Here is a 70433-nt window from a genome sequence, read left to right as displayed (position 1 = left end):
GAGATGTTAGGTTGAAGCTCTCTCTTGTTGTTTCTGTGCTTCTTTTTTCCTCTTTTTGGCTCTTTGTGAGACTCAAATCTGGACAAGCTGCTCCCACAGAACTGAAAAGAGTATTTCAAGGTTTTATTTTATTATTTTTTTCTTTCAACCACAATTCAAACAAAAGCAGAACAAAAATTCTTCCCTCCTGTATAATGTTGAGTTCTACACAAACGTTTAAGGTCCAGGCAGGTCCCTATAGTTTGTTCCAGGGATTTTGAAGTGAGGTTTGAATGTTTGCAGCCTCTTTTGCTCCTCTTTTCAACCAGCTAAAATCCAGTTGCAGCATCATGTGTCATGGAGTTTGCCTCTGCCTAGGCAGTCTTGCTGCCTTTCTCTCCATCTCCCTCCCATCCTTCTTAAGTGAACATGAGAACAGGAGCAGCGCCAGAGTGCTCCACCTTGTTGGTTGCTGCATCGACACACTGTGAACTGGTAGTTCACATGTTTTGTCAAGTTGCTTTATAAGTTACTTACTTTATCTTTACAGTGGCTGAACTCACCAGAACCCCTTACTTCTTCTTATCTTGAGAGCTACTGGAAGATAGATAGATAGATAGATAGATAGATAGATAGATAGATAGATAGATAGATAGATAGATAGATAGATAGATAGATAGATAGATAGATAGATAGATAGATAGATAGATAGATAGATAGATAGATAGATAGATAGATAGATAGATAGATAGATAGATAGATAGATAGATAGATAGATAGATAGATAGATAGATAGGTACTTTATTCATCCCAATTTGGGAAATTGTTGTGTTGGAACAAGTTGTGTTGGAACAAGCCTCAAGCCAAGTTGCAAGAAATCACTTGCCAAATCTACTGAAAAGTGTATCCTAACCAAATCCTGCCAAGCCCAGGGGCCTAGCACATACATGTCTGTGCAGCATTCTTGCTGAAAGAAGGCATGGTCCCAAAATCTGAAAAGTATGTAAAGAATCCACATGATTAAAATGATGCACATGCATACTAAGTCAGTTCTTTTAGGAATCCCAATGATTGCACAGTAAGCAGGCTCAATGCAGTCACACAATGTAATGATAATTATTGTCATAGATCATGAAGCGGAAAGTAAGAAATCTGGTACCATGGAGAGAGCAGCACAAGGCCATTAAAGTCGAGCAGACTCTGAGAAATGAGGAAAGGGAGAGCAGCAGAGTTGGCCCAGCGTCTCCACGGCAGCTGACTCCTGCAGAGTCCCGCAGTCTCCCAAACTCCGGTCCTCACAAACACTGGAGTCACAGGAATAAATCATTAATACTACTCTATGAAAGACACCTTCCACATGTCACAGAGGAATGCTGTATTTGGAGACATCAGTTGCTCACTGACTAAAATGGTTAAAAACGCACGACAAGCTCAGTTTACCAGTTCTTTTTTCTTCTCTAATTCTTTTTATCACATGCAAACAGGGCTGGGTAGCAGTTGCTTCTGTCAGGGGGGTTTTCCTTTCTGGATAGATGGAGCTGTGCTTCAGTCATTCATGCCTCTGAGCCTTGCTGTGCAGTTTCTTACATAATATGTTCAAGTCACAAGAAAGGAAAGACGTGCACAGTTTACTGGCAATCGTGGCTGTGGTTGTGGCAAAGGGAGAAGAAGGCTGTGGGAAATGATATATCAGCAAGCTTTCAGTGCGTTCAGTAAGACAAGCTACGGATATTGGGGATATCGCAGAGTAACTGTAATTCTAAAATGTTGATGCCCATTGGGGTGTGGCTCTCTGATGCTAATCTAACATCTTTCAGATTGTCAGACTAATCGTGCATTTGCCTACATAATTGTTATTTTGAGCCAAACAACAGTTTGCGGGACGATCCACACATTTTTGTTGCAGCTCTTCCGGCATATTCTCCTGCCACGTTCATTTTTACCGTACACGATCTTCGTGTACATGTGGACAGTTTATACATGATCACTTACCTATATATGAAAACCATCCTCCTGTCACTCAGTACGCTTTTGGGTTCCAAGTTTTCTTTCTCTTTTTTTACGTCTTTAGGCAGCATGTGAGGCACCATCTCATCAGCTCTGCTGCATGTGGCTGAATCTGAACCCTGTATATCCCCATACCTGCCGTCAGACTTCATCTAGCTGTTTCTACCTTCCCTCGCATGATCAGCACCAGTAACCCAGTGCCATTGGAAGACATGCATGCCCGTGCCATCACACCACCTCCATCTGTTTTACAGATGATGTTGGGATGATGTGTTGTGTTTTTGGTATTTGAGGCTGCTTTTTTTGTAAATTTCTTGGCAAAGCCTAGTTCTAGAAGCTCGTGAATGGTTTGCACCTTGTGGTGAACCATCTGTTTGCTCCTGAGTATTCCTCTCTTTATTTTAGACTTGGATAATGATATGTCTACTTTTTGGAGAGTGTTTTTTTCACTTGGCTGAATGTTGTGAAGGGGAATTTCTTTCTTATATCATCCTCCACGGCTCATCAGTACGATTTTTGTTTTTACTGACTCTTGATTTGGCAAACCGTTAATGTTCTACCATCTTTCTCTTCATCCCATATCCATTGAATAATTGTAATTTAATAACAAAAACTGTGGCAACAGCAACTGATGCTGCACTGCAGCTACATCTAAGGCTAATAATGTTTCAGCAGTCACAGTTAAATTTCTCTTTTTTTTTTCCCGTGTCACTGTAAGCCTCTTTCTCTGTTTAATTCTCTCTTCATCTATGTGACGGACACGCAAAGTGAAAGGGGCTCAGATTGTCTGCTTCATGCTTCGGGGCTGTGTTTGCTGAGGTCACAAAGTCATGTGTGTTTCTCAAGTTTCTCAGCCGCCTCTCTTTCTCTTTTTGCTCACACACGAGCAGAGGATACACTTATTGTCCTCTCAACAACACTCACACATATCACCATGACATGAAGGTCTTGTCATGGTGACTTAAAACTGTTTGTACACTACGCTTTAAAAGTTACAGAATTCTTTAGAATTATCAGTTGAATTCTGACTAAACATCTAAAGTATCACCAGATATCAGACGTAAGTCTGAAAAGATGACAAAGAGGTGGGGCAAAATATCTTACCGAGCCATATTTGTAGAGGGAAATCATCCAATATTAAGATAATAAAGGCAAAAGTGAATACACCTAGAAAAAAAGCAGTGAATTTGAAGGCGATTTCGGTCAAGTGCTTTTAATTGACTGAATTAAAGTGAGTGAGCACCTTTTTTATTTCAAGAACTGTCTGAGTTGCACAGGACTTAATAGTTTGAGTAAGCCTCGCTGTGTATGGAAAAATAAAAACACAGATTCCAGTTGAGAACCTTATCACAGGTGTGACACGTGGGCCAGTTTGATTGAATCTGCATCAGGACGGCTTGGCATCATTGATGGGACAAAGACTTTGGCTAGAATTTGTTGGGAATTCAACTGGGGGATCAACTTGTATCATGCAACAGGACACACCTTTCATTCTACCAGAGAAAAGTTGAGGGAGATTATAGTTAATGCTTGTCAATGCAAGTCAAAGTCCTGAGCAAGAAGTCTAAAAGGTTTATTCATTGTGCAGCTCTGAGATATGCAATATTCGATCTTTGTTCTGAGTAAGGGTGTTTTTGGGGGGTGGCTCATTTATCTAACAGGGGTTTCTTTAATGATATTTTTCATCTTGTTTATGTAGAACATAGAAAATCCTGAAGGCTTATTTAGAGCAAGCTATTTAACATGTTATTGAAACGTTTATTTTCTTCTTTTAACTTGGCCAGTGTGATGATAAAGATATGACATGATGCTGCAACTCGATTCTCCCAGAGAGTAGCTGATGTCAAGAGAAATAGTTTAAACATAATACAAGAATAAACAATTGCAATGACGATACAAAGATGAAGCATGAAAGAACGTATACCGTCCAGGTCTTGATGAGCATAATGTTGCACACAAAACAGCTGACAACACGATCTCACATCCACGTAGACGACTTCCCTTCCCAAGTTCTCTGAGGCACACAATGTAAAGCCTCATTCTGAAGCACCATGACTGTAGGCGCTTTGCTTTTTCAAATTCAATCACATTTTTCATTAACCCCAGGGGAAATCATCCCCCTCACACACACATACTCGCACATACTCACTCCTTGACGATGACAAACATGTTGGAAGGGATATTTTCATCTGCCTTTGATTCCTCTGCCATCTGCCGCCACCAGTAACTCTGCAAGCCTTAGCTCTGTTAGTGTCAGAAGAATAGCGCCCTCCTCCTCTCAGCTTCCCATGTCAGTCCTAAATCTGACATCATTACACCAAGTCTCTTCACTGACCCCTTATTGACCCCTCCCCCCAATTATTTTTTATTTTCTCATATAGGTACAGGTGCATGTTCTAACTTGAGCAAAATAAGCTCCACAGCTGCTGATCCAAAACCAAAAAAGAGTGGTGTTTTGCTGTTTGTCAATCATCTGAGCGCAGAAGTGCAGACGTGTCATGAACTTGCAGGGATGCTGAGGGATGCAAGTGTCTTTTGTGAGATGTTTTGGTTCCCCTCAGCAGGGATGCCCGTGCTTTGTGTGCGTGTTTGATCGACAGAGCGTCTTCCTGAAATTTCAAGTCGAGTATTTCAAGTATTTCAAGTATTTCACCACAAAAAACTGGTCCATTAATGTTTGATGGGTAAAGAGAAAAGCCTCGCCTCTGTTTCTTAGTCCTTTGAAGAGCTGTTTTAAGAATGAGCTGAAATGGGGAAAAACCAAAAAAAAAAAAAGGATTCACAAATTCAGACGGAGCTCTGATGTGGGTTACAGTTTCCGATCCAATCCTTGTCCCAAAGATGTAATCAACTGAAATGACTGTTTACACCGTTCTTTAAGATGACAAACGATAAAAAAGCCGTTCAAACTCAATCAGCAAAGAAACCTCAGGTGAATAAAACAAGGATATCAAAAGCTGAGTCAGTGATAATGATTGTTCCGTGCTATAGTGGCGCCATCTACAGACCAACCTATGAAACGGCACTTATTTCTGCAGGACATAACTTTCTGCCAGAAACTTAGAACAATCTACAGATGAGAAAAAAAAAAAAAAAAAAAAGACGGCATAAAACATCATTCAAGTGTCATTGTAATGCACTGTAAAGCCTCCAGAACGGCTTCACTGCTTGTTGGTTTTAGATATTTATGTTTATGGAGCCTTTGCAGGACATATGAAACCCAGTCGAGTATTAAAGAATACTATGTAACATTTATACCTTAAAATAACAGCTTGAAAAAAATTGTGCGGCTAGAATGAGATTAAATATTACAATTGGCCTGTCTCCTATGCCCTTCGGGGGTCTGAGTTGGAAAAACTGCGCCATGTAACTTTGCTGGACCGGCCCGGGAGCTGAGCGGAAGTACTTCGACTTGCTTTCTGGCACACCTACCGCAAAAACAAATAGACCCCTCTCACGCTCCCAGGTACATTTGATTACTCTTACCTTCTCGGTCGACATAGCTTGCACCTTCTGACTCCTCGCCGGTTCGTCAACAAACGTGAAACGTGAAAGTGAAAGGGTGTTGTATTTACGACAGTGTAACTGTACATTACCTCCAAGCCTGTAGGGGGAGCTCCATAATGGGCTTTTTGAGAAGTTACATTGTATTGCTTTAACACTACATCTCATTCATGTTTTCATTACGTTAATCCAAAATCTTCTCTCGTCTTTGGGTTTTGATCATGTTTCACTTCTTTGATCTGATCTCCGTGATCTCTGTGTTCGTTAAATCGCGTCTGGGTTTTCTGTTTTGCCTAATGTTTCGTATTGCCTCAGCCTCTTCCTTGGATTGTGTTGGATTGTCAGTCTTGTCCTCTGTTCTACCGGCTCACTCAGACTCTATCTGCCAACTACCACACCTGCCTTTTGTTAGTCATCAGATCCCTCTGAATAAATACTCCCTGGTTTTCTTTATTCGGAGTCAGATCCTCATCAATAGTCACTGTGGCAGCATTCTTCTGCATCTCGCTAGATTGATTCTTCAGCCTTTTAGATGGCCTGCTTTGGAGCTTATGGTTTCGTTTTAAAAAAAGAAAAGGTCAATAAAAGGCAAGACAAGGGAGGAATCGCTGCCTATTAACCATAGAGACATGCAGATCCACTCATGCATAAACTAAACTATTTGACACACTAAATCAGATTCATTCGATGAGCAAAACAAGCTCCAGTTCAGCCTCTGGTGCAGGGGACACGTTCTGTGACAGCAAACAAAAGGCTCCAGCCTGGTTGCGTTTCGGCTTTGAGGACCCACACTGTGCTGGAAATATGTGCAATAATGAAAGGAACTGTGGTACGACAGCTGTCAGTATGAGTTTCAGGTCTATCCAGTTTGAAAACACAGGGAATTATTGTCTTTTTCTTGCTTTGTTTATGTTTGAGTAAACGTTATCTTAATTATATTATTTCTTATAATATCAACCTATGAGACCATTACATTAGCCACTGATGAGGAGACTTGTTGTCTGATCAAGCTTTCTTCGGCTCCAGGCTAATGGTATAATATGTTTTTAGATATTCACTTAAAGGTCTGAATGAATATTTAACTTTCCATTTGTTTAGATTTTGCTTTCAAATGAGTTAAATGAAAAAGTCTTTATAATGTTCCAACAAATTAGAGGCCTGCTTTTGTTTTCTTCTTTTGTAAATGAAGGGCCTTTTGTTTAAGAAATTGCAATAATCTTTAAGTTGTAAATAGTTCGATGACTGTTAGTTAATCCTAATTTTAAGACTCAATTCATTGTCTTTTTTTTTAATGTTATCCTGTTCAAGAAATGGTGTCGTTCTCCCGGCTGGTGAGAAAATGATTGGTGCAGCTTGGAGGTGACAGTGTCACGATAAGCAGTGATTCACTGCTGCTATTGAGTTAGCAGATAAAAACAAAAATTAACGATCAAAACAACCAAATCTGTCTAGAAACTGATGAGAGGCCATATTAGTGGTTGGAAATGTCTCCTAAATGGAGTTTGGAGGTCCTTAAGTTGGACATTAGACCATTCTTTCTGTTGCTAGATGTGTCAGCAGTTTCATACACGTGCTAACCATGGGACTCTTCAAATGCCCCCACCAAATTCAAATAGAATTCAAATCTTGCCATGATTTCACCTTCCTGTTTCTTCTTTTTTTGGTCGTTTGTTCAGCCTTCAGCTTCCAGGCAGATGCCCTCACACTGTCATCAAGCACTGAGGCAGTGAAACCATAACACTTACACCTCCGTGCCTCACAGTTGGTATGACCATCTTGTTGTCCTGAACACTGACTCCTAATCTTCATTCTTGTGTTATGCATCTGAATGTCAATTAAAAATACGGGCGTACTTTTACCCATGGAACCTTAAGATTTCTAACTGTATAAATGATTAAAATGACAACAAATGGTGTTTTATGCATTATTTGCTTGAGCACAGCCACTCTATGAATGGACACTGATTCAGATGATTGCATGCTTGTTCAAATATGTTCAAAAATCAGTTTACATGCATTCGACATACCCCAGTCCCTATTAATTACATATCATGAAACTGAGTCTATGCTATGCAGTCTCACAACTGCTTGTGCTGCCCACCTTTAGAGAGTTTACAGCACAGATGAGTGGACACACTGTTTTAATATGTAAAGGAACACACAGGTATTCACAGCCTTTGCTGTCTCCCAGTCTCTGGGCCTGCACGCGTCTTTTTCAGTGTGTTAATAAGTAAATGCAGGTTTGGTTTTTGCCCTTCCTCCTTCATCATGGTGCCCCAGTAGTGTTTTCCAATCGATCTAAGGCAGTGGCCTGTCAGTTTATTCAATGCAGCTGTGTTCTGGTTTCCACTATTATATCTCTTCAGGTCACTGTTTGAATGAGCTGGTTGTATCTCAGCTTACATTTGAGAGGCCGTGAAAGAGCATTCAGATGTAGTGTGCACGTTTTTTGACTCTTTTGTTGGGTCTGTGTGTCTTTTGGTCCACCAGTCAAAGCTGAAATGGCTTTTTTTCTTGTTCCTAATGAAAATGGTGAAGCAGAACTTTAAAAAAAAAAGTAAAATAAACATTTTGTTTTAATGATCTATTTGAATGTCAAAAAATAAAATCCCCATTTTTATTCTATCTTAATTAACAACTAATTGAAAACGGATTTAGTTTTAGAAATGAATTACAGCTTATCTGATCATATATGGAGGTAGATTTGTTTCTTTATTATTCAATCAAAAAAAAGGTTGCTTCAATCAAAAAATATATTTTCAATCAAAAAAACCCGTTTCAATCAAAGAAAAAAAGTGTTTGAATGCAAAAATATATTTGAGACTCAAAAAAATGCATTTGAACACTATTTTTTTTTGCTTGAAAATGTTTTTTTTGATAGAAGTGAAGGTTTTTTTGTTTGAAGCAACTTTTTTGATTGAAGTATTGTTGTTTTGTGTTTGGGCCATATTATGGGTAGGACATTTGTGTCTTTATAATTCAATCAAAAAAGAAGTTGCTTCAAACAAACAAAAAATATTTTCAATAAAAAAAATCACTTCAATCAAAAAATAAACCTTTTCAATCATAGAAAAAATGTTTTTGAATGCAAAAAAATATTTGAGACTCGAAAAATTGCACTGGGATGGTTTGGTGTCACGTTATTAGGTAGGCTAATAACGTGACACCAATCATTTTAATACGGTTTTATCTACTTACCAACAACTCCACCACTGCCTGACCACTGCTTCCTGGCTCGCTGGCGAGTGGCGACCATGACTTGCTTGTCAGAAAGACGTCGTTGGTGTAGACACTTGTCACTCAAACATGTCTGACCAATGGGGAAGCACCCGCCCACTGCGGTACGTTTGTGTCAAAATGATTAAAAAAAAAAACGACTTCAAAACTTTTTTCACTTCATTCAAAAAAAAAGAAAGTTCAATCAAAAAAAAAAACACTTCAAATGATTTTTTTTTTTTTTGCATTTAAACAGTTTTTTCTTTGATTGAAAATATTTTTTTTTGATTGAAAATGTTTTTTTTTTGATTGAAGCAACTTTTTTGGGATTGAATAATTAAGACACAAATGTCCTACCCATAACATGGTCCAAACACAAAAAAGATTACTTCAATCAAAGAAAACATTTTCAATCAAAAAAAAAGTGTTCAAGTGCAATTTTTCGAGTCTCAAATATTTTTTTGCATTCAAAAACATTTTTTCTATGATTGAAAAGGTTTATTTTTTGATTGAAGTGATTTTTTTTATTGAAAATATTTTTTGTTTGTTTGAAGCAACTTCTTTTTTGATTGAATTATAAAGACACAAATGTCCTACCCATAATATGGCCCAAACACAAAACAACAATACTTCAATCAAAAAAGTTGCTTCAAACAAAAAAACCTTCACTTCTATCAAAAAAAACATTTTCAAGCAAAAAAAAATAGTGTTCAAATGCATTTTTTTGAGTCTCAAATATATTTTTGCATTCAAACACTTTTTTTCTTTGATTGAAACGGGTTTTTTTGATTGAAAATATATTTTTTGATTGAAGCAACCTTTTTTTTGATTGAATAATAAAGAAACAAATCTACCTCCATAATCATACCCACTTTTTTTTTTTTAGGATTTACAGGGTACAGGATTGTTAACTTCATATATTCATGTTTGGGCACAGCCTTTTATTCACAGTTCCCTTTTTTAGATTAGAATAGTCCTATTTGACTGTGTTAATGCCCATTTTGGTTCACTAGTTCCGTTGTTTTGTTAACACTCACAGGTCCTGATTTTCAGTTTCAGTTTTCCCCATTTTTGTACCTCCCTGTTTTATCCCCAAATTATTTTCTTTTCTCAGTTCCGTCTGATCTGATGTCACTTCCCCCGTTCCCTGTCTGAGCGGAGTTGTGCCTGTGCTTCAGTTCTATTAAACCTCTGAATGAGACTGAGGTCAGGGAAGTGTTCTTTTTGTGTTATCCCTGTTGCGAAGTAAACTGGATGGTAAATGGATCTTCATGTGACTTCCAAGGTCTTTTTGGTGCTACTTAGACTGCAGCATTGACTGTAAAACATAAAAAGAAAAGACTGTATTTTTTTTTTTACAGTCTATGGATTACAGTAAATTGGCACCATCTAGTGGTCGCAGATAGTAGTAGCAGCCATTTGATTATACAATCTCAAAAATATTCATTCACAATGTACTTGTTTTATTTATTCCAAATGACTTGAAATGGAACATAAATAAAACTCTTCCTTTTTAAAATGTTAAGAGTTCAAATTGACATTTAATCTACACTTTAGTCTTAACCTGCAGCAACTTCTGCTTCTACTCACACTTATTCTGGTGGTCAGTAAACAGCATAAACAATATATATTTAGACTGTAATTTTGGTGCATATGCCAAAAAAATAGGGATCTTAAAATGGTGAGGTCCCTTTAGTCATTCATACATTTTTGAAAAGCAGTATTCAGACACATGTAAGGCTTCCTGGCAGCAGGAGTCTGTTTCAAAATGACTGAATGAATAATATAATAATCCTTATGTATATCTATGTATCTTTAAGTACAATTACACAAGAAGTACCCATTGAAATGGAATGAAACATGGCTCTAAGGTGACACATGGGGAAAAAGAGGAACCCGGATCACTTTCTGTAAAATCTGTCAGGTCCACCTGAGTGTCCCTTTGGTTGCAATTTGTTTTAAAAAGTCAGAGACTTGTAGCCTGCAGCTGTTTCTTCCCCTTATGTTTCACGGAAAATATGCCACAAAGGGGACAAAAGGTCGTGCTGAAACTTTAACATTTGCAAGGACAAACAAGGGCACACGTGGGTTCAAAGGTTTGAGTCAGAAGACAAGAAACTAACAAAAGTATACAAAGGTATATTTTATGTATTAAACACTGACACCAAAGGAAGAATCTATATAATTTTCTGATCGGTCTACAACATTTTTTTTTTTTTTTGCTTTGAAATTAAAATCAAGGCACAGCAAAGGAAACTTTGCGTCTCTCATTATTTAAAAAGCAACGAGAAAAACAGCAAATCTTCTAACCCCAAAAGTGCAAAAATTCCCTATCGGCAGTATTTTTCAAGCCCTCTACTGTAACATCATCGTCTTGTGATCTGATTTGAAACCCTCCACCTCAGTTTCGCCCGGCTTACTGCTTCAAGTTGATGAAAAGTGCAAAATCATGGTGTATGTGCAGAAAGCAGCATTGTCCAGTAATACGAAGGTTACCCTACAGTCAGTAATGGGTAATAAGGTGTTCATGGTCAATACACACACACACACACACACACAGAGAGAGACTCGCAATCACACCACAAGGACAGGTGCAAACTGAAATATTTACATGCATTGATGTGGAATACCAAAGAAGTAAAGTCATCTCAATGCAAAGTTGCATGGGTTCATGCAAACATTCACACAAACTCAAATAAACAACAAAATTACACACATGCAGAGGTGCAGACCAGTAGTCGGTCAGGCCGTGTCCACGTTCTTGCGACTCCCTCATTTTGCGGGTTTATAAGTAACAGTGTGTGAAGCAGCACTTGTTCCTTGGGCATGAGCCCAGTTCCTTATGTAAGAGCACATCTATACATGTGTGTCTGTGGGGCAGATATGCACAATGGGATTGTCCTACTTTCATAATGTTCCACATATATTTATTTTTTTGGAACAAATTAACAGGATCTTTGATTTATTGATAAAGTCCCTCTAAGCAGCAGAGTGAAGGGAACACAATCTGATGAGTGCAGTACGGGATCGGGGACTGCACTGTCGTTTTTATTTAAAGCTCCGTTTTGTATCACAGAGAATTATAAACCATGAAAGGTAGCGCTTAATAAGTTGGCACAATTGAGCTTATTAACTCCCCTATGAAACTGATTGATGTGCCACAATCTGCAACTCATGGGCTTCCGCACAACAAGATTTAATCGGTTAAGATTGGCAGGCCCACCTCCTCCAACCTGGAGCCTCCTGGGGTTGTGTGCTCAGCCCCATGGCTGCAGACAGGAAGAGAACTCCAAATGGACAAAAATGAGGAGGTTTCAAGTCAAAATGCAATCAACAGTCAACAAATGCACACATCCGTTTCTACATGACTGGGTCTGAGGTGAGCAGGTGAATATCTCTTCAATTCTGGGATTAAATATAAACGATAATAACCCATTAAGATCGTCTCACATCTCCACTGTGTTTAATTGAGCTCAGAGAGCTTTGTTCCTCCAGGATTCCAGCTTGCTGACTTTGGGACATTTGCCCCCAGATGAAAACAATTAAGCTGTTTTCACTTTTATGTCAGTCAAAACGTCATTCTCTCTGCATGTTTGAAATGTTGAAGACAGAAAAGAAAGATCACCCTCTGTTAAACACTCACGTGTACCATGTTGTACTAAAAAAGGTTCAAATCTTCCTCCGGAAAAGTCGGCGCCCACACTGTGAGCGCGGGGGTCGCGTGCTTCCACCTTCACCAGGTAATGACGCGATGCCGTGGGCGGGGCTTCCCGATCCCGTCAATATTAAGCTGGCAGACACCCGAGAGTTTTAGACTTTTGACATATCCAGCTAAGAACTGGCTGCTTCAAAGACAAAGTGGAGACGACCCAGGGGAAACCATCAGGTAAGTCTTAACTGTTTCTTTCATGCATCTTCTTGTGACGAGTTGTGGCCTATCAAAGTCAGTGTGTCTCACCTTTATTCTCTGCTTATTCCCAGTTCGAGATATCAATTTTAACAAGCATGTTCGTTGTAAGATAAACAAAAAGTTAACAGAGAACCGTGTCACTTAAAATCCCAAATAACTTGTAAGACTGTAAGAATATCCTATTAAACAATAGAGGACGAGTCACGATGATATTTAATGGAAAAGAAAATGACACAAGTGGATATTGATGACATATATGGAAGTTAAGAAAAATGAAAGCTCGTGTTTTCAGTTGAAGACTATAAAAATGACCCACTACAACCTGATTTTGAGTGCCACTCTGAGTCCCTTTGAAGCAGAATTATCAGATTAAAAACCAAATGAAATAAAGTACAGCAACCACATATTTTGCATGTAAACAAGGAATATAAAAGTGCACCAATCACGATTAATTTTATTTATATATCAGCTTTTGAGCACAAGGTCATGAATGATACCTGAAACAAACCCCAACAGAAAGCACAGAAACCTCAAAAGCAAGTGCTACTTTAATGGGTTAAAATGTTCCAATGAGCTATTCTGCAGACCGCTGTAGGATTATTGTAAGAGTAATTTTCTGGGTCCTTCTGGTGAAAATAAGTCAGAGTAATGTATCAGAATTCAATAATCACACTAAGTTCCCCTTGATATGTTTGTTAGCCCCTGCATGTACTCATCATGAAGCAGGAACTGACAACTTCAGTTGACATTGCATAACCATCCTGCAGGTTTACATTTGCTTGACAAATGTTTTTTTAAAAGGCCAGCAAAGAAAATAAGTTTCCTCAAAGAACCAAACGCTCAGGTGCCAAGAACTGGATCCTATAATAATAACCTGTTTGATCAGCATTCCCCTTAAAAAAAAAAAAAGTTGCTCTGTCTTATGATAATAATCTTGACACAAAATTAACTCCTGTGCTGGAAGTATCAGGATTAAACTCCTAAAAGTCAAGTACGTGTAGCATACTCTGCCGATGCTCTTTTTATCAGCTGTTTGCGGCAGGGAGATGTTCTTGTGAAGAGATTTTTGTCGTTCCAAGACCTTAAACTCTCCAGCGCCTCGTGCTCAGCAACAAACATGAGAAACGAACGCAAACACAGGCCCCCATGCAGGAGCGTCGTACTACAGCCCTGTTTTGGGCCTTTGTAGTAGCCTTGCTTCCTAGATTTAGTTATTACGAGAGAGTAGCTAAGATATGCTGTAAGTATCAGTACAACACTGTGAATTGCAAGTTCACCCAGAGCCTCAGAGACTTTCATGTGAAATTAGCACGTTCCCAGAAAGCCTGATTTTCTGTATCCTATCTCTCAAATACCCCCCCCTCCACTTTGTAAGAGTTTCTGTAGAAAGCTGTGGTTTGCCAGCCAGAGATAACCCAGATGAGACCTGACTGCAGAATTACCACAAATACATGATAGAGCTATTCTCACACGCTGAAAGTCCACACAACAGTAAATTGACTTTGACCTGTATTGTTGGTGCAGAGGCACTTCAGCTACCGATTCAGTTTATCTTCCAAAGACAGACAATCACCAAATCATGATTTTTATATGGTTTGATCTCCTCTTATTGCGCTTTTCTCCGACACCTTAAACTCAGCATGAATCCGCTCTCTGTCATTTGCAAGCTCCTCTAACCCCTGAAAACTCTGAAGAGCAAAGATGCTCAGCTATATCTAGACTAAACTCTAAGTTTGACTTTCTAAACTCACGAATAACTTAAGCATGTGTGAAAGGGGCTACAAAAACTGTCGCCAAATGAACACACAGTGGGACATCCAAGTCTGGGTTTAACTCCACTGTGGTACAGGGAGCTTTTTGGTTATTTGCTTTGAGACGTTTTTAAAAGACGACTTTGTCCACTTCTGGCAGCTTAGATGCTGGAAAAGCAGGAACTCATCAGGTGATGATTTGTCATAGTATGTTTGACAAGACACAATAACTGCTCTTGTTGTCTTAAGGCCAATTCTTGCTTTACTCATCCATGGCTTAATCATCTGCCCTAATCTGCATGGGTCTGCTTGAACACCTTTGGGTACATCTGCACCCAGTTGAAAAGACAGTAAGAAGAAATATATTTATTATATAATCTATATTTTTATGTAAACCAATCAACAATCGCCAATGTGCATGACATGTCTTGGTAGCTCACTGACCTGTACCATACAGTTGTGGTATGAGTGGAAACGCATGCATGTCTACCATCCTTATGTAGTCTGCATTGTTCAGTGGCCATGAATGCAGAAACCGTGAATTGGCCTTCATCCATTACTTTCACCGTTTACATGTTTAGCTTTCCTTCATACGATTCATTGTGTGTGTATGGGTTTCTTGCAGAATCCAGATGAACCATATTCAGATTTTCCTGTGGGACTTCTTCAGGAGTCGGCAAACAATGCACCACCAGTCCATTAGCTGCCAAACACGCAGCTTCCGTTAAAGCTGAGGTTTACTACAACGGTTCAGAAGCTCTGAGACTACTCGAAGTATTGTCACAGTCAGATGCTCAGGGAACATTTACATCCTCTTTGTGACTGTTTAAAACTGTGTGTGAGAATGTGCAGATAAGTGTATATGTTTAATCTCCAAATGGCACCAATTGGTTGATATTCATCTTTTTGAATTTAGAAGAAGATAATTTCTTTTAAACTTGTTTTAATGGAAAGTGTGCCCACAGTTACTTTTTATATGTAGCATAAAAGTTGCATATAAAGTGCAAAAATAAGTTGGCTCAGCTTTGTTAAAGAGCTACCAAAGAGTTCAAACATGGCCCCCGGCGCCACCATGGAAGTGGCGGACGTTGTTGTTGTAGTGATCTACTTCCTCTTGGTGCTAGCGATTGGTTTCCTGGCAATGTGGAAAGCCAACCGGAGCACGGTGAATGGCTACTTCCTGGCTGGTCGCTCCATGAACTGGGCTGCTGTAGGAGCGTCTCTCTTTGTCAGCAACATTGGAAGTGAGCATTTCATAGGACTGGCTGGATCGGGCGCTGCGAGCGGGTTCGGCGTGGCTGCGTGGGAGTTCAATGCTTTACTCCTGCTTCAGTTGTTGGGCTGGGTGTTTATTCCAGTGTACATTCAGTGTGGAGTCTACACAATGCCAGAATACCTGTCGAAACGATATGGAGGGAGGCGGCTGAAGGTGTATTTTGCTGCTTTATCTCTTGTGCTCTACATCTTCACCAAGTTGTCTGTGGACCTCTATTCTGGAGCCTTGTTCATTAAGGAATCCTTAGGGTGGAACCTCTATGTGTCTGTTATCCTCCTGATCACCATGACGGCCTTGCTGACTGTCACTGGAGGCCTGGTTGCTGTCATCTACACAGACACGGTCCAGGCATTCCTTATGATTGCTGGAGCACTGTGTCTCACAGGCATAAGTCTCTTCAAAGTTGGCGGACTTGAAGGTTTTATTTCTCTATTAGTTTTTTTTTGGCATTCATTTCATGCATTTGTACTTAGTCAGGTAATTTGTCTATGCTAAACCTTGTCTTTCCATGTCATTTTAAGGATTAAGAACCAAGTACATGGACGCTGCTCCAAACGTCACCGCCATCTTGCAGTCTTATCCAAATCTAACATATTCTGAGTCTTGCCACGACCATTCCAACCCAAAGCCAGATGCCTTGAAGATCCTGCGAGGCCCGACGGATCCAGACCTGCCTTGGCCTGGATTCTTACTGGGTCAGACCCCTGCCTCAATTTGGTACCGTTTTACATTTACAAAATACACATATATATATATTCAAAACGTATACAGGCTCATACAAAAGTAATCGTTCTCGGTCATGTTCATGACCCACTAGAACTGTGTGGTGATGTATTTCCCTGCAGAGATTCGGCCGTCTGTTTGTGGATCCTTTGTTGCTACGTATTGTGCTGCATTTGGGACAATATTTTAGGGACAATATTTTAGTGGCAAACTGTAGGCAGTGAATGCGTTGACAGAAGTTAGAAACAGCTCACAGGTGTGAGGGGTAAAAAAAAAAAACTGTCAGTTAGGGGATAACACACATCCTCCCCCTGATTTGTTGTCTGGCTATTCAACTATTCAACTCTGATGCACAGTCTTCGTCATTAGGGGAATTTAAGATGAAATCCATTGACGCAGCAGCTTTCCAGAGGGTTGTTTATATGTGCTTTAGAACACAACCCAGTTGAAAACCACTGTTCACTCTCAGGATAATTTTGGGGCTAATTTTGAATGCTTTGTTTTCTAACCAAAAGTATCTGAAGCGACATTTCAGTGGACAAAAGATTACTTGATTTCTAAAAGGCACAAACTTCAAGGTGATTCATTTCTTTAATATTTCTAGCAAGGGGCGGTCAGTGGCGCAGTGGGTTAAGCAGCCCCCCATGTACAGAGGCTACAGTCCTCGCTGCAGCGGGCCCCGGCTCGAGTCCCGCATCGGACGGCCCTTTGCTGCATGTCTTCCCCCTCTCTCTCTGCCCCCTGCTTCCTGTCTCTCTCCAACTGTCCTATCGTTAAAGGCATAAAAAGCCCCCCCCAAAAAAAAAATATTTCTAGCAAGATCTCTCAATTAACTCGTGGATCAGGTGGACCCAAAGGGCTGACATGCCCATTAGCGTAGCTATTCCTGCCCTCTTATGTCTGCAGTGGAAAGGTTTCTATTTTTTTTTATCACAGGTTATTATTATTATTTCGCAGACTAACACAAATATTCCTTACTGTGTGTTCCAGGTACTGGTGTGCAGATCAGGTGATTGTACAGCGAGTTCTGGCAGCAAAGAATATTGCTCATGCCAAAGGGTCTACCATCATGGCAGGCTTCCTCAAAATCCTTCCCATGTTTATCATCGTCATCCCAGGTGAAGCTATTGATTGCCCTTTGAATAACTTACAACTAAAATCCTGACTGCCAATCCCTAATTGTCTGATCTGGCTGTCATTATGGTTCCAGGGATGATTTCCAGAGTCCTGTTTGCTGATGAGTTGGCATGCATCAGCCCAGAGCACTGTATGGAAGTGTGCGGCTTTGAGGCTGGCTGCACCAACGTGGCGTACCCGCGGCTCGTCATGTCGGTGATGCCCGTCGGCCTCCGCGGGTTGATGATGGCCGTCATGATTGCTGCTCTAATGAGCGACTTGGACTCTATCTTTAACTCTGCGAGCACCATATTCACATTGGATATTTACAAGATGCTACGAAAGCAGGTGTCGTCCAGAGAGCTGGTGATAGTTGGCAGGCTGTTTGTGGTATTCATGGTGATCATCAGCATTGCCTGGGTGCCGGTCATCATCACGATGCAGGGAGGCCAGATGTTTTATTACATCCAAGAGGTGTCAGATTATCTGACGCCTCCTGTGGCAGCGTTGTTCTTGCTTGGTGTCCTGTGGCATCGTTGTAACGAAACGGGAGCCTTTTGGGGTGGGATGGTAGGGTTTACTTTTGGAATGCTACGTTTGATTTTGGCATTTGTTTACCGAGAACCACACTGTGACCAGCCCGATGAGCGGCCATCTTTCATTAAAGATGTGCATTTCATGTATGTGGCAGCCTTCTTGTTTTGGATATCAGCTTTGGTGACCGTTGTTGTGAGTCTCTGCACACCTCCACCCAGAAAAGAACAAATCAGAACCACCACTCTGTGGGGGTTGAAGAAGAGAAAGAAACTCGGAAAGCAAGAAACGGGTGAAGGTAGAGAAGACATCAAGACTTTAAACCTTATTGTTGGTGAAGAGAAGCGTCAAAACCACACAAACGAGCTCAATGGCACTGAAAATCTTCATGAAAATGTTCGATCAAGCAATGGCAACACTATCACAGCCCAACATCCAGTCGAGCATGGGCACTATATGCCGATTTCAGACCCCAAAATGTTGGAAGAGGGAGAAAAGAGAGGAGAGGGAGTGGATGAGGGCTGCTTTGGGAGTGAAGGAGTGGAGGGAGGATGTATGAAGGCCTTAGATTGGTTTTGTGGCTTCAAGGAGGAATCTTCCGAAGCTCAAGTCATTACAACTCAAGAACAGGATAGGATTGTGGATGAGCTTCTTTATGAACCTCCAGGAACCAGAATCATTTTAAACGTAGGACTGGTGGTGATTTGCTCTGTCGGGATCTTCCTCTTTGTCTATTTCTCCTTATAGGCTCAGACATTTATCAACAAATGAGCATTGCGAAACAAGAAAATTAAAAGTTTTTGTCGAGCTGAAATAAGTCATGTTTTGAAAGCCTTGTCATGCACAAATCTGGTTTATACTCTTAGTTCTGTTTCTGTTTCATGATGAAACATTTTCATAAAAATAGTTTCAAGCTGGTTTTTTTTTTTTTTTTTTTTTAATCAAAGAAATGAGTATGAGGATAAGATAAAGAGAGAAGTGCAGAGCTTGATTTATCACTCATTGCTGCACGCTTGACCATCATCAACTCATGCATATTTTTTTAAATGCACATTAAAATATACAGAGGGGAAAAGACAAAAAGTCAGGAAAGCTGATGATGGAGCTTATATTTCTTGCTCTGTTTGCGCTCCATTTTTTAAAATGCAGATCACTTTTCAAAAAGCTAATTAAACGCTTATCGCCATCATTCAATTTTGGTTTGAGATTTCTGCCAGTGGGTTCCACCTTTTGCTCTTCACATGAACGGTTTGCCTGGATGAAAGCAAAGCAACATCAAACTTAATTGGCCAGCACTGCTGAAACCTCAAACAGAATGGAAAATCACAAAGCTTCTGGGAACAAAATCTTGTCTCTTGTTTTTTCTGTTTTTTTTTTTTTTTTATAAGTTTTATAAGTTTTTATAACGGAAATTATGTTCCGTTACCAAGTGAACTTGATTTATTAATTTTTTTTTCGAAGACCAGGATTTCTCAGGATGTACAAAGACATTTTGGATATATCACAACCGAGGCCTCAACTGTTGAAAGTTATTTCAAACTGTATATTAGAATAAAAGATAGTATGGAACTACCAGTTTCAGTCGTCTTTTGTTATTCCACTGAAACACCATAATCAGTTTCAATCTGTCCATCATTTTTCAAGGCATCAGCCTTGATGATTTGGTTTTTTTTAATGTTTGCTGACATACCAGTTTGGAGATTATTAAATTTAGTAGTTTGTGAGCAAGATGCCCTCTTAGGAAAAAAAAGTGTAAGTGAAACTTTTCTAATAGAAGCCATGAATAACAAGGACATTGTAAGTGAAGCAGACTACAAATGCTCCTATATAAACCACAACAAACGGCAAAAGTTTGCCACCTGTCAGTCAAGAGTATATTGACAACAGCCCCTGCCACAGCGGAAAGAACAGACTAGAACTGGAAAGTTACTGGGTAGTTCTTGCACTTGTCTCCACATAGACTTAAAAAAATAAAGTTCTTCCTCTGTGTCTCAGGGACTTATAAGCTGCCCTTCTAGCTGCTGTTAGCTCTTGCAAAGAAATTGTAACAATATATAAGAGAAATGACAAGGCAGGAAACATGTAAACCAAACACAGGAGCAAAAGCATTCTAATGTAGTTTTTGAGTTAAAGACACTACAAAGGTTTTGATATCATAGCTTGTATGAATTTGAACAGGCTGAGTATATTTTACTACCATACTTTGTCCTGTCGTAGAAGCACAGCTGCATCAGCAGATATGACAGTGTGCCAACATGATGAAAAAGTGAACCCTGAAACTGAAGAAGCTGGACTGAATTCATTGTTAGATTAACTTTTTTCACCTGTGCTTCTTTGAGATAAGAGTAGTTAAAAAGAGTACATTATATCACATTACATGTTGTCAGCATGTCACGGTGACATGTGATTTGATTGATAAAGAACAGATATGAGAGTGGAATGAGATATTCAACCTGCCGCAAAAGTTGCTGCCTGGAGTTAAAAAAGGACCAGCAGAGGCTAATGTCACATAAAAGTTCAACCTGTACAGGCTAGAAACCTTCAGACCTCCTAAAAATATCGGAGTTTTGTTCAAGGATGGAAATAACTGCAATATTTTTTACTCACAAGAAAAGCTTCCTGTACACGACTACTCTACTTCTCTATGTGAATCTCAGAAACTAGCATACTTCTTGGTTTTGCTAATAAGGCTCATAAGGTTTCCAAAACCAATGGTCAGTATGTCCCTATAAACAAAAGTAGAAGAGTAAGCAGGACTGAGGTTGCCTGTATAAATATTAACCAGCTTCTCAACAGCGTCTTATGTTCAATGAATACACATCCTGTGTAGGTGTTTGCCTTTATGTGTGGGGCTCTAAAAATCTGCGACCCAAATGGAGCTGAAGAGAAACCACAGAAAAACCCGAACGCACATACAAGGAATTTGTATTTGTGGTTTAAAACCAACAACTTGCTCGGAATTCAGGTTGCTCTTAATTCGGTCAACCACGTCCCCAGATCCCCGTGGTGAAAGTGGCCATTGACACAAAAAAGATACCGTCACATTTTTTTGCACAGCTTTTAGGACAACGGAGTGAACAAAAGGAGTGGGCGTTATGGATGTGTGCCAACAAAGCCACCACATATGCGTAAAATGGAGAAAGCAAAAAAAAAACACAGGCAAAATCTCCCCTTCTGGTCATGTGCTCCACCTGAGGTTTCATACCTTTCCATGATGTTGAACTCATGCCTTCCTGACTTGAAACTAGGAGTGATAAAGGCATTAAAGAGGGGGGAATAAATAGCAAAGCTGAATTATGATGTAACGGTTTGATGTAAACTGTTTCAGTTTGAACAAATGTTTTTTGTGACCGTGTTTAAATCTCCATAAAGAAAAGGCAAGAAATTGCTTGAAACAATGCTTCTGAGCTCTAGATGTGGTCGAGGTGTGAGCTGATCAAAAGTGCAAAAGTAGTTTCAGTAGTATGAATGTAGACCAGTTGGATCTACAGTCTGCATCTTCCACAGAATTACAGCTACAGTATTTTTTTTCCCCCTCTTTGTATTGCACTCAAAAAATGGGAGCGCTGCCCCTGATTCTTGCATAAAAGATCTAAGGTAATGATAATAATGAGAATTTAAGTCCTGGAGAAAACTCTGTTATTGTGATGCTTATGATGCAAAAAGTTAGAAGAATAATAGTTTATACAAATGTCATGGGATAACTGATTTTTGTTTCTTTTTTGCAGATTGATAAATGCAGCTTTGATTTATGCGCCTTTAAAAAAAAAAAAAAGCCTGTGTATGTGTTTCACGTGCTCCACATCTAATCTGTCCAGGTCAGATTACATCTTTCTATTTAAGAAATATATTTTGGGGCTCTTTGAAATATTTAAGGGAAGTATGTCAACCATATCATCCCACAGCTCAACGGTTCTGCCTATAACTTAATTTACTCCCATCGAAGAGCACAATCAAAACATCATCTACATCCAAGATGCCTTTATTGGGATCAGGTGTGTGGATACAGGTAAGACTTTCACATACCTACGATTTCCACCAGGTATTTTTCAGCTGTCTTGTCTGGATAAGAGAATGTGTTCATGCAGATGTGTCTACCAAAAGATCATACTGGTTTTCTGGCTGTGTGCTGATGTGCTGCCCCTTCCCTTACAGAGTCAGCTCACACTGACTCACACTGGTACTTATTACTCAAAGTGATGCAGCTTAATCAGACATTTTCCTTCTTGCACAGCCACAACTTTCGTTTTGAATACATATGGATCTTTAATTTAAGAGTCTTTGTTGTCCATTATTGCATCAAACCCTCATTGTTTATTTCCCGAGAGTGTTGTTTCTAAAAACAAACAAACCAAAAAACAGTTTAGTCTCTCAAGAAGTCGTCTGTACATAAAGCAGCATGTGAAAAATCAAACTTAAACAAAAGCAAAGCAACAGTGAAGACAGTCATTATTCATTTATGAACACGTGCCTTTCTCCAAAGACAGAATCTCAGTGACAGTCTCATCATAGTCTGTGAGCTATTATAAACTGCATTATGCAGAGCAATAAAAGGCTGTTAACATGCTAAAAGAGATCTTAGGACTTCAGAGTGTGAGAGCAAAATGAAAGTGTGACACACTCAGTGTTGAACACAAACCAATCCTTAAAACAGACTAGGAGTAACTCTCTTTTGAAACAAATTTGTAGGTTTAATATATATATATATATAGATATATCTCTCTCTCTCTCTCTCTCTATATATATATATATATATATATATATATATACTGATATCACAAAACCAGTACACACACAAACATGGCAGATGAATGAAGATTGAAGGGCACTGGTTTACAACCTCCATGTGGCACTACTAAGGAGAAAGTTCAATCCAAAAACTGGCAACAAATGTCTTACAATGAGTAGAATTTTGTCATTTTTTTAAAATTAAAATAATTCAAATGCTCTACATGCATTACAGATGACTGATGCAGCCAACACAATCCCTAAGCAAAAATTATACCAAAGAATATCTGTCTGGAAAACATCCTGTAGTCCACACTCAGCCTTTAACTCAGGGTGAGTGTGACTGCCTGAACTCAGCCAAAACTTTACCAGACATGGCCCAAATATACATTTTCGTTGGGCCTTTAGGTCGCACCTTGCCCTTGCAACACCTGCCATAACCTTTTTTTGTGTGTGTGTGTTTAAAAAATATATATATTATTTGTAAACTCCTAGAAACATTTGATTACCAAAATGCCCATTTAAGTCATAACTCAGTTCATTTACTTTTGACTTATCATGGCTTTTACGAACAAAGCAGACAGAAAGAAGGTGACTGAAAGTCTTAACAGCTAACGTAATATTTAACCTTTTACTGGCAATATCGCGACATACTACTATTAAAATCTCGCGATTTCCGAATTAATTATATTTTGGATGAGTCCATCAAGCTAACTACTAAAAACCAGTAGCAATCCGGAAATGTAGAAAAATCTGATGACAAAGGGGAGCTGTTAGCTGATTATAGCTAACTTTTTCTCTGCAAAAACATATCCAACGTACGGCAATGTGTACATGCAGTAATCTCTAAATTTCCTTTTGCACCAGTATGAAAAAGCAAGATATTTAGCGTGTGTCATTTTTTTGTACGCATTGGAGAAATAAAACATGTTTTTAATTTGATTTTGATTCAATTTATTTATTTAGTCCAACACATATAAAACACCATTTGTCAAAATTATATAATTTCTAATATTTTACATTCGTTGTGTATGTATTTGCCAAAACGTCACACACACTTTCGTTGAAAAAGACGTTTATTTTTGTAGTAACCGGATGTTTATACGCTTTGCTTGTTGCTACCTTGATGGCTGCATGACGGCTTCATCTCTGCCTCAGCTAAAGAGCAAACCGACGCAGCTGGGTTTGCATCAAGTATCATCTTTAAAGCTAAACTACAGGAATTTAACGCCACGTCAAATTCGAGACTAGCATTTTGCGGAATTTCGTAAAACTGTTAAACCAATTGAATAAGTGTCAACTGCCGTAACCACATAAACAGGCTAGAGGCAAAGGAAGAAAAAAAAATAACATCAAACCCGGCAAACAAAGAGGTCCTTTTTCAACGCCAACATTTTTCCTCCATATTCTATAGTTATGAGTCATGTGGCCGTCGAAAATGCCCACGGTCTAGAGCAGCAGGTAAGCCGTGTCTTTAATATGTGAAATATGTTTAATTAAAAGTGAGACAACAGAAGGTATAAACATTAGCTTGCCGGCTAGCCTAACACCGTTAGCGAGATGCTATCGTGCTAGGTAGAATGGGTGCGCTTCAATTGCACCGTCAAAAGTGGCTGCGAGCGGGGACCGGAGCAAACGATGTGGAAAATAGTTTCGGAAACATACATATTTCTCTGCTGTTTTGCAATAAAGCTGGGTGTGCTAAGTCTAATGGTACTAATAATGTAATATAGGTCGCTTTGAGTGCGGGAGAAAAGCTCAAAATGCTTAATAGTTGCGATGACAAATTGCACCCGAGTGGCTCTGTCGGCTCGCCCGCGTGAGCACATGTAACGCACCCATCAACTATTATGTTCACTGCGTTTGTCTTGCAGCTTGATCCAGTGATAAAATGGAGGTGAAAAAGGATGGAGCTAGCGGGACTGGCTCATAAACAATGCGGGGTTTTTCCCCCGTCGGGTTTTCTGATTATACGCAGTATATGCAGACTTCTTGGTGGTCTTTACTACGCTCCGCTTTTGCGAAAGGGGGGAAAAAGTCATTTTCATCTGCGTCATCAGAAACGTAGTCAAGCTGTGTCTGCTCAGGCAGTTGGATAGCAACAGAAAAGCACTGCATGTCCTCAGTTGATATTTTGGTAATAATATAATTGACGAATTGTCCTTGTAAAAAAATCTCGCAGCTTCTTATGAACAATCCGTATGCAGAATAAACCAATGAAAAGCTGCTCTATGTGCTTCTAAAGTAGAGCCTCGCGATTACATATCCAAAGGGTTTTCCTGTGGCACCAGTGACAACAATGACACACTTAACATTAAATCTCTTGCCCATCATCATCAGCTGTGGCTAAGTGCAGTGAGTTGGTTTCACAATAAGAGAGTCTGTGCGTGTCTGGGGTCGAGCCATTTACAGTTCAACATTAAGTCTGAAATAATATATATCCATGGGAATTTCTGTCCTCCTCCATCAATTGAGCTAATCATCTTCTGTCCAGTTTTTCTTTATCAAACATTTGACATTGGGTTAGGGTTACGACATTGACATTGCTAATCATGATGAATGAGCGTCTATTTATTGCTTTGAGGACAAAGTAGTCTGTAGCAGGGGGGGACTGGGGTAAAGAAGTGGCCCGGGAATTTGGTGCTGGTCAGCCCTTAGCAATGTCTGCGAAATATACAAACGTTAGCTTTTAGTATTAGAAGCCTTTCAAATAATGCGACGGTAGCCATTAAAGCTCTGGTTGGGAGCAGGCTTGTGTTCTCAGAATTATTATTGTACCAGTGAACTGAAAGCCTAATTTTTTATTTTTATTTATTTTTTTTTTAAATACAGATTTTAATACCCTATAGTTCTTGCATCTTTTAAATTGCATTTGCGTGTAATTTAAGCCTCACTTTTTAAACTTGTATTTCAACCTGCAGTTATAAAGTATATTCGTAAGTTTTTTTTTTATTAATAGACATTTGTTAAAAGTATAATTGAGCCTATTATAAATAGAATAAGAACATATTAGTGACATATTGTCTTAATAGCAGTGACACTTTTGCAATAAATTTTTAGTATTTGTATAAAAGCAAAGTAAGTACACTTAATTATACAAATCAAGCATTTGAATTTGTACACGCACACAGCCATGCACGTAAGTGGGCTTTATGTTGTTCCGCTTCAGTACACAAAAATACAATAAATGCACTTTTAAGTTTTGCTCTTCTGCACTTTAATTACAACTAAAATGCATGTAGTACAAAACTAGTTGTTGCAAAATGGTAAACTTCAAGTTAACTAATAATTACCACACTTTAAGTTCACTAAACATGAGTCTGACTGCAAGTACACTCACATATGCTAAAATGTAATATATGTAGTACATTTATCTCCCACCAGGAAGTAGGAGCAGCACCAAAAGAAAAGTTATTTTTTTATCTCTTATCTTTTCCTCACCACCTTTAGGCTTTTTGCACTTCCAATCCATCACGCAGAGTACCAAAGTTAACTGGCTACAGGTTCAGGACGCACGCTACACAGCATAGAAGAAATACACAACAAGTGTTAAAGAGCAGTTAATGAAGGGGAGATGTGCACAAGGTTTTTCAAATTAACTCTGACATTGCTGGACTTTCTCCTTTCTGTGTTGGCCACTTAAAGCCACAAAATGGAGAATCAAAAGGGGGGGAAAAAACAAAAATACCATTTTGGCACAGTGTGAGAGGATGATTTAGTTTACAGCAACAACAAGTGGTGTGTTACAAGCAAAAGAGGAGTGAAATGTCAGGATTTCCAAGAGGTTTGGAGGAGTTAGTTGCTGTCGGGCTCCCCCTTCGCTTTACATTAAATTAACTTAGAGTTTAGGTAAAAGAGTCAGTTCTGTACAATTCTGAGTTATGTCTGTTCTGTCTACTTTTGGTTTCTCAGCTCGCTGTCCTGGACTTGAGCGCTCCAGATGGACAAGGTGGAGGTACTAACAGTAAGCAGTCGACATGTTTTGTTACCATTGTGTTCTCGTTTTCTTTTGGTGAAATGACTCCTGACGGAAAAGACTGAATGCGGTGTAGTTTAAATCCCTGAGAAAAGACATGCTGGTGCGCCACCACTGGAAAATGTTTGTTTTATAGCTTCAGTTATGCATGAAGGGAATGCTGATTTTTAGAGGAAGACCCTGTAGTTTTATCATTGTGGACTTTTTTTCCTTCATGTTAAGATTTTAATTAGTAGACTTCTGATGGAAGTATAAAGCATGCACTTATTTTAATGCAGGGAATACATTCAACAAGATCAAATAAAAAAAAAAAAAAAACTTGAGCTCTAAACATTGCCTGGTTCTAGGTCTAACAACCTATTGCTACCACAATAAATCTAAAAACTTAATACATTTGTGTATGCGCTATGAACATATCCATTATAACTGATGCTGGACTTTGTTGTTCACTGTCGCAGGGCGATACATTCCTCCACATTTACGGAATAAAGACGCATCCGAAAATGGTGAGGGGGTTCAACAAACAGTCTTATACTGTCTGAATACAAAAAAGAAGGTTGCTCGTTAAAAGGGAGCGGCTTCCATTTACATTGCATGGTTTTATGAGAACTTTCCCATGTCCAGTTCTCCCTCTACTTGTTTAAAGTATTGCAATGTTTGAGTTACATTACATACTTCAGCTGCATCAGATATTTAGTGGAATAGTGTGAAGCAGGTGGCATATTAGTGATGAAAACGCTGCCGACCCACTTGTAAAAACGTTCTTTATTGCAACTGCTTTTTTTTTTTAACTGACCCTAACGATAATCCAACAACTGTGTTTCTATCTAGTAGGAAATGCTTTTGCTGCTGGACGACAGGGGGGCTACACCATAGCACCTGCAGCTAACTGTAAGTTCCTATCTGAACCTCCACCAACATCAGATTAGCCACATTTTGTTGGCATAAGTGTCTTAAAGACCAGTGACTAGATATTAGCACTAGCAGGTAGTAATGTAAAGGTGGCCAGCACAGAATGTAGAGACCTGAATCCACAGATTAAACAGTAAGGAAGTAGATTAGATCATTTTTCATTATTATATAATATTATTTATAACATTATTTCATCAATCTCTTCATACACTGGTCACTTTTCTGTTAAAGGTCTCTACGTGATGGAAAGAGCCAGAGTGAGAGTGCAATATGTGCAGTGCACGAAATGTGTTGGCTGAGGCTATAATATAATAGTCCTTCATACTTTTCTGACAGCTGCATGTGATGTTGCCACAATAATCCATGTTAGCTTACCAAGTGCACTATTTTTGTGTGGAACTTGCATTGAAGCAGCTAAAAAATATCCCTTTTCTCCATGTTTAAGCTTGTTGAACAGCCGGTGTCGTACTCATGAGAGTTTAATTGCACTACAGTAACACCATAGCTGTTACCAACTTGAGGAAAACATTGTGTTTGCTTCACCTGAGGGCGCCTTCTCGGCACAGTCACAGCGGGTTGTCAGAAGAAAAGAGAAGCTGCATCTCAACTATAGAAGCACAAAGTGCTTCTAGAGTCACGATTTTACTTTTTTCATAAGAACCCTTACACAGAGCATTGTGTTAATCAAAACGGTGGTAGATGGAAGCAGTTATGATACAGACATCTGGTCAGATGGAGAGCAGAAGCTTCAGCTACAGTTGAAACAAATTTCTGTCATTTGTCTCGGATGCTTTGGAAAATAACAACTCTGTGCTGCAGCTATATTATTATAGATAAATGTACGGCAGAACAAAGTTTGAACAACATTTACTTACACTTGTTTTTCGGAGTAAAGTAAATGGTGCAGAACTGTATTCATAACCCTGGCAGTTAAATATTTGTTTACTGCAGGTGTATATAACGAGTCATTCATTTGCAACTTCCTGCTTTGAATTTATAGGTTTGTTAGATAAAATTTAAAACAAAGACTCCGCAGCTCCTACCGTCCAGACCTTTGAATGTGCCTCACTACATATTCTATATAAGGTAGAAATGATCTTTATCAGTTTAAGAGCACTGAGACTAAATAAGCAGCACGTTCACGTTAACAGCTGTGATGATCAGTAATCCTACAGATGTGATATCAATGTCCTCCTGTTTTTTCCCCCAGTTTTTAATCCTCCTTTCTCCTCAGATGGTTGGGACGGAGGGCGCAACAACTTTGTTAACGGCTACCACGACAACCGCATCACTGGCAACTCCTTTAACCGTGGCCCACCTCGCATGGAGAGAGGACGAGGAGGTGTTGGGGGAGGTGGTTACCGAGGCAACAGGGGTGGCTCATTCAACCCCATCAACGCCATCAACCCCATCAACCCGGCACAGCCCATGGCCTTTGGTGGGTATGAGAATAAAAGCATGGTTTAGCTTGACTGCATTTAGAAATGAAATTCTGTGCTGTTAACTGTAAATGAAAATGAGGGAAGGGACTCGCAGGTAACACTGAAATGCCAGTGGTCTGTTTGTGAATGTGAGACTGCACAAAGTCAAAAATACCAACTGTTTGCTTGCAAAAAGTTTTTTTTGTTTTTTTTAAAATATAAAATCCAGAGCGATCGTAAATACATTGTGTGAATAACGTTTTATTGTAAACATTGCTCGTGATTCAATTCAAAGACCATCTGTACTTTTCTCCAGAGTGTGATTTGAAACTGTTCTGTAACGCTGTATGTATAAAGCCAGCCTCTGATGCTTTCTCATCAATGCTGCTGTTAGATGCAGGTGGCTGGAACACTACCAAGGATGCCTACAGCAGTTTCGGCAATAACCGAGGGAAGTCTGCATTCTTTAATGACAGAAGCAATGCTAACAGAGGAAGGTGAGCTCTGAAATATCTTCCGATTGATGCTCCACAGAACAGAAAGCACCTCTGTTATGATGGCAGAACAGTTTCTCAAATAATGCCTGACATAGCATGCTGTTAAAAAGTAGAGTTGGGTAGGTGTGGTTTGTTGGAAAGCATTTTAGCAACACCATACGTTGGCCTTTGTGTGCTGTGCTCAGGTTTGAACATGGTGGATTTGGTGGTGGTGGTGGTGGTGGTGGAGGAGGCAACAGCCGCTGGGTGGATGAGTCCAGGGATGAAGGAGACTGGTCCAAACCAACACCACGTAACGAACGCGTCGAACAGTGAGTCTGCTTCACCCCATGAACTGGTTGTGCTCCAGATCAGGAGAGATGGATAACCTAATACGTTTAGTACTTCAGTAGGATGTGTCAGTGACCATTCATTTGTAAATGCTTTGATTGTAAAATCCCTTTCTCACTGGTATTGTTGGGATTTTATTGGATGTTGTGTCATAGAATAACAAGTTGGATTTAGAGAACTGATCAGTTACGAGAACAACTAATAGTTAATTTAAGTGAGAATTGTTACCTAAAAGTCCTTTTTCCTTCAGCACATGGAAATCCTGGAACAGTAACTAAATTCCCTGCAGATGTCTGCAGATTTCCAAATCGAGGCATGATTTAGATTTTGTTGTGGTTCTGAATAGAAGGTCTTGCAGTTCATCCCAACTCTTACAAAGTATAAGAAGTACCAAATAAAAAGATAATTAGTTGACCAGTCCAGCGTTTAGACATTGAAATAAAATTATTATAAAAACCAAACAGCCGTGAGACATTCATATTAAAGCGATACTCCGGAGTAGATTCAACCTAGGGTCATTTGAACCGTGATATCCAGCCAAGTAGCCCACCCGCAGTTTTTTCGATATTGGCTGAACATCAGCTGAGTTACTGAGTTATCCCGAATAGCTTAGTACAAGGGTTAATGGAACCTGGCAGTATCTCCAAAATTACCACACTAAAATCACATGCCATGACACCAAACTTCTACAGTAGTACAAATATGGTCTGTACTCACAAAACGATGCATTTGGAAGTTTGAAAATAGTCCAGGAGTTTATTATTATCAACACAAGCCTGATAGCTTTTCTGCTGCTAAAGCTGCGTCGACGTCACTTCTGGGAGCTTCAAAGTAAGATGAGGGTTGATCTACAACTGTAGACAACAAAGCAAGGCTGCTCAATTTTCTCCATTGATAAAATAAATTCACAACTCTACAACATAAAAATTCATAAAAAAAACATGTAGAATATAGCATATACTTTGTTGTCTACAGTAGTAGATCAACCCTCATCTTACTTTGAAGCTCCCAGAAGTGACGTCGACGCAGCTTTAGCAGCAGAAAAGCTATCAGGCTTGTGTTGATAATAATAAACTCCTGGACTATTTTCAAACTTCCAAATGCATCGTTTTGTGAGTACAGACCATATTTGTACTACTGTAGAAGTTTGGTGTCATGGCATGTGATTTTAGTGTGGTAATTTTGGAGATACGGACCAGGTTCCATTAACCCTTGTACGAAGCTATTCGGGATAACTCAGTAACTCGGCTGATGTTCAGCCAATATCGAAAAAACTGCAGGTGGGCTACTTGGCTGGATATCACGGTTCAAATGACCCTAGGGTGAATCTACTCCGGAGTATCGCTTTAAGTCAAAGTAATTCAATCAAACAAATTGATGTAAGTCATGAAATTGTCCAACACTGACTAACTTGCTCTGTTCTTCTGTAGTGAGTTGTTCTCCGGCAGTAACACTGGGATCAACTTTGAGAAGTATGATGACATTCCTGTCGAGGCAACGGGACAGAACTGCCCTCACCACATTGAGAGCGTAAGCTGCTGGTATTAACTAACAATACAGCCGCAGGCTTTGTTTCCAAAACTCTTTTTGTAAATGTTTCTGTGTGTGTTTGCAATCTAATAGTTCCAAGATGTGGACATGGGTGAGATCGTCATGGGCAACATCGCTCTGAGTCGCTACACCAGACCAACTCCTGTTCAGAAATATGCCATTCCTATAATCAAGTCCAAGAGGGACCTCATGGCATGCGCTCAGACGGGTAACACAAATGTAGTGCATCGTGCTTCTGTAAACAAAACGAGTAAAATAAACTGGTACTAGATTTTTGACACGACGCCTTGAAATGATGGCTCTGTTGATCCCGGATGCATGTGAAAAAAACGTGCATGTTTTTTCAGGCTCTGGGAAGACGGCAGCGTTCCTGCTGCCAATTCTCAGCCAGATCTACACAGATGGACCAGGAGAAGCTATTAACGCAGCTAAAACCTCGGGACAGGTAAGAAATTCTAGCATCCCCAGAACTGTTACTTTATTTCCTTGTGGTTTTAAAAGGGAGTGGTCCAGTTGCCGAGAGAATTTGAAGATTGGGTTAAATTGGTTTTACATGTATGTTTTACTTTAATTTGCTTAAAGTCCTGTTGTGTATCCTCCGAATAACAAAAGAAAGATCTAATTTTTTAGGCAGAAAAAAAGTAATTGAGTACTTTCAGACACCAGGAACCTTTTCTTAGTTCTTATAACTGTTGAAGGAAGTTTTTCCTCCTTTTTTTTTTTTTTTTTTTTTTGTGTGTGCCCCACAGGAACTGTGATTGATCTCAGTTTTTAACGTTTTACTCAAAATTCTGTTCTTTGGGAATTACCCAGTCCCCATAACTGTTCAGTTCTAACATCCCTATATGATCCCCATCCTGTAAGTTCTCTTGCAGCCCCTTCCTTTTATATCATAACACCTTTAGGGATGTTTGCTCATAAGTAAAAAAACGTTCGCCAAGTAATTTTAGACCTGTAGCCTGTTTTGTATTAATGTGAAGATTGCACTTGAGTTTAAGATGGCTCTGTCCTGTACTTTCTTATCCATCATAAGCTCAAAACCAAAAAGAATTGCTGTTCGACTGACACCTGGTGTTCTCATGGATTTGCAGGAGAATGGAAAGTATGGGCGCCGTAAACAGTACCCGATCGCTCTGGTGCTGGCTCCAACCAGAGAACTGGCTTTGCAGATATATGATGAAGCCAGGAAGGTATATACAAGCAGTGCACGTATTCCTTTTTTTTTTTTTTTTTTTTTTTTTGCAATGAAAAATGACTGTGTATCTTCATCCTTGCTGTTTTCTCGCTAGTTTTCCTACCGCTCCAGAGTGCGCCCCTGCGTCGTGTATGGAGGAGCAGACATTGGGCAGCAGATTAGAGAGCTGGAGAGAGGCTGCCACCTGCTGGTGGCCACGCCTGGTAGGCTGGTAGACATGATGGAGAGAGGCAAGATTGGACTGGACTACTGCAAGTAAGACACAGACACAATTACGGATGAAGTTATAAGGTGTTGTTTATGTTTTTAAACTTCTCTCCATTTTTTTTCTGCTCTCTTTAGCTACCTCATCCTCGATGAGGCTGATCGTATGCTGGACATGGGCTTTGAACCACAGATAAGACGCATCGTTGAACAGGACACCATGCCGCACAAAGGCATCAGACAAACCTTGATGTTCAGTGCGACATTTCCTAAAGAGATCCAGGTGTGTTTGTAGTGAGTCCAGTTCCCTGTTCCAGAGATTAATCTCTCCTGCCAGCTTGTGAGCGGCTGCCAGAGCTGACTCAGGAAAACAGGAGTTGGAAGCTCGTGTTAGGAAATGAATGTGCAAAGCTAGCCTGGTAAAAACCCAACGTCTGCTCCCTCTGCAGATCCTTGCTCGGGATTTCCTGGAGGAGTACATCTTCCTGGCAGTGGGCAGAGTGGGTTCCACCTCAGAGAACATTACTCAGAAAGTTGTTTGGGTTGAAGAGAGCGATAAAAGGTCTTTTCTCCTGGACCTGCTCAGTGCCACAGGTGAGACAATCTATCGGCAATAACGACCGATAACCATCAGTATTTTAGTTTGCATGTTGTGAGGTGTTGCATTCAAAAATGTTGATAGAAATGGCAACTTTTTCTACTCACTGGGGTGGTTTTTGCCTTTTTTTGAAAAAGTGTTAATGCCCATAGTGGAAAAAAAACTTGGAAACATGGTTTTGTTTGCTTGTTTGTTTCATCTTTGAGCTTCTGATTCAAGTTAGAAACCTCTGTGTATCCTATTATTACTGTCATGTGTAACCTCGCCTTCACTGTTGCTTTCTGATGACTCTTGTTTATTTGTTCCCACCCAGTTAATTAATTATCCCAATTAGCTTTTACTGATGTAGATTCTGCCACCTGAATGTAGTTTTCTGTGCCCAGTGCAGTTATATTTCCCCTGTCCTTTCGTCATTATCATACCGTCATCCTTACATGTCAGCCATTACGTCATTACCTGTATCATGCATACCGTAATGTAATGTCCATCAGCGCCCCTTGTCTTTGAACTATTTCATAACATTTAGAAAATATATTTCACAATATTTAACGTCTTGGAAAATAGCACTGCAAATATACATAAATGGCACTTAAAATTTCTGAATTGAAACGTGAATTTTTCGATAATTAGCAGACTTTGGGCAAGAAACACCCGCCGGGTTTTATAGTTGACATTTCATCCAGTTGCTCTTTGTTTTTCCCTTCGTTGGCCTTCAAAACTGCAGTGATCATACCTGAGCATATTTGTGTTGTTTCTCACCAAATATTGAATAACGAGTTTAAAGAAAACATTTAAAAAGAAAAAAAAAAAAAGGTCTAAAAAGTCACGCTTGTGCTTGGGAAAATGGCCATTTTCTTTTCAAAGTCAGTGTTGTTAGGTGCTTCTCAAATTCAAGGAAGGATCCTTTGGGGCTTTGTCTCAAGATTGCCACGTCGTGAAATCTCAGCAAAGAAGAGTTATGTCAAACATCCTTTGAAGGACTTCGTCCTTCATTCGGTGAATTTCGAGGATGCTTCTGTGCATCGACTTTCTCGAAGGACTTTGAAGATTGCATTGACTGGAGATGGATTGAAACTGGCGCCATATGCATTTCATTTTTAGTTTTTACCGCAATTGTTGTCACTGTAATGGTGCTTTGTAACGTGTGCAATCAAAGTAGAGCAAAGTTTGATTTACCAGTATAACTGGCTGTTAGCTGTTCCACTACCAGCTGTTTTACAGCCACATCTGTTTTTCCTCTGTCGAATATAGGACATAATTCATGGTGGTGAGCGTTGTTGTGACCTTGTTAGGTCTGTTCCATGATGTGTTGTTTCTTTCTTTCCCAATTACATGGACTAAGTTTTTCCTATCCTTAAAGGGGACATACCTTGAATGCCCTATCTTTCCAAGGAAGCACCCTTGACTTTGAGAAGCACCTATTGAGTAGAGCCGTTAAACCTCTGTAAAACCCAGAAGTATTAGGTATAAAAACTTTGGTGTGGTTTTATCCCAAGTCATCCCCAACGAGGTACAGGACAATACTGGAGACAACATAGAGAAACCTGGTAAGATCCACAATCAAAAAACTTATATATCTCATTTCATATTCTGATTAAGTTTGCTTGACTTCTTTATTCTTCTCTGTGGACGGAGAATCCTTGTTTATTCGGTTCATTTAGGCTACGTGTACCATTTCACAAGTCAGGTGTGCTTAGCTTAGATTAAACATACCTGTCGTTTGTTTTTTTTATAGTTCAGGAGTTTATTGTGACATCTTTATGTACAGTGTGTTGCTGTGGCGTCTTCATGTCAGACCCATGGCCTTGATGGAGAGAGTCTGGTCATGTTGTACTCTTTAAGTGTCTTTTTACGAGATGATGGCTTATAGCCAACACGAGGATCTAAATGTGGGCCAATAAGTATTTGTTGATGGATTATAAAAGTGGGGAAAGAGCAGAGTGACCAAAGTCTTTCCATCTGTGGCAGTAGTAGTCCCTGCATGAAAACTCTGTGCTGCAGATGCTGTTTAGTTTGATCCTGCTAGTTGCTTTATTTTCTTTATCCACACTGCATCCTCTGTTGCATTCTGTTCCTGGAAAAACATTGACTGTAGTGCGATGTGGTCAGTTTTATCCAAGGAACCTGCATGTGTCACATCACCAACTGAGTGACCCTTTCAAATGAATATAGGACCTGCCAATAATGCTGTGATTATGCACCTCATAACTGAATCGATGCACATATCGCACCTAAAGCAACAGACTTTGCTCTTGTTGTATAAACCGGGAAATCAACAATGTTGATTTGCATGTTGGTGTTTAATTTTTTTTGCGCAATATAAAGTTTTATTTGTTCTGTGCTCCAGTAATCAAAACAGAAGATTACATTTTATTCATTGTACAGCCATACCCCAACAGTTACAAGTCAGATCCATGACATATAGTAGGATGGGAGGTTTGGATCTTGGCTACTCTTGGAGTATATTTTGTGTTAAAAAAAAAAACAATCCTCAATCCTCCCCAGAAAATGGTTCCCAATGATTTTGTGTCCCCTTAACTTTCAGTTCAACATCTATTTGACACAGAGTGTAGTCAGTAGTTCATATGGCGTGTGCCTTCGCTTGCACAGGCTTTCCAAACTCAGTTGAGTTTCTAATAATCAGTCCAAACATACTGCGACTGTCAGGTTGAATTTAGTTTTTTTGCAGCATTAACTGCAGGCATTTTTTCTCTCTTTTGACCAGGAAAGGACTCGTTGACTCTGGTTTTTGTGGAGACCAAGAAAGGCGCTGATGCCTTGGAGGACTTCCTGTATCGGGAGGGCTATGCCTGCACCAGCATCCATGGCGACCGTTCCCAGCGAGACAGAGAGGAGGCCTTGAATCAGTTCAGATCAGGAAAATGTCCCATTCTGGTGGCTACAGCGGTCAGTAAAAATCAAAATTATTTACACAGTGATCACTTTTCCTCACAAAAAGGGATAAACTTACTGTTTAATGCAGAGTATTCCATTATTTTATGTGACCCTTAATGCTTTTGTCTTTTGTCCTCAGGTTGCAGCTCGAGGTCTTGACATCTCCAATGTGAAACATGTTATTAACTTCGATCTGCCAAGTGACATAGAGGAATATGTCCATCGTATCGGACGTACAGGACGAGTCGGAAACCTAGGTAAGTCGATGGAAGCAACCCTCTGAGTTACCATATCTGTGGTTTAAAGCTTTTATCTTTCAAATACTCAATGTTTCTGGATCCGTTTATATCCCATGTGTGGTCTTTGTAGGGTTGGCCACATCGTTCTTCAATGACAAAAACGGAAACATCACTAAAGACCTGCTCGACATCCTAGTAGAGGCTAAACAGGAAGTTCCCTCATGGCTGGAGAGTCTGGCCTATGAACACCAGCATAAAAGCAGCAACCGAGGACGCTCCAAGAGGTGCGCACATACACAATCTCCCTTTAGACTGTAAATGTGTCATTTTAAAATATACTGCTGTGCAAAAGTATACTTTACCTCAGCATGGGGTGCAGTGTAGCCTTAAAAAAACTGAGGAAATTGGATATATGGAGAACACAAGATATTAAAACAGATGAACAGTATAAGAAAGTGATGTCTTTCAGAAAAAGTAAAAAATCCAGCAAAGACCTGACACAGGAGCTGAAAGATGCATCTGGACCTTCAGCTGATCCATCTGCTGTTGGACCAAGCCTCATCAGAAATGGGCTCCATGGAAGGGTGGCTGTCAAGAAGCCGTTCTTAAGGAAGGGAAACAGGGAGAAAAGGCTGAGCTATGCCAAAGGACACAAGAAGTGGACTGAAAATCAGTGGCAGCAGGTCTGATGGAGGGATGAATCCTCCCCAGAGCCCGGAGCTCAACATTACTGAAGCAGTGCGGGATCATGCTGACAGAGAACGGAACAAAAGGCAGCCCACATCCAAAGAAGAGCTTTGGGATGTCCTTCAAGAAGCCTGGAGAACTATTCCTGAAGACGACTGAAAGAAATGACAGAAAGCTGGTCTGAGAGGGTTCAGGCTGTGTTGAAGAATAAGGGTGCTCGTGCAAAATATATACTTTGAATCTCAAAGAAAATGTATAAATTCGTTTTTGCCTAACGTACTGTATCGTATGTATGTTTGTTGCACATGTGTCAGTAAGTCGCTGCACCTAATTCCTATTTTCCTGGACATGTACTGTATAAAGAAGTGATGAGTGGCTCTTTTGCACAGTCCTGTATAAATATCAGAAAATCACTGCTTTGTCCAAATGCAGTGAAGTTTATTTTGTGTATGACTGAGTTTGTGTGTATTGGATTTTCATCGCCAGGTTCTCTGGTGGTTTTGGAGCCCGCGATTATCGTCAGACGGCCGCTGGAGGCAACGCAGGAGGATTCGGAGGGCGTGGAGGTCGCAACCAGGTCGGACATGGAGGAAACCGCGGCTTCGGAGGAGGTGAGGAGGCTTAGACGGCAAAAGACCTACAAAGCTAACGTTTCTGAGCCCAACCTGAACTTGTAGACGAGGGAAAGCCTTTTGCTTCATTAACTTTCCTGTTTCTCCTTCTTCTCAGGTGGTTTTGGCAACTTCTACACAAGTGACGGCTACGGAGGCAACTACTCACACTCTCAAGTTGACTGGTGGGGCAACTAGGTGTCTCTATCCCCTCTTCACTCATCTCTCTTCTTCTCACTCACCCTCCATCCTTTCTCTACACTCTCCTCTTCATCCCGTTTGTCTCTCCATTATCCCCCACAACTCACATGCATGTTATTAAACTATTTATACTCATTTATATAGCCCTCCATCCCCACTCACTCATGTCTTTTTCTCAGTTTAGATTTTTCTTGAGCTTTCCATCTCCGCCTTTGTTTCTACAAAGGTTTCTTTCTTAATCTCACCTCTTGATATAGGCCACATTTAAAGAAATTGTTGAATTTCCCTTGGTTACATTTCAACACTGGACACAGATTTGTATTGGCTTCCAGCAAGTAACGATATTTGGTCTCAGAGAGGAACTTTTTAGCAAATTTTCTCGCTGCTTTTATTTTTCTATTTTTTATTTTATTTTTTGTCTGGAAGAAAATAACCAGTTAAAGTTCAAGTTGTTTCTCAAATGCCCTGAGATAGGACGTGTTAAGATTTAAAATGTGTGGACTTCTCTTAAATAGCTGTAGAAAGGGCAAAATCTTTGTTTTTTTTTTGTTTTTTTCCCATTTCTAATTTGAGTTTTGGCTTCATTGTTTTTGTCTTCATTCACCCAAAGCCAGTCGGGCTTCCTGTGTAACTCACATCCTCTTTGTATTTAACGCATGGCCATGTTGTAAATCACCGGCCAAAACCTTTTCTAAAGTATAGAGATAGGCAAGACGTCAAAGGAAAATGTCTGCATATAAATTCAAATATAAGAACTGGCTGAGGTCTCCTACACTTATACATACATAAAAGAGGCCAGGGAAACAGCTTTGTTTTTTGTTTTTTTTTTGTTTTTTTTGTTTCCACTTTTTAAAATGTTGATATATTGACTTACTGAGGTCTGAGAAGGAAAAGAACGAGGGGCTGGTCAAACTGAAGTTCCCCATCAGTGGAATGCCAGCGAGAACTTAGTGCTAGCTAGCACTGATGCTAGCAAGCAGTCTTAAGACACGGGGTCTTTAATTACAGCCCACTTTTCTTTGTTTTAAACAAAAAAAATATGGAGAATCATTTGTTTATGTACTGTGCCTTTAAGAATTTGAATTATGTCTCTTATCGTCATTATTTTTAATGCCATGATGCATTACTGGCTACAACTATAGGCCAAGGGTGACTAAAAAAAAAAAAAAGTGTATTTGATGCCATGTGTGGGTTTAAACATGTATTACTTCATTCCCATTTGGAAGGAAACAAACTTAGCTTGAACTAAATCAAACCTTGGCAAAAACAAAAAACTTAAAAACCGCGATGAGGAAACTCAAAGCAATTCCTCGTCGTCTCTTGGTGTTGAACTTCATCAGAAATACTGATGAGCTGATTCCCCAAAGCATGGAACCGCTGCAAATGCACGGTCATTTAGAGAGACTCGCATTGGTCCGAAATGACATTGCATTTATTGTGGGAAAGAAGTTGCAAAAAAACAGTTTGGAACATGACTCAAAAAGCAGATATTACCACAGTGGTTTTATGCTTTTGGGAAATAAGAGTTCTGCTCATTTGACCCTTGTGTCACATCTACTGCTCTGCTTTGAGCTTGCAGTTTGGTTTCTCAGAGTCATTGGGACACTAATTGTTGGGTGACTTGAGCTACTAACAAAACCCACGTGGGCAGCAGCAGTCGTGTGCTTTTGCTTCTCCCTCTTACTGTAAAGAAATAACTTACTTTGAGTCCAATTTTAAGTTACTTTATCTGGTAAAACAGTTGGAACTATATTGGCTCCCGCTTGTAGACCTTTCAAACAGTTCACGGCTGCTGCTGCTGCTGCTGCATGATCAAATCGGGGCGAGTGGCTCTCCTCATGTTACTCTTAGTGCCTCCATGCTCATGGGAAACTGGATCTGCTTCCACCAAAGAGGCTGTCGTTTTGTCAAAATCTTCTTTCAAGTGGATACACAACAAAAGGATTTTTTTTAAAAAGCTCAAAACTTTCATGCTCACTCTATCCTGGAGAGTTAAGTGAAAAAGAGTCTTCTCTAAAAAATAAATCTTTCCAGTTTATTTGTTTGGTCTCTTAATATTCGTTGAGGTCAGGCTTTAAAGTAAAGACCTTACTCATTTGACTCCATTGATAGCTGGGGCTTCCCAAGGACACGATGCCACATTTTCAGAGCACTCTTTAGCCATCTCCTGTATCCACTCTAAGGTATCTTCTTTTGGCACTTCCAAATCAAATTTTACATTCTTTCTACGATATTCTGTCAACAGATGCTGTCCCTCTTTGTTTGGCCTCATCACGTTTATGTTGAGCTCACTTTCTGCGCCAGACTTCTTGTAATAATATAGAAATACAATTTAGCCTGCAACTCAAACACACACTGGCAGCATGTGGGCCCACATGTGCCCCCCTCCATTTTATTTCTTCAGATTGGCGCACTCACAGGAGAGGCAGCGGTTTTGGTCTCTGGACTGGCAGCTACCACAATTTATCCACCCTCTGTCTGCATGACGTGTCTACAACGACACTAATGACTGAAAGCGTGGCCAGTGCGGGCTGAGCCTGGCCACCCTGCTAGGAAGGTTCAGTGCATGACTTGGCTTTGTGGATCACATTAAGTAACCGAGAGGCTAAATTTTGCTTCTGGAAAAGTGGCGTAACGGAACCGATGGCATTAACCATGTCCTTGGTTTGCCCCGCTTGGCTCTGCTGTAGACGTCAAAGGACAGTAGTTGAGCTGCGCCCAGGATCTCCATGTTTTATCCCCGATAGAGTCTGTAAAGGGAGCTCCACTGCGCGTTTGGACGGTTTAATGGTCCAATCCCTCCGCTGTGTCATCTAACAGCAGAACGAGCCAAAAGAAGAAGCTCCGTGGTTGTGTAGAGGGGAAAAATAGCTTCTTTTTTTTTATTATTATTGTTATATCGGGCTCTTAATTTATTTTGTTTACATAAAGAACATAGATTAAATGTAAATAGTTCTACTCTTTTAAAACCACAAGAGAGGACCATCCACAGAAAATGAATGTGAAATCATTGAAACGTACAAAATTGCATTGGATCACTCAACATTGGACCAGACGGTGTCTGGTAAGCTTTGTTCAGTGGGCACTTTGAGCTCAGTTTACCAACCTCGGAATTCTTTGGAGATATTGAATCTGGAAAATTCCCTGTGTTCAAGCTTAAGTTCACCAGTAGGAGTTGATGATCACGAGGCAGCTCTCCTCAAATTGCCCACTGGCTTTGACAAGTGACAAAGCTGGACCAAGACAATAAAACATATGCAAGTGTTGTTGTTTTTTTGGTCAAGGAGTTAAAAACGCCAAGCGAACGGATGCAATTTTACAGCAGGCTTTGGTGATTTTTAGAAATCGATCAGATTTTCGTCTCCTTTTTTTTTCCCTTCTATTTTTTTTTTCTTAACATTTTTGAATAAGCGTTCCTCATTCTCCAGATCCATTTCCCTCGAGCACATGCTGGAGGGAGGTCAGATGAACTAGTTGGCTTTAACATTTTTAAAGACGGGCTGAGGATTCACACAGACAGCAAGTCACACAAGTCTCTTACGTTAGAATTCATGGTACGGGATCTCTCGTTAAACGTAAAGGGACAACGCACCATTTAAGGACGGCCTTTAAAGGATGGCACGACGCTCGCTGCCTTATTCGGCGAGTTGCTGCCTTTGTCCGGTTATAAACGACGTAAAAAAACAGAAAAGTACTTTTCATTTGCTCTCAGCTACTTGCAAGTGTTGTTCCGCTGTCAGATAAACGGCTCTTGTAGCACGAGGAGTTGTATGTTACTGCAGTTGAAATTGCAGTGTAGTACTGGCTCGACTACATTGGTTGGACTAGTAGTAAAATTGCTGACCAGAACTGTTAGAGGTGTCCCAATGGAGGAGTTTAGCATCTGTTAGCGAATTAAGGGTTTTTATTTATTTATTTTTTGTTTGTTTTTAATTCTGTGGCCATGGTATGAATACACCGTTTATTTTCTCCTGCAGCAATGGTGGATAGTCTCCATCTTAGATTAGACCTGTCGCAAAGTTTGAGGTAAAACCAGCAGCAAACCTGAATCCGTAAAGGGACAGTAAGTTGCAAATGACAATCATTTATGAAGGATAACGATTTGCTTAAAATTCACGTCCCTTGCGATGAATTTCCTCTTCTTTTTCTTTTTTTTTTTTAACCTTCACACGTTAAGATTTATCAAGCGGCTGTCATGGTCATCGGTAGTTATTTGGTAGTTGTCAGACTATAAACTAGCACCTTTAACCTGTGTCTTCCACGATGGAGAACACTGATATGCATCGGCTGATATGGAGGCCAAAGTGGTGCCGTTACGTCTGTTACAAAAATGAGACGCATTTTACCTTGCGATGCTGGCTGAATAACACAATTTTGACGCCTGACTGAGATGTCAGCTGACACTGGAAATACTGTCAGCGTTCATTACTTGAATCCGTAGCTGCTCCTGCTTCCAACCACAGACTTGGCAGGCAGCTAGTGCAGACTTGTGTGTTTTGATATAAATGCTAAACTTACTAAAGTACTCTTATGAAGGATAATCCGTGTGTTTAATATTTTTTGTTTGAATTTGGTTTAGGTTATAAATGTTGCCGTGCCTTCTACCAACCACTAGAGGGCGATAAAGGAAAGGGCACATGATCAGCTGCTGCTGGCTTGATCTTTCTTTTTTTTTTTTTTTTTAAATGGCAAGTCATGGAAGGTGAAACATAAACAAACCACTTCTTTTTTTTCTTTTTCTTTTTTCATATCGTTCATAGATCGGTCCCGTCTGAGTATTTTTCTGACAATGACATAAATATGCAACGTGTTTGGGCCTTTTTCAATCGTATTTATTTCATTTTTTGGTGTTAATTACCAAATGAACCATGTTTGGGCAACACTTGACTACAACCATGCCCCAAATTGCCGCCCTTCTTCATCACAAATATCCCCCCGGCATTGAACTTCAACCAAAGCAAAGTAACATTGCTTGCTTTGAATTTATGCTCACAATTATGGATTACTTTTGTGGTTTTATTTAGTTTTTTCTGTGCTCAGTTTGTGTCGGAGCACAGTGAAACGACAACGGTGAAATCAGACCAAATTCTGACCCATGCACAGTGCCTTGTTATGACTGCATCACTGATTCCTGAAAGACTGAGATACATAGGTTAGGGCTGGGTATTTTTCAGTCGGATGTAAAATCCAAACAATTTCTTGAGTGGAAGAAATTTATGAACATTAATTCATCACAAAGTAGGAAGTGTTCAAGTGGGAATGTCATACATCGACTACCTCAAGGTACGATCACAATAAGGAGCTGAACGAACTTTAGGAAAACTCCAGAGAGGCCAGAGCCCCATTTTCTCTTTTAAAGAAAAGGAATTGAATTCAGTTCCATAGTTTTCAGACATGGAGTTTTACCAATGTGCAACCTGTCCACAAAGTTTTCTGGAACTCACTATTTGTAGCTTTTGTGGAGTCCATCTTACAGACAGACAGACAGGCAAGCAAACCGAAATGGAACTAGGAAAATGTAACAATTCATGAAGGTTTATGCTTTCTGCAGATCTGTAGCACAAACAGATTCAGGTAAGATTCAGGCACAATTTATACTAACAAGTAATTCCTCATGCTGCTGGAACTTTGAGATTTATCTTTTGTCCTACGAATAATGCGATATATTAGTTTCTTCGTTGTTGTTTTTTTTAAAAGCTATGCTTCTAGCAAGGTTACAGATGGAAATGTAAGTCAGTCTCTTGGTCTGCCACATTGCCCCAAGTGCAGTCAGTAGAAAGTCAAAGTGAATTTTAACGCTCGATCTTGCTTGGACTGTCATCGTCGCTTGATTAAAAATGTGTCCAATGCTTTGATTAAAAGGCCATCTGCAAAACCCTTGTCATCACCTGTTAATTGGCAAATGCTAGCTGGCTAAAATGCTAAAGGAAAACAGTACCTTCTAAAACAAACGCAAACAGGTTATGACTCTTTTTTTTTTTTTTTTTTTTTTTTTTTTGTTATTGATTAATATTTGTCCAATCGGACGAATGCACCCAGATAATGCTTTTGGAAGTTCATTAATCCCGTTTGTATAAATTCTATCCGACCCAACCGGCCTTAGGTGCTCTGTGTGTGCTCTCTCGACTTTGACCCGTGAGTAACAGAAGAAGCCGGTTAGAACGGAGCGTAACCCCAAGGGATGGCTGTAATCCTATCCGGCGTACAGTTGGACATGGCACTAATGTGCCAGTTAAGTTCTTTGTCAGCTGTTTTATGTTTGAGATATAATAGGTCAGCTAGTTTAGAAAAAAAAGATGCTAACAAGCTAAAAGTGGTCACCACTTAATGGAATAGAGAAAGGCAAACTTCCATTCATAAACTGATCCCCCTCTGTGTCCTTGTATCACGGGACAAGATAAGTAGTCTGATTTTATGGCCCAGCCAAGTGATAACTGTAGCTCAGCTTAACTTTGTGTGGAAACATACCAAGCTCCACTGTGTGCTTGTTGGTGTTTACCTGTACCTATGCAGAAACCACAGCAGGCCTGTTTTAGGTGGCTGAAACCTTTAGTTGTGGGGAGCTTGTATGACATGAATCTATCCCGACTTGTTTTGACCGTGCTGCTTTAATTTCCTCTGGATGAAAGTTCTCATTTCCAAGTCCAGCACTTTAAGTTTACAATTATTTCCAAAACCTTTTGATGCCTTAAAGTCAACAGTGATACCCAGCCCTAATGGAGCAGATAGCTGAGTTCGTTGGCTCGATATACAGCAATTAACTATGGTAACAGGCAAGCTGATCATTTGCTGTGGTAACACTGTGGTTACACGCTAGCAGGCAGGAGTGTTTCGATAGAGATGGAGAACAAATAATGGTGCTATGCTCCCATTGCTGCGGCCTGCAGGCCCCTCTGTAGTATAAAGATGTAAAATCCTGACACTTTTACAGAAAATCCTTCTGTTGGTTTGAAGTTTGTTTACCTTGAGTCTCCTGTAGCACACATCCTTCACACCTCTGATAGGGTATGTATGAATGAGAGTGATAGCAGTGTTGCACAGGCGGGTGTTTAAAAAGAGAGGTGTGTGTGTGTGTGTTTGTGTTTGTGTTGTATGGAAAGGTTCTTCCAAATAAGAAACCGTTTTATTTAGTTGTTTTTTTTGTTTTGTTTTTTCTCGTTTTGTTTTTATTTTTATGGGACCAGGTGGAGTTCTAGTTCACAGCAACCGTAGGATTCAGCTGTTTGCACACAGAGTTCTCGAGTCTACTTTCGCTGCTAGTTTGTGTAATTTATCGAGCATTTTTGAGAAATATTTATTTTTATAAGCCTAATACAAAAGTCGATGTTTTACAAAGTGACTTGACCAAAAGACAGTAAACAAAAACACTGGCACTTGAATGTTGAATGTCATTGGTATGAGTGAAAATTTCTGTTTTTTCTGGGGTAGTGTGAGCTTTTTAATGTTAAAGATGCAACGAGTGGGGCTTTCACCTTCATCATGTCACCGTAACGGGATGTGTTGACGTCTGCTATCGCTAGTGCCAAAATCACTCGATTGTCAGACACACCGCGGCAGCGCAAAACGACTCGTGCTGCGTGCACATCGTCTCCTGTAACTCAACAGTTCTTACCGACACGGTGGTCCGTCTTCATTGTCCGTTTCTGCTGTGCAAAACAGGATTTTGAAGTCTGAAAGACGGCAGTGCTTACAGAATGGATGGTAACCACAAGGCTTTCTGGCTCTTTACTGTTGGTTCGATGGTCGTAGGATGAAAAGATTACCAGCTCAGCAATTAGTCCACTGGAGACCAATTTAGCCATTTAAGCGGAGCATCGTTTGAAAACCAACTCCTGAAAGTCTTTCATTCTCAGCATCTGACACAGTTGGAAAGATCAATTGAAGACCATTTAAGGGTTTAAACCCGATGTTAATGTCTTAAATAACGGCATCATAAAAACACTCATCAGCTCAGGCATTAAAGGGAGAAGCACGCAGGTGTTCTGTTGTTTGTAAAGTGATGCATGTGCACATTTTGTGTCTGACCCTTTTGGGATTAAAATATCTACGAAAGGCCCTTTCCTCTGTAACATTTACCAGATCCAACAATGGGCGCTTGGTGTCCCGTGAAGCGCCGACTGTAGTTACAGATGTGACCGTGACATGTGAAGAGAAACGCCCCACACCGGTTTACCTTTAAAGTCACATTTCTGATCCATAAATCTGTTTGTGCGACAGATTCCGTCGCCAACAATTTGACGTTTCAATTGACCGTAAATGGCCATATTTTTTAATTGGCAAACACATTCGAGGAAACGCCATATATGCCAAGGTTTGGATTAAAAAATAAAATAATAAAAAAAAATACAGATGTTATGATCAATGACCATTTTTGTAAAAAAAATAAATAAAAAAGATAAAATAAAAAAGCGACACGCAGTACAAAAAACAAGTATCCAGATTCTCTCAAAGTCAAATTTGTAATTTTTTTTTTCCCCTTTTCTTTCTGGAATCTTTACACTTTCCTTCTCGTTAAAACCCTTGTTGTGAATGTTTGGCAAAGTGGCCATCTTTGAAGTCTTTATCACACAGAATTAACTGTGGTTCTATTGCTACGTTGTTGTGATTTGCATATTTTCAGGCCGCGGTGCACTCGTGCCGTCACAGCGGAGGCTCTGGCCAGTCAGAAATGGGGATCGGTTTGGATGTCTTAAACCTAAGAATGACGTGACCTGCATGAGAACAATGTAAATCTTTACTGTAGGTTCATAAAGCAGCCGGTGTGCCGATACCGGGGGGCTTATTCGATTGACTGTAGCCTCGGTTGGGAATCCAAAGCGTTTCCAACAAAGCCGCCATCAACAGGTCGGAGATGATGCTGAAGAATCACACTTTACGGCTTCTGTGTGCACTAATAGCATTTTGAGCAGGCACTCCAGGAAACAAAGTGCACAAAAACCCTTTCTCTTTCAATGTCATGAAGAAGATCATCCGACATGAATAAAGAGGTGACTGTACGTAGTCATCATTACTGAATGGCCAGACCCCTCAGTGTGACCCTGCAGCAGCGCCGGCCTGGTAGTTAGTATTTGCTTTATGTATTAGTTTAGCAGTTGTGCACGAAGAGCACTGCACGAAGAGAAAAACAAACAACAAAAAAAAAAGAAATTGTGCAACTATTCTGATTTTACCACAATTAAAGGTTTGGATTTGCAGATGTGATCGGTGTTCTGGTCTGTTTTTTTTCATGTGTCTGTGAGAGCATTTAGATGTTTCTGATAATAAACTGCATGATGAAGCTATTAAAGTGTTAAACGGATTCAACGGCATCAAATGAAAAACCACCCGTGTGTACAGAATTCTCCTGGGTGAATGACTCCAGTTCCCTTCTTATAGGCAACTGTTAAAACAAGTAGATGTAGATTGTAAAAGATCCAGTTTGAAATGTGACGATGCTATTCAACTTCGATGAGTATGAGGAGATGGACAAGGGTTTTATAGCAGAGTTTATACAAATAACAAGCCCGAGCTGAATGAAATGAGAGACTTCTGGACATCAGGTAAAAACATTTAATGTAAAGTGCACTGATTTCCAGGTGAGACTGCTTTGGTTGAAGGGAGGCTCTGCCTTCCTTTTGTCTGGCACCTCGGGGCCCGTTGGTCCAGCACTCATCACATCAGAGAACATGATCTGTTCGGTAAGACTGGCGTTTGCTCAGGTTTACAGCACTTATTTGAGGTGTTAGTCGACCATGAATGTGTCTAAACGCACAAAAAAGTAGAAAAGGCTCTTGGTTCATTTTGCTCCCTGTCAGTCTGGTTGCTATTTCAAGCTTGCTTCTGATTCGTTGGTCCTCCCTCGTTTACATCTGGCCAGAAGTTTGGGTTGTCCTGGTACCATTTGACTGTAAGACGCACACAAATAAATATTCATTACAGAAGGGGAATTGTAACTGACACTTTTCTCATATTTTTTTGGTTAGCGCACCGGTCTGTCTGATCCCTTCCGCCCATGACACCTCTGCTCTCCAGCCCAGCTGCTGCAGTTTCTCACTTTTGATTGGGTAACGCAGGTCGACCAGTTGCCTACAGGATCATGAGCCATAAGTATGGCTAAGGTGAAAATTTAAAACTTTTTAAAGGGTTACATATCCTGGTAGCCACAGCTTCGCTCACCTTTCGGGCACAAACTCAAGCCAATCCTTCACCTCTGAGTCAGGCACATTTTTCACCTGAGAAAAAAAAAAAACAGCTGTTTTATCTGGCATTCTTTGTGAAACTGTCAACTCTTCCTCAGTATCGTTAGAGCCTGAACTCACCGTCCTAACAAGTTCCTGTGCCAGCTGAACGATGGGGATCTCACAGCTTGTCCCAATGTTGTAGATTTCTCCCACAATCCCTTTCTCTAGGACCAGACGGAAGGCGCTGATGGCATCACTGACGAAGAGAAAATGGCGGGAAATAGGGAGGGTGCCCTGAATGGTGCTGTGGCAGAGAGGCGAGACTAAATTTACTCCGGTTTGCCTTTTTATGCCCCAGAACTACAAGGCTACTTGGTCATTTCAAACACACCATTTCTTGTTCATTTGCAGGAGAGTCAGAAACCTTGGAATAACCTTAAAGATAAAGAACAACATGCAATGTTCATGCAAGTAAGGACAGTTACACATACAGCCGCTTCACAATGTTGCAAATATCTTTTATACAATAACAGAATTCCTATTTCTCATCAAAATGGCATTTATTGTTGCTGGAGCCAGTCATTAAAACATCTGTAACCTTCTCAGTGAACTGCCTGGGCCCATAGATGTTGTTGCTTCTGGTAATGATGATGGGAAACTGGCAACACAAAAACAAGAGAAATCAGAGTCGGATAGAAGAGGAGCACAAAACTTGCAAACCCGTCTACCTGGTACTGGTCCCAGTATGATCTGACCAGATACTCTGCGGCTGCTTTCGTGGCAGAATACGGGTTGGTGGGCCTCATCGGACTGCTCTCATCGAACACCTAACGAGGAAAAAAGTCACTAAGTGGTCCATAAAGTCGAGGTAAAACAGCTGGATCAGAAAACAGCAGCGGGCCCGCTGACCTCCTCCACACCGGCTCCGTACACCTCATCGGTGCTGACGTAGATGAAGCGCTGCGGCGGGTGTCGAGCCTGATGGGCAGCTGCCAGCAGAGCTCCGGTCCCGTCGACGTTGACCCGCTGGAAACTGGGCGGGGATTTAAACGAGGACTCTGGGGCGAGAAAGAAAAGCAGAGCCAGGGCTCACTTGGCTGGACCGAACCAACAGCAGTGTTGGAGCGTCACGTTAACACAACGTCACAGCTGCTGCTCACCGACGTGCGTTTTGGCCGCCAGGTGAAAGATGACGTCGATGTTTTCTGTGTTGAAAATGTGATTCACCAGACGCGAGTTGCACACATCTCCCTGTGAGAGACAAGGAATCCGTTTGTGTACTTTAAAGGATAAGACCGGTTTTTTGACATTGGGCCCTTGATTTCACATTATAACATGATGTTCTACTCACCCCTGCGTGTTGTTGAACATTTGGAGCTGTTCCGAAGATATTCGCGAGGCGTCTGGCTGCTCTCTTGAGATATTCGGCCATGAAACGGTTTCCTATGGGCAAGCTTATACAGGCACAAACTATGCTGTTTATAATTTATTAATTACTCTACACTAGCACTGATAACGTGGAGGTGCGTCGCTTACTTAAAAAAATCCGGGTTACTAATTTTGAATTTTAGCCGAATGAATAAATAGGCAGCAGGTCTGTGGGCTGTCTGTGGTAGTAGCACGACGAGGACGTCAGTAACACCCACTTTACGACAAAAAAATCAAAATTACAATAACCCGGATTTTTTTAAGTAAGCGACGCACCTCCACGTTATCAGTGCTAGTGTACAGTAATTAATAAATTATAAACAGCATAGTTTGTGCCTGTATAAGCTTGCCCATAGGAAACCGTTTCATGGCCGAATATCTCAAGAGAGCAGCCAGACGCCTCGCGAATATCTTCGGAACAGCTCCAAATGTTCAACAACAAGCAGGGGTGAGTAGAACATCATGTTATAATGTGAAATCAAGGGCCCAATGTCAAAAAAACGGTCTTATCCTTTAAAGCTTGCAAAGACACATTACTGTATGGAATTACCTTAAAGGGATAGTTTGCCTTTTTTGACATGAAGCTGTATGACATCCCATATTAGCAACATCATTTATGAACATTGACTCACCCCCTGCTGCGTCCTGTGAGCGAGTTTTGGCGTTGACGAAGGTTGTTCGGCTAGTTGGCTGGGGCTTAAAAAATAAAGCATCTTGCTTCTCAAAACAATTTGCGTTCAAAAGAGTAATACATTTGCATCACAAAATCGTCCATCCAGAAAAAGTCAGACCTCACAATCTCTTGGCACTATTTTCTCTCTCCCTTCGTATCACTACGCTGTGTAAACCGTGCAGACCGAGCAGTAAACACCGTAACAGGTGCGGCTATCGCTAGGTGGCTGAACGCATTGATATGAAGGTAGAGAAAATAGCGCCAAGCGATTGTGAGGTCTGACTTTTTCTGGATGAACGATTTAGTGATGCAAATGTATTACTCTTTTGAACGCATATTGTTTTGAGAAGCAAAACGCTTTCTTTTTTAAGCCCCAGCCAACTAGCCGGACTACCTTCATCAACACCAAAACGAGGCTGCAACTCGGCTCACAGGACGCAGCAGGGGGTAAGAGGCGAACTATCACTTTAATCTGCCTTAAAGGCGGTTAGAACTTCACAACCACGACCTTTGAATAATAAGTAATCCTGAACATTTTCATTGAGGACACCAAATCAGAGACTCTCATCAGCTTTTACCCTGATGAAGGTGTAGTTGGTTTGGTCTTCGATGCTCTCCAGACTCCTGGGGCTGCAGCAGTAATCCAGCTACAAGGCGACAGGAGTCAAAGAGTTAGTGCCTTCTTTCACAGCTTTCTCAACAAGTCGAATAAGGAAAGGCTCCACAAACGAGAGCTTATTGTGGTTGTGGACACTGAAAAGGTCCCGCGTTGAAAACTTACATTGTCCAAGTTAATAATCCTCCATTCTGGGTGTCCGTTGACCAGGGCACACACCAAATGGGAGCCGCTGCAAGTACAGAGATGGACATTCATTAACACCTAACTGAACTTTGTCCAACCGTCCCTATATATCAGCTTTATCAGTGCAGCAGCTGCTTTTATGCCACGAAATGCCTTGTCCATCGGTGTAATGTGAACTCACATGAATCCAGAGCCTCCAGTCACCAGGACAGTCCTTTTGAAGTCCATCCTCCTGGTCTTCCGGTTTCTGTCACTTCATATTGAGGTCACCGACAGACGTAAAACGACATTTTAATCGTCGCTGTGCTCTAAATGTGGACACAACAGCTCAACAAACTGACTGAAAGTACAGAAGTGTACTATTTTCCCTGGGACAGTGGCGGCATTGTGTAGCGCACGACAGTCGCAAGCTGTTTTACGGCAATGTTGACACGTTGAAAATGGGCGGGATGTAGAGCGTATGTAGACTACTTTCGGCTCTCTGATTGGTTAATGCGTATGACGAACAAACTCATGGGTAATTTGATGGGGTTACTGCCGCGTCAATCAAGACTGTCAAACGATGGCGAGTGAGTAAAGCGACAGTTGTGATTTAGCTAAAATAATGATGCATTACCGGGATATTCTTCTTTTCAAAATATAAGGGTTTGGTCAACAGTTTAGTCTTTTCTGGATTAAATCAAGGACGTATAATTGACTTGGTCGTCTTTTTTAAAAGACAGATAAAACAAAGACAAGATGTTACACAATATGGGCAGAGTAACAATTCACCTAACAAATTCGCCTCAAAAATGACAAAGCTTGGTAAAATCATATCATTTTAAAAGGAGACACATAAGCAAAACAAGATGCACAATTAATACATTTAATACACTCACAATATTAATCTAAACAAAACATTGATTGTCCACTGAGAGATTCAGAATTATGACAAAATTGATTTAAAAAAAAGAAGATTTAATTGGGCGATAAAATGTTAAAATCAAATTTATTGTTTAAAAGTGCGCATTTTTCTCATTTCACAAGATAACAACCCACTACAGCTTCAGTTTAATTCCTAATTTCAACATTCAGGTGAATCGCTTTCATGCTGTCCTCCGCCCAAAGATGAGCTTTTATTGATCACTTCCGGTTTCTTCCTGGCTAACGGTGGCCGTCTTGACGCAGCTGGGTTTTTTGTTTTTTTTACTTCTGGCTTCGTGGCTCATTGAATGGACCCGCAAACGTTTTTTATGTTTTGGTTTCTTGTAGATACAGTCAAAGGGAAATGTGGCGCTTGTTAGCGACTCTCGCGGCCGTGGCGCTGCTCATTTCGGAGGCTTCTGGGAAAACTGTGAGCGGACTTTTTAAGAGCGAAGCGGCGAGGCGGCAGAAGGGCCAGTTCATCACTAAATTCATGTACCAAGGTAACGATGCTTACGTGCTGCTGCTGCTGCTAACGTGTCAGTTTAGCCGCGACACAGACGGCTAATCTGCAGTGAAACTTTCCCCATGAGTCGATTCAAATCACAAACCTTGGTTATCTGATGTTTTCATTTGGCTTTGTTTTTTTTTGTTTTTTTTTTATTTTTAAACCAAATAACGTCTGCACTGATTGTTTTCTTCCTCTTACAGAAAATGTTGAATGGGTGTTTACTCCCAGCTTTCATTCTTATTGAGTTCAACCTCTCCAGATGATGGGTGCAGTTTGCCTTATGCCGTCTTGTTATTATTTTTATTTGTTTTTAATGCATGGGCGTCGCACTTTTACAGCAAGATGATTTCACCTTTTTGAATTTTCAATGACCAAATAAAGTTTTAACAAATCATAAAATATGTTTTAAAGACCCTGTACCCTCTTTAGAATAATTCCATCCAGATTTGAGCAGTGTAACTATTGTAGTTTCCATACAGGATCTAGTTTAGGGCGATCAAAATGACAAAAAAATGCAGTAAAATGGCCCTGTTCTGCATTTGTACAAATCAGAAAAAGGTTTCACAAATCCCAAACAAGGTTTTAATGAATCTACAGCCTCTTTAGAATAATTCCACCAGATTTGAGCAGTGTAACTATTGTAGTTTCCATACAAGATCTAGTTTAGGGCGATCAAAATGCAAAAATGCTGTGAAATGGCCCTTTATGCCCATCCATTTAATTCGTGAATCGGATGCCAACCTCAGCGTCGTGTCTATGGGCTTGATGTGGCGCTCATGTGCCACCCCTGGAACACATTTAAAATCACTGCTCCACCCCCGTTTTAATGTGATTGAGCCATAAAGACCTCCGGCGTTAGGGGCCAGCCTTCTCGGAGCCCCAGGGCCCTAGATCTGCTGTTTGAGAAGGTGTAAAAAGCTTCTGGAAGAAAAGCAGCCAGAGAAAAGGATTGTGCGATCACAAATATGTATATAATCAAATTGATCTGTATAGCACATTTAATGTACAAACAATTCAAAGTGCTTTACATAAAATAAAAGCATTGCAGCAGGGAGTGGAAGAAGCATTAAAATACATAGAAGAATATAAAGAGAAACAAATAAAATGATTTAAATTAATTTAAAAACAAGCAACAGTCTGGATAAGTTAAAAATATTTTGTGTTCCTGTTGTGGTTTTCACCATTACGGTGTTATGTTTACCCAGGTGACAGCGGCCTGCTGGTGTGCCGGCTGGACAACCCTTCGCTGGCTGCAGAGAAGGAGTCCAGACTGCTGCTGTATCAGGACATGGACTCGGACCTGGATAACCTGAGCTGCTCCGAGAGGCTCGGCAAAGCCCAGTTCACCCGTAAGAACCGGGGGGGGGGGGGTATAAAACGCTGCTGAATGTGGTCCGGCTGCATTGATTTATTCCTCTTCCTCCTTCTCCTGCTTCAGTTTCTCTCAGCCGGGAAGAGCACAACCAGACGATCCCTCATCAGTCTGCCCCCACAGCCTGGCAGCTCCTCTACGCCGACAGATACACGTGTCAGGTACAGGAAAGTATTCCCCTTCGAGCCGGCTCACACACGGACCGAGGAGGACACTGATGGACAGGCAGTGTGCACTAGTGGGAATGTGACCGGCTACATTTTGATCACCCGAGACTGCTCATCAGCTCGTCCGAGCGTTAGTGATGAAATCAAGTGAAACATCCCCGGCTCGACAAACCAAGCTCGACTTCTTTTGGAGTAATCTTGGTCTAATCTTTGCAGGGGGAGGGATGGAGTTGAGGCGCGTTACATCATTTTAGGATGTTTTACATCAGAGTGGGAAGCAATCGGAGAACACACACTTTGGGTGCTTTACATTGGCAGAAATGCCTGGTCAGTCCAAGAGTTTTTATTCCTAGAGCATTGAAGCTTTTGGGTGATACTTAAAGTGATGGTTCGGAGTAGATTCACCCTAGGGTCATTTGAACCGTGACATCCAGCCAAGTAGCCCACCCGCAGTTTTTTCGATCTTGGCTGAACATCAGCCGAGTTACTGAGTTATCCCGAATAGCTTCGTACAAGGGTTAATGGATCCTGGCAGTATCTCCAAAATTACCACACTAAAATCACATGCCATGACACCAAACTTCTACAGTAGTACAAATATGGTCTGTACTCACAAAACGATGCATTTGGAAGTTTGAAAATAGTCCAGGAGTTTATTATTATCAACACAAGCCTGATAGCTTCTCTGCTGCTAAAGCTGCATCGACGTCACTTCCTTGATCTGGGAGCTTCAAAGTAAGATGAGGGTTGATCTACTACTGTAGACAACAAAGCAAGGCTGCTCAAAATTCTCCATTGATAAAATAAATTCACAACTCTACAACATAAAAATTAATAAAAAACCATGTAGAATATAGCATATACTTTGTTGTCTACAGTAGTAGATCAACCCTCATCTTACAGAGTACAGACCATATTTGTACTACTGTAGAAGTTTGGTGTCATGGCATGTGATTTTAGTGTGGTAATTTTGGAGATACTGCCAGGGTCCGTTAGCGCTTGTACTAAGCTAGTCGGGATAACTCAGTAACTCAGCTGATGTTCAGCCAAGATCGAAAAAACTTCGGGTGGGCTACTTGGCTGGATGTCACGGTTCAAATGACCCTAGGGTGAATCTACTCCGAACTATCACTTTAAAAAAAGCGCTTCCTGTTTATCAGAAGCTCAATCGGTTTGCTGCTGCAGGACGAACACACCCACAAACGAGCAGTGAAAGCATTTGCATTAATAGCAGCAGAGTAGGAAATCTGAGCAGGAACAGCTGTAAACGTTCCTTGATGATCTTTCTCCACTGAGAGCAGTTAAACTGAGCATTTCCCTCTCTCCTGCTTCTGTTTCCCCTTCAGGAAAACGATGTGATTCCGTCTCACGCCGATCTCCCTTTTACCGTCCTGATGTTTAACGCCGACTCTGCGGGAAACCCTCTGGAGCACTTCAGTGCCGAGGAGGCAGGTGAGACGTCGCATAAACACTCCCGCTGCCAGCAGACATTATTGAGTTTGGTGACGCGGGTGAAACTGGATCCAGCTGCGTGCATCAGGACGCTGGGAGATGCTGCGTTTCAGTGTCGATTCGTTAAGCTACGAGCAGATGAAATCAGCAAACCTTTTTCCTTTTTTTTTTTTTTTTTGTACTTTATTTTTATAGAAAGAAACAATATACAGGAAAACATAGAACAAACAGTTGGTCACCTACACATTCATACAGACATTATTCGGATGGAGGTACATGTCAGTTCATACAGTAAGGGCTCAGTGAGCATCTCTTGTGGCCACAAACACAATCCATTTTTCCCAGTATTGCAAATACTTATGGCTCCATAGACTTAGCGAGACTTTTTCGAGATGCGGCTCTAATGGCTCTTCTACATTATTAATTAATTAATAGCTTAAACCTAATTTTATAACATTTTGTTTCATTATTGACATTGTTAAGCACTTATGATGAGTAAAAATGCTGCATAACAATGCTTTATAAATAAAAGTTTGATTATAACCACTTAAATTATCACAAAATAGCACCACTTCCACAAAAATAACTTTAAATAAAGTAAACAGTTATAAATAAAAACACCCACCACAATACGAAAAAGTATCAAAGCAGCTTCATAACAAAAAAGCTGCCACAATACAAATATCACTTTTCAGTGCTATTAAGTTAAAGTATAAAACTATGAAGGATAAAAAACATGTGAACAACAAGTTTTGAACCACTAGAGATGAAGAACTCACTGTATTAAATCACTCAAAGACTTACAGATTGGCGTTGAGAAACACCAGGTGTTTAAGCTTTTTGTTTATAAGTTTTTAAGTTTTAAGGTGTTTAAGGGAGGGGAGAGACAGCGAGGCACCGAAGGACAAAAAAAACTGTTGGCTCTGTGGTACTTGCAGAGCACAAGCGCAACGACAGGAAGGCGGAGAGACAGCGAGATACTGAAAGAAAAAAAAACGGCTCCCATTGTGGAGCCGGTTCCTGTCGTTCACTTCAAAGAGCCGGATCGTTCGCTACCGACACGTCACTAATATTTTGAATGTTTGTCACAACATCTATCCGGTCTGTCTCTGTTGGCGGTGAAGCCTGCAGCCATTTTCGGGTTACAGCTTTCTTGCTGGCTGCTAATGATATTTTTAAAAGATATTTCTCTCGCATCAGTAAATGGAGTGCAATATTGCCAAAAATATTTTGGATTATCTGCATGATCTCTTGCCAGTATGGCTGAATAGCTGGGCAGCTCCAGATTATATGAAAGTGGTCTGCTAGCTGTTCTCCACAGTTCCTCCAGCATAAACCTCTGACTGTCCAGATTCTTTTTCCCACCTTAATCTAACCTTATCCTTTGAGTGTTTCTCATTGGATTGAATACGGGAGTACAGTGTTGAAACAAGTTTCTTATTGTCCTTTTTTATTGTACATGTCAATGAATATGTTACTTAAGTTGGGCTAAACCTTTTTCCTTTCAAATGCGTGTCCATTTCAGGTCTAACTGCATATGCTGTGTGCAGGTTTCTACATGATAACTGCACCGCAACTCCAGCGTATTAAATGTAAACCCTGTGGGGATCGCTCCTGTGGGGCTTGCATCGCTCACGTGAGATATCCGCTCCGCTCCCTCAGGTCTGCACAGCTTCTACTTCCTGCTGCTGCTGGCCTACTTCATAGCCTGCTGCATCTACGTCCAGCCTCTGTACCGTGCTCTGAGGAAAGGGGGTCCCATGCACACCGTCCTCAACGTGCTGACAACCGCGCTGGCTTTGCAGGGCTGCTCCTCCCTCTGCAACTACATCCACTTAGCCAGGTAGATGCAGGAGAATCCCACTTATTAATCAGTGACGTTTTCCTTCTCATTCTCTTTCTCTCAATTTAAGTCGCCTTAAAATCTCATTAAATGTGTGCGAATGAAAATCTGCTCACGTTTGTCCTCGTTCCTGCTCTCTGCAGGTACTCCAGAGACGGCACCGGTATCCCCCTGATGGGCAGCCTGGCAGAGTGTATGTTGTAATGTTTCACATTTGACTCTCTTTCCTGTTGGCACACGTGTGAAAAAGCTGTGGCCGCTCCATTTAGACTTGGATCAATCGGGCAACAATGTGTCTTTTTCACAAATAAAAAGTCGGGACGCTATTTAAAAGGCAAAGTTCATACTGAACACACCAAAACGAATCATTTTTCGATAAGTCGGTTTTGTTTTGTTTCTCGTCCTCCTCACAGTCTGGGACATGGTGTCCCAGGTGTCCATGCTGTACATGTTACTGAGTCTGTGTATGGGCTGGACTCTGAGTCGAGGCAGGAAGCCTCAGTCCAGACCCCTGCAGTGGGAGCGCTCTCCAGCCTCCACGGCTGTTTCTGTCGGTGGAGTCGTCCTGCAGGTAAAAGCAGGTTTGCGCTGCAGCTTTGTAAACGGGACAAAGGATGAGATAAGATCGTGCTGTCGCTTCCCCAGGGGGTGCTGCTGCTCTGGGAGCAGTATTCCGAGTCGGAGAGCGAACATCACAGCTACCACGCCCAGCGGAGTCTGGCGGGTCTCCTCCTCATAGCTCTGAGAGTGGCCATGGCCCTCCTGCTGGCCTCCATCCTCTACCAGATCATCTCCACCGAGAGGAGCACCCTGAAGAGAGACTTCTACCTCTGTTTCGCTAAGGTAACGACTCTGTGCACAGCAGCCACCGGACAGGAACACTGTACTGCTGCTCAGGTGGCCTCATTTCTCCTCTCTGCAGGGCTGCTTCCTGTGGTTCCTCTGTCATCCCGTCCTCGTACTCACGTCTGTAATCTTCAACGAGCACCAGAGGGAGAAGGTTTGACCCAGTTTCTTTGAACAGCGTTTTGTAGTCGTTTTTTTCCACTAACTTACAGATCATTCTGGCATTTTTTTGGGGAACAGGTCACCAGAAAGACTTAAAGGGATAGTTCGCCTCTTTTGACATGAAGCTGTATGACATCCCATATCAGCAACATCATTTATCAGGGTGGCCGCGGGTCCTTAAAAAGTCTTAAAAAGTCGTAAATCAATTTTCCTGAAAATAAGACCTTGAAAAGTATTAAATTGTCTTAAATTCAGATTGCATGGGTCTTAAATATTTGTGTATTTTTCTTTTTGCTCTAAAGGAACAGTATTTTTTTTTTAAATATATTTACTTGATTTTATAAGCATTTGTTCATGGGACTTAAATGTTCTGAAAATATTGTAATAAATTTAATTTAGGACAGTGATGACATTTTTGTGATCTTTTCGCGTGTGTTTACTTGCATCGTACGTTTGGTCTTAAATTTCATTTAGAAGTGGTATTAAAAGGTCTTAAAAAGTCTTAAATTTAACTTGTTTATACCTGTATACACCCTGTTTATGAACATTTTCTTACCCCCTGCTGCGTCCTGTGAGCCGAGTTCCAGTTGAGTTTTGGCGTTGACGAAGGTAGTCCGGCTAGTTGGCTGGGGCCACAAAAATAAAGCGTCTTGCTTCTCAAAACAATATGTGTTCAAAAGAGTAATACATTTGCATCACAAAATCGTCCATCCAGAAAAAGTCAGACCTCACAATCGCTTGGCACTATTTTCTCTCTACCTTCGTATCACTACGCTGTGTAAACCGTGCAGACCGAAGTGCAGACCGAGCAGCAAACACCGTAACAGGTGCGGCTATCGCTAGGTGGCAGCAGGCAGTGATATGAAGAGAGAGAAAATAGGGCCAAGAGATTGTGAGGTCTGACTTTTTCTGGATGGACGATTTTGTGATGCAAATGTATTACTCTTTTGAACGCAAATTGTTTTGAGAAGCAAAACGCTTTATTTTTGTGGCCCCAGCCAACTAGCCGGACTACCTTCATCAACGCCAAAACGAGGCTGGAACTCGGCTCACAGGAGGCAGCAGGGGGTAAGAAAATGTTCATAAATGATATTGCTAATATGGGATGTCATACAGCTTCATGTCAAAAGAGGCGAACTATCCCTTTAATTCTGGATGTATTTTCAGTTTTTTCACGAGGCTCCACCCAAACCAAGTCTTCCCCTCTCTGTAGGTGGTGACAATCGGTGTGATCCTCTGCCAGTCCATCTCCATGGTGATCCTCTACCAGCTCTTCCTGTCTCGATCTCTCTACTGGGAGGTGTCCTCCCTCTCCTCCGTGTCTCTGCCCCTCACCATGTCCAGAACGAACCACAGGGGGCGCTACTGAGCACTATTACCGTGATCATAGGCAGCATTGGAGGACCAAGGCTGAGACCTCCTGAGCGTAATGATGACAAAAAGTGCTGGAAGTGTTCTCCTGTGCTGCCAACTGCTGCCTGGGAGAACAGTTATAGCCACTTGTGAGCGAGTTACCAGGGAAACGCTGGAGCAGAGTGACCAGAGGACAATATTTTCTGCCACACCTCCCTCTGATTTTGCCTGGAACCAGCATCATGACTGCCGAGCAAGAGTAGGGAGAGTCAATGCAGCACCATTTGAGGCTTACGAGTGGTTTCTTTGCTTCTCCTTGAAACGGGTGTGAAATCGCTTCACCGACAGAGAAGCATGGCCAGCATGCGTCAGCTGGTGAGGTGGATGTGAGTGAAAGACGGGGGAAAGATCCCCTCATGTCAGGGCCGGAAAAAAAAAGAAGGGCATGCTTGAGATGTTTATTACCGCGAAGCAAACAGCAGAATCGCACCAGAACAGGGTGGTGTTGGACCACTGCTAAGCCATGGATTTAGGGTTAAAGAGGCAGTTTTCACTGTTGGCACGAGTCACTAAAATCATCCACGAGATTGAACTCGTTTAAGCCTTCGATTCGCCAACAAGGGAGTTTGTGAGATCATTTACACTCATTATAAAAGCAAGAATGTGCTTCTCTCTTTGAATAGTAAGACCGCTTTTATTAGGGACTACTTTTAGCTGTGGATTAATACACATTTGGATTGGTAGCTGCAAGACTGTGTAGGATTGATTGATTGATTGATTGATTGATGTAATATACACTACAAGAGCAGGATTTGAATTCACTGAAGCGCGTGCCCCATTGTTGGTCTTCAGATGGTGATGACAGTGAGAGAAAGGATAGATGGGTCAGTATGTGTGAGAAGATGAAGACGTTTGTTGATGCAGGTGACGGGTCAAAGGACTGAAGGAATGATTATATATATATATATATATATATATATATATATATATATATATATATATATATAGTTAAATAGACTGTGAAAGTGGATGGGGCACGTGTAAAGAAATGGGGAAGGGCCTACTATTATCAACGAACAGCCAAAGTGATCATTTCTGAGTTGCGCTGTACCTTCCTTCCCTGTGGACATGAAATTATGAGCCGACAGCATGTAGGACACGAGCCTTTTATACCCTTTTAGCTTTATGTAGCTGCAGAACACTGCATGACTTCAATTATTTTCAAATCTCTAAGGAAACTGACCCGCTTTTCTATTTATTTGTCAACTATTTTTTTTTTTTTAACAATGAAGCAACCACGCTTACTGTGCAGTTTGAGGCTTGATTACATTTTTTTGTCAGTCGCAAAAAGACCAAGATACTTTCAACATGCTACAATGACACATTATCATCCACCTCACTTATATTATACTTGAATACGACGCGTTTGTCGGTGGTTTGGTAATTCTGGGATCTTGTGGGTTGGTTTGAACTAAAACCGTGCATGTGTCAGTCGTTTCATTCTGTCTTTTTTTCAATTTTTTTTTTTTAATCACACAATGACAATCTCTACAGTTTTCAACGGTTCATCCTTAAACCGAGACCACGTCATTTCCAAATCATACATTGCTTTTTCATGTAACCTTGTGATCATGCCATCTATAAGAAGATAATTAATAAAGTTCACTTCAAACCCTTTCTTCTGTCTTCTGTCCCTTGTGAAACTTGTACGAGTAAAGTACTTTGAATTCTGAAAACTGCAATTATTGAGCCACTCCCTGAAAATAGTGTTTGATTTAGGAAAGTTGCTCGACTGTAAGCTTACTCCGTATTTATACTGTCGGCCATACGCGTCCCAATCCATGTTTTTTTCCACACATAGCATTCAAAGCTACCACTCTTGTCCAAGATCCTAGAGAAGGTGGTCTCTGAACAACTGTCATTATTCCTGGATCAAAGTAACATCCATGATCCATTCTGATTCGGGAAAATGCACTGTTCCAGTTCTTTTACATCTGTCCTCAGCCTTTGACACCATTGACCACCAAATCCTGCTGAGAAGACTCAGGGATGAAGTAGGTCTGTCAGGTTCAGCTCCACACTGGTTCTCGTCATACCTTTCTGGGCGTAGTTTTAGTGTCACAGCTAACCAAATAAGGTCTGAGTCAGCAGATCTGCTGTGTGGAGTCCCTCAAGGTGCTATCTTGGGTCCTGTATTATTTTTGCTGTATTTGATCCCTTTGGGAAAAATCATCCAGAGATTTTCTGATGTCTCGTACCACATAGTTGCTGATGACATCCAGCTTTACTGCTCTTTCAAGCCAACTGAGCTCCAGAGGCTAAATTCCTTAGTTCATTGTTTGGTGGAGATAAAACAATGGCTAAATGATAACACCTTGCAGCTAAATGTGGACAAAACTGAAACACTGGTTATTGCCCCTGATGACTCCATTCCAGGGATTAACCAGTACTTGGGTGACTTGGGCCAGTCTGTTAAAACGAGCCTCAGAAACCTGGGTGTTGTGTTTGACAAGGACACGTCATTAGTGCAACACTGCAAACAGCTGACCAAAAACTGCTTTTTTCAACCGAGGAAAATCTCCAAACTCAGGAAAATGGTGTCACAAAATGATTTGGAGCTGATTATTCATGCATTTGTGTCATCGCGTTTGGACTATTGTAATAGTTTGTTTTCATGTCTGAACAAGAAGGAGCCGTCTAACCTGCAGTTAGTGCAAAACTCTGCAGCGAGACCCGCTCTAATAGGAGGACTCACTTAACCCCTGTTATTAAAGCTCTTCATTGGCTCCCAGATTCCTCTCGGATAAATTTCAAAGTTTTGGTTTTAACTTTCAGAGCATTGCATGGTCAGGCTCCAGCTTACATCAGAGATCTGATCCAGTCTTACACCCCAGCTCGGGATCTGAGGTCAACTCAACTCAACTCAAACTTTATATATAGAGCACATTTAAAAAACAACCGAGGTTGACCAAAGTGCTGTACAGGATAAAAGCTGCATTAAAGGTAAAAGTGAAGAATGCAACCGTTCCAAGCAGTTTAAAATCAATAGATACCAAAACACAGTGCAATGAAATAGAATAAAATAAGTTCAAATAAAATACATTCAAATAAAGATATAAAACAAATCAAGGTTATCAGCCAAGAGTCTACTTAAATATGATTAAAAGCCAGGGAGAAAAAATTGGGTTTTTAAGGAGGATTTAACAGCCTCAGAAGATCGAATGTGCCAGGGAGGGTTATTCCAGAGCCGAGGGGCCGCTGCCACAAAGGCTCGGTCACCTTTGGTTTTGAGTTTTGGTCCGTGGATCAGAATCTTCTGATGGCGCCACGCACGCGTTTCCGGACCAGAGGAGACCGATCCTTCCAGGCTGTCGCTTTGGAACCATCTTCCGCTCTCTCTGCGCTTCAAAAGGCAACTTAAGACCTATTTATTTGTTCAGGTTTTTTTCTTAATTGTCTTAGGGCTGCTATGATTGTCACTAAGTTGCCTTTTAAACTTATACTTTTATGTACTCCTTAACTGTGTGTTAAGTTTACCTGTTTATCTGTAAAGCGCTTTGTGACCCTGGTCTGTGAAAGGCGCTGTACAAATAAAGATTACTTACTTACTTACTTACTTACCATTTAGGTTTTGGATAAAGAAGTGACAAATCAGCATTAAGATAATCGGATTTTCTTCTAGCTACACAATTGCAGCAAACAGCCGTCGCTAATAATTATTTTGTGGAATAAAACATGAAATTATCACTATATATCTAAAGTTGTTCAGATCAGGCTCGTCCACATAATCATGTATAAGTTCCGAAGCATATGTTCATTCTCGTCTTTGAGCTAAAAGCAATACCTGAAAAATAAATAAATGAAACTTCGTCACGAACAGGATTCGAACCTGTGCGGGGAAACCCCATTGGATTTCGAGTCCAACGCCTTAACCTCTCGGCCACCGTGACTACGCATGTCTATACACATCACCACAACCCTATTTGATGTAAAACCTAGTGGAACACAACCCTAACCAACCCTAATTGTCCTAACTCGAACCCTAACTGTCCTAACTCGAGCCCTAACCCTAACTCGAACCCTAACCCTAACACCTAACTGTCCTAACTCGAACCCTAACTGTCCTAACTCGAACCCGAACCCTAACTGCCCTAACTCGAACCCTAACCCTAACCTAACTCGAACCCTAACCCTAACTGTCCTAACTCGAACCCTAACCCTAACCTAACTCGAACCCTAACCCTAACCCTAACTGTCCTAACTCGAACCCTAACCCTAACATCTAACCCTAACTGTCCTTACTCGAACCCTAACCCTAACCCCAACTCTAACCCTAACTGTCCTAACTCGAACCCTAACCTTAACCCTAACTGTCCTAACTCGAACCCTAACCCTAACTGGAACCCTAACTCTAACTCTAACCCTAACTGTCCTAACTCGAACCCTAATTGCCCTAACTCGAACCCTAACTGTCCTAACTTGAACCCTAATTGCCCTAACTCGAACCCTAACCCTAACCCTAACCCTAAATGTCCTAACTCGAACCCTAACCTTAACCCTAACTGTCCTAACTCGAACCCTAACCTTAACCCTAACTGTCCTAACTCGAACCCTAACCCTAACTGGAACCCTAACTCTAACTCTAACCCTAACTGTCATAACTCGAACCCTAATTGCCCTAACTCGAACCCTAACTGTCCTAACTCGAACCCTAATTGCCCTAACTCGAACCCTAACCCTAACCCTAACCCTAAATGTCCTAACTCGAACCCTAATTGCCCTAACTCGAACCCTAACCCTAACTCGAACCCTAACTCTAACCCTAACACCTAACTCTAACCGTTACAGAGAGATTGTTTGGCACAAGTTAAAATTTTAAGTGGGAGGGAAATGTACAGCCATAGCGGGTACATCCACAAAAGATAGTCGTTGCCAACATATCCTAACATTTTCCGAACACATTGTTACATTTCCTAACAGGTCCGAACCAAGGTCCGAACACATCAAAGAGTTTCAAACCAGGTCCGAACACAATTCCGAACAAATCCTAACAAAGTCACGTGATGTAGAAGGCTGGGTTATCTTTTTAGAATATCGGCCATGTTTTTTCATCCGCACCGCTTAACACCAGAGCAATAAGTGCAAGTAAAGGTTGGGAAACTTTGTTAATACTCATAAAAGCAACGCCGTGTCAAAGCCGAATGTTAAACCGTGTGACAAAACAATACAAGGTGTAATCTTACCATCCCGTTAGCGCGTAATTCAACTTGTATTTCAACGTTCTTGTTACGTAGCCGTTTTGCTAACGGAGATTCGTCCTGAATTGACATCGCTGCTGGACACATAGCGCTGTCTGGCGATGGTGGGGATAATGGTGATATGACAGAATCAGAAGACCAATAGTAACTTATTTGTTTGTTTATTTGCTCTATAAACGCTGCCGATTTCTAGGGGAAAGCCTTAAGATTTGAAAGAATTGTGCCAAGTTTCATTGTCCGTCAGTGGAATAGTCATTTATCGGCAATCTGTGGTGTTTTCTGTTCTCCGGTAATGGAGCCTGGTTATGTGTTTGAACGGAGCAGACAGATGTGTCCAGGTGTTTTAAACATGCTTAATAATTGTTATTACTTTATTATATAACACCTTTTAAAACATACATTTACAAAGTGCTTCACAATAATAATAAAACGGAAATGCAAAACATGTCTTCATACATACTGTATAATACAGTACATACATTCTGTATATACATACATACATACATCCATCATCTTCCGCTTGTCCGGGGATCGGGCGACACAGAGACAGGGAGAGGAGACACAGAGGCGGGGAGAGGAGACACAGAGACGGGGAGAGGAGACACAGAGACGGGGAGAGGAGACACAGAGACGGGGAGAGGAGACACAGAGGCGGGGAGAGGAGACACAGAGGCAGGGAGAGGAGACACAGAGGCAGGGAGAGGAGACACAGAGGCAGGGAGAGGAGACACAGAGGCAGGGAGAGGAGACACAGAGGCAGGGAGAGGAGACACAGTGACACGACAAACTAAGCAACACTGATTGACCAGAGTATTCCATCCCCTCCTCCTCTCTTCCTTAGGCTACCCCCTACTCAGAGGACATGCATTTCTGTTGTGTGATGATTGTGCTACTCATGGAGGAGATGGATGTGTATGCATGTCCTTTCTTCATCTTTGTGTTTATACTGGTAACAGGCGAGCGCATAGGAGTGGAATATTTATTGGCCCATACCAACAGAGGTGTCCTCCTGGCTCCATCGAAGGTCCCTGAAGTCCCCTCGCAGGTGCCTGAGGAGGAGGATGAGCCGGATGACACCAGCAGCACGCCTGACATTGCCGCCCAGTCAGCTGCGATAGGGGCTGGTGATCCTCCGAGTGCTATGATGGGTGACGCTGAACCCGGACCCCTCGTCACAGAGGTCAATAACACTTTCTGTAACACCTCACTCTGAAACACAATATTTAACTGAAGTAAATGTGGTTACATTTTAATAAGATAAATGAATGTAAAATCAGCATGGCTCACATATTAGAAACAAGAGCAAGTTCCCTTATCATATGCTCCCTCATTTCCCCACTTACCATCTACAGATGCTCCTCCTTTTTCTCAGGCTCCTCAACCCCAAGCTCCTCCAGAGTGCCTTCCAGGTGCCCAGCCAAGGCAACCTGCCTGGAGGCTGAACAAAGCTGCCCAGGAGGATGAGGAGCGAATGGCAAGGGGGGAACAGCCCCGGAAGAGGCTGAAAAAGGAGAAATACCACTACAGCTGCAAAGTGTGTGGCCAGGACAAAAACAAACAGACTGGACACACCCAGCTAAAGGGGCGGTGGTACTGTCCAGAGTCAGGACAGACCCTGGATGGCTGGAGGAAGAGTGGAGGCCTATAGTCACCATTAATTGTCTCTCTGTTGTTTGTCTGTCTGTCTCTGGGTTGTTCCGGTCCGTCTCTCTGTCTGTTGGCGTGGATATATGACAGGGCCAGAGCTGAGGTGCGCAGTGTGGGAGCTGCTGCGTGTGTGTGTGTGTGTGTGTGTGTGTGCCAATAGTTCTGTTCTGTTCGGTTTCAGTGAGACAGGAGGGACGGCCATGTACATACTTAATGCACTCCTGACCTCCTGAACGATATGTATATAGTGTATGTTAAATTAAAGTTAATAATTTTTCCCAAGAACAGCCTTCATGTTTTTATTTAATTTCCTCTTGAATAACAGGACAGTGAGTGTCATCCACTGAATGTGATTGGGAAAACCAAAGCCAGAATAATTTACATTTATTCACAAAACACAACACTCTTTGCTGCTCAATTTGGAATTTGTTTTATTCATTTGTGTTGCACAGACGTAGTCTCTCAAATAATTGAGGTTACCATAAAAAAGGAGGGGAAACATGATGGGGAGTTATTTACATTTACAGTTATAGACTGTTAATACTGTTTTAGCTTTAAATGTAGCATATGGTAATTTGAGTTAATTATTTGAATATTGTATCATATTCATTTCATCATATTAAATGCATTCATGTGAGTAACTGCATAATCACAGGGTTATTACTTTGGTGATTTGTATAGAAAAAGAGTTCCTGTGTTAAAAAATGACTACGTTACCCAAAATACATTGCGAGACGAGAGAGCAAGCTAAGATGAAAGTGATATTGCCACAGCACCGGTTCGTATCCCGCAAGAGACATGACAATTAAAGTGATGATAAATCTTGCAACAAGTGCAGAACTGTGTGTAAACAATGTTGAGAAGATAGAAGAGTAAATAAAAAATATATATAGTGTACGTTCTCCTCCTTTTCTTTCTCTCTCTTTCCCCCCTTTTCCTCTCTTTTTTTTTTCTTTCCCCTCGCCGGGCAGTCCCTTTTGCCCCATTTTGTGTGTAGTAAAACTATTACTGGACCGCTAGAACCTTCAAGTAGGTTCGAGAAGGCACTGGCGTAGTGGGGATGGAGATGTATTCAATTAAGTAGTTCGTGAAGCAATCTGAAAACATTTGCGAACTCAATGGACATATTAAAATGGTTTGTTATGCCTTGTGCATATGACATCACGTTTAACTGTTAATACGTGAATCTCTTCAATACTGAAGTCCGATTGACGTGATTCGTTTTCTTTGCGTCCTTTTCCAAACTCAGCGCCTGTACAAATGTAGCTTTTTCCTGTGACTTGTGAATGCAGCACCAATGACGTCAAACAAATATCACATTTCTATTGGTCCGTTAGTTGAAGTCCCGCCTTCTTCAGACGAGCATTTTTGTTATTGCTCTGTGGCTGTTACAGTGAGTAGGAACGTCAATATTACAGCAGCAAAGATGATCAATTGGAAGGTAAATAAGCTCATATGTATTATTTTACACTGACCAACGTCACGCTTTGTTAATATTTTACCTCTGTTGTTTCCTGTAAGGCTGGATATTTTTCATAATTGTTCGAAACTGTGTCGCACAAAGCTAACGTTCCCACATTGGATGTTTTGGAGGACTAACATCTACTGACACAACTTCATATTAACCCAATTAAGCCACTTTGCGGTTAAATAAGCGCATGATTATTTCACGGGGGTCTTTTTGTCCTATTTTGTTGGAGGATTGGAGAACTGATCAGTACGGAAGAGTATTAGGGCCAGGCATAAGAAAAAATAATAATATTTTGCCTGTCGAGAATAAAGTCAACTCCTCTGGTTCTTCATCTAATTACGTTATTCTCGATATTTCGAACTTGAATCTCGACATGTCGACTTTATTCTCGACAGGCAAAATAGAAATATTCTTTCTTATGCCTGGCCCTAATACTCTTCCGTAGATCTGTGAGTTCCCGTCAATTGCCATTTCACTGAGTTAAGAGAACTTCTCTACAACTGCGTGACTCTTTTGGAAATGCGTCAACATCATTGTTAGAAACTGGTCCAGAAAAACAACCAAAGAGTTGAGAAGTTATGGCAACAGCAGTCAAGTATTGAATGGCAAATTTAAGAGTGCAACGGTACTAAGTGGAGAGCCTGCAGCGGTGTTTTAGATTGAGATTTGGACAGTGTAAAGTGCGTGCGTGGTCATGTAACATCCATAGCTTCGGATGTACACAGGCTGCAGCTGCTTCTTTTACACACCCTCTCTGGGACCAAATTAACTCCTACCTCCCGCCTACCGGGGACAGCTGAGACCTCTGGTGACAGGATGGGGGTCTAAAAACAACCCATCTCCTTCAGGGTCCCTAATTGTTCCAGAACTTTGTTTCCCACCGTAGTTTTTAAAACAACAAAAGGAAACAAATCAATTGATAAGTCCATTCTGTCTGTTTTCAGGCTCTGGACAACGTGCCCCTTCTCTTTTACATCCTGGCTCTGAAGACCCTGGTGCTGTGTTTGGGTTTTGCAGCGGTTAAGATCTACCAAAGCAGGAAGGCCGATGCGGAACTAAAGAAGCAAAAGGCTGAGAGGACGAGGCTGGCCCAAAAAACCCAGGAGCTCCTCGACAACTTGAAGGAAGACTGAGAAGAGGCAGGTATGACGCTGCATTTTGGTCATTTTTGTTCTCTTCTTGCATAAGTTATTGTATTGCATTGTAATATTGTCAAACAAATCTACTTTTGTTCTTTTCTCCAGAGAAATCTGTCGCTGACCGGAGCCACTTTCTCCGAATGTGGGTCAGATTTCTGATTCCGAAACAGCTGGTGTTCATGTTCCAGTCCTGAAATGAAAGAAAAAAGCCATGCAGACCCCTAAGTGGAGACTGAGATGAGGTACTTATTTTTTGAAAACTTTAAAAGGATTTGACCAATGAGACCCTCAGCATCAACTTCAGACATGCTCTACATTGTAAGCTCAAACATCCTCTGCTTGAACAGACTTGAAGAAACGTCACTATGCCAACCACACAGAAGATGGTCGTATCAGCTTCTTTTTCTATGAACACAGCATTGTATTTGCTCTGTGAAATACTTTGTCATTTGTGAAGCCGCTTTGTGTCTGTTTTTGTAGTTGTATTAAAGGTTTTTAATCATCAAAGTTGTTTTTTTTTTTCATCATTCATTTCCCGTCGTTACTTGAGGAAAATCTTTAAACCTCCAGTATGTGAACTGTGTCAAGAAAGAATAAGATGGTTGACCTGCTGTCTGCTCTGTGCACAGCAACGGACGGGAGAAGGAGTACAGGGACTCCACCGTCTGGGTCGATAGCATCGATGATTATAAAGCTAGAAACCAAATAGCTGCAGGTTTTGAGTCAATTTTCTCGTGGCCTGTGATTTTAAAAACGTGGATTGGATTAATTATCTTTATTACAACCATCAAAAATGTATTAATTCTACTTCTGATGCACTTGAAGGTTTGGCTGAACAAGGAGCACCAACATGTCTTCTGACACGGCAGAATAGGTTTGCCTTAGATGTGCTAGTGGCCGAGCGGGGAGGTGTTTGTGCCCTTATGGGGGGGATAGTTGCTGTAGTTTCATACCAAAAAATACTGCATCAGAGGGTTGTGTTGGTCTGGTGTGGATACTTTCCTTCCAGGATTGTTTGATTCTCTGTTTGGTAAATGGAAAGCCTTGATTCTTTCACTTATGGGTGTGTTTATTTGGTTATCCATATGAGCACTGTGCGGTCGCTGCATTACACCTCGTCTCAGAACGATAGATACGTCTGTACGTCATCAAATGCTTCGGCTCGGTTTAGATTCAATTCTCTGGC

At 41.0% G+C, this 70433-nt stretch overlaps 4 protein-coding genes, 1 long non-coding RNA gene and 1 other non-coding gene across 14 annotated transcripts; 4 read left to right on the top strand and 2 right to left on the bottom strand.

Moving 5' to 3' along the window:
* The first annotated feature begins 12529 nt into the window (after positions 1-12529).
* Positions 12530-19575, top strand: LOC142391420 (sodium/myo-inositol cotransporter-like). The gene is made up of 5 exons (XM_075477191.1): positions 12530-12591; positions 14992-16060; positions 16164-16359; positions 17356-17483; positions 17576-19575. The coding sequence occupies exons 2-5, from the start codon at positions 15421-15423 to the stop codon at positions 18760-18762; spliced, it is 2151 nt and encodes a 716-aa protein (XP_075333306.1). The 5' UTR covers positions 12530-12591; positions 14992-15420; the 3' UTR covers positions 18763-19575.
* A 4285-nt stretch (positions 19576-23860) lies between these two features.
* Positions 23861-47261, top strand: LOC142391866 (ATP-dependent RNA helicase DDX3X-like). Of its 8 annotated transcripts, none has more exons than XM_075478048.1 (20): positions 23861-24204; positions 26656-26698; positions 27554-27610; positions 28866-29069; positions 29447-29549; positions 29735-29860; positions 31310-31409; positions 31503-31638; positions 31778-31875; positions 32522-32620; positions 32720-32880; positions 32968-33112; positions 33279-33423; positions 34924-34974; positions 36153-36334; positions 36462-36579; positions 36692-36845; positions 37735-37859; positions 37978-38044; positions 46681-47261. In XM_075478048.1, the coding sequence occupies exons 1-20, from the start codon at positions 24160-24162 to the stop codon at positions 46751-46753; spliced, it is 2232 nt and encodes a 743-aa protein (XP_075334163.1). In that variant the 5' UTR covers positions 23861-24159; the 3' UTR covers positions 46754-47261. The 8 variants fall into 8 exon arrangements, with proteins under 8 accessions (XP_075334163.1, XP_075334162.1, XP_075334160.1 ...); XM_075478047.1 differs by having other exon boundaries at positions 27551-27610; XM_075478045.1 differs by having other exon boundaries at positions 26656-26707.
* Positions 47262-47595: 334 nt separating this feature from the next.
* Positions 47596-51543, bottom strand: tgds (TDP-glucose 4,6-dehydratase). Its single transcript, XM_075478052.1, has 12 exons — positions 51305-51543; positions 51103-51169; positions 50900-50968; positions 49381-49471; positions 49130-49278; positions 48949-49047; positions 48819-48878; positions 48612-48655; positions 48359-48524; positions 48216-48271; positions 48028-48125; positions 47596-47944 (listed from the first exon to the last, which is right to left on the bottom strand). Exons 1-12 carry the CDS (start codon positions 51349-51351, stop codon positions 47868-47870), a joined length of 1023 nt encoding a protein of 340 aa, XP_075334167.1. The 5' UTR covers positions 51352-51543; the 3' UTR covers positions 47596-47867.
* A 758-nt stretch (positions 51544-52301) lies between these two features.
* On the top strand, positions 52302-61410 carry gpr180 (G protein-coupled receptor 180). Its single transcript, XM_075478043.1, has 10 exons — positions 52302-52529; positions 53743-53886; positions 53976-54070; positions 55423-55528; positions 57191-57371; positions 57515-57564; positions 57785-57942; positions 58017-58214; positions 58294-58371; positions 59593-61410. The coding sequence occupies exons 1-10, from the start codon at positions 52391-52393 to the stop codon at positions 59746-59748; spliced, it is 1305 nt and encodes a 434-aa protein (XP_075334158.1). The 5' UTR covers positions 52302-52390; the 3' UTR covers positions 59749-61410.
* A 2190-nt stretch (positions 61411-63600) lies between these two features.
* On the bottom strand, positions 63601-63682 carry trnas-cga (transfer RNA serine (anticodon CGA)). Its single transcript has one exon. It is a non-coding gene; the product is annotated as a tRNA-Ser (tRNA).
* A 1092-nt stretch (positions 63683-64774) lies between these two features.
* LOC142391419 (uncharacterized) lies at positions 64775-66930 on the top strand. 2 transcript variants are annotated; one of them, XR_012770552.1, is made up of 3 exons: positions 64775-64883; positions 65947-66170; positions 66363-66930. It is a non-coding gene; the product is annotated as an uncharacterized LOC142391419 (long non-coding RNA). The 2 variants fall into 2 exon arrangements; XR_012770551.1 differs by having other exon boundaries at positions 66343-66930.
* Positions 66931-70433: the final 3503 nt, after the last annotated feature.

Source organism: Odontesthes bonariensis, chromosome 11, assembly GCF_027942865.1.
Source record: "Odontesthes bonariensis isolate fOdoBon6 chromosome 11, fOdoBon6.hap1, whole genome shotgun sequence".
NCBI lineage: Eukaryota > Metazoa > Chordata > Actinopteri > Atheriniformes > Atherinopsidae > Odontesthes > Odontesthes bonariensis.
Note: the sequence above shows the minus strand (reverse complement) of the source record. Positions and strands in the feature narration are given on the sequence as shown.

What these genes read in the sequence shown, in the direction of transcription:
- LOC142391420 (XM_075477191.1), top strand. Translation starts at nt 15,421, where the DNA reads ATGGCCCCCGGCGCCACCATGGAAGTGGCGGACGTTGTTGTTGTAGTG. An exon ending in CAGACCCCTGCCTCAATTTG is followed by an intron (nt 16,360 to 17,355) that starts GTACCGTTTTAC and finishes TGTGTGTTCCAG; the next exon opens with GTACTGGTGTGCAGATCAGG. An exon ending in GTTTATCATCGTCATCCCAG is followed by an intron (nt 17,484 to 17,575) that starts GTGAAGCTATTG and finishes TTATGGTTCCAG; the next exon opens with GGATGATTTCCAGAGTCCTG.
- LOC142391866 (XM_075478044.1), top strand. Translation starts at nt 24,160, where the DNA reads ATGAGTCATGTGGCCGTCGAAAATGCCCACGGTCTAGAGCAGCAG. An exon ending in CCATTCTGGTGGCTACAGCG is followed by an intron (nt 36,335 to 36,461) that starts GTCAGTAAAAAT and finishes TTTTGTCCTCAG; the next exon opens with GTTGCAGCTCGAGGTCTTGA. An exon ending in TCACACTCTCAAGTTGACTG is followed by an intron (nt 38,045 to 46,680) that starts GTGGGGCAACTA and finishes GCATATTTTCAG; the next exon opens with GCCGCGGTGCACTCGTGCCG.
- tgds (XM_075478052.1), bottom strand. Translation starts at nt 51,351, where the DNA reads ATGGACTTCAAAAGGACTGTCCTGGTGACTGGAGGCTCTGGATTCAT. An exon ending in GGATTATTAACTTGGACAAT is followed by an intron (nt 50,969 to 51,102) that starts GTAAGTTTTCAA and finishes GTCGCCTTGTAG; the next exon opens with CTGGATTACTGCTGCAGCCC. An exon ending in CACAGGAACTTGTTAGGACG is followed by an intron (nt 48,272 to 48,358) that starts GTGAGTTCAGGC and finishes TTTTTTTCTCAG; the next exon opens with GTGAAAAATGTGCCTGACTC.
- gpr180 (XM_075478043.1), top strand. Translation starts at nt 52,391, where the DNA reads ATGTGGCGCTTGTTAGCGACTCTCGCGGCCGTGGCGCTGCTCATTTCG. An exon ending in CTTCAGTGCCGAGGAGGCAG is followed by an intron (nt 55,529 to 57,190) that starts GTGAGACGTCGC and finishes CCGCTCCCTCAG; the next exon opens with GTCTGCACAGCTTCTACTTC. An exon ending in TCTACCTCTGTTTCGCTAAG is followed by an intron (nt 58,215 to 58,293) that starts GTAACGACTCTG and finishes TCCTCTCTGCAG; the next exon opens with GGCTGCTTCCTGTGGTTCCT.